Source organism: Centruroides sculpturatus, unplaced genomic scaffold (genome assembly GCF_000671375.1).
Source record: "Centruroides sculpturatus isolate CEXI.00-Female unplaced genomic scaffold, Cexi_2.0 scaffold924, whole genome shotgun sequence".
Taxonomy (NCBI): Eukaryota; Metazoa; Arthropoda; class Arachnida; order Scorpiones; family Buthidae; genus Centruroides; species Centruroides sculpturatus.
In genome coordinates, this window is record NW_019385278.1 from 285975 (window position 1) to 354708 (window position 68734).

General features: G+C 29.1%; 4 protein-coding genes across 7 annotated transcripts; 1 reads left to right on the top strand and 3 right to left on the bottom strand.

The window, feature by feature from the left end:
- Positions 1-11058: 11058 nt before the first annotated feature.
- Positions 11059-38769, top strand: LOC111637101. Its single transcript, XM_023382519.1, has 13 exons — positions 11059-11208; positions 12449-12541; positions 14932-15845; positions 17972-18041; positions 18112-18267; positions 25457-25545; positions 27966-28095; positions 28176-28354; positions 34391-34456; positions 34550-34715; positions 34796-34969; positions 35048-35167; positions 37488-38769. Exons 1-13 carry the CDS (start codon positions 11059-11061, stop codon positions 37605-37607), a joined length of 2427 nt encoding a protein of 808 aa, XP_023238287.1. The 3' UTR covers positions 37608-38769.
- Positions 38770-46483: 7714 nt separating this feature from the next.
- On the bottom strand, positions 46484-48205 carry LOC111637102 (neprilysin-1-like). Its single transcript, XM_023382520.1, has 8 exons — positions 48179-48205; positions 47974-48085; positions 47743-47873; positions 47608-47673; positions 47439-47534; positions 47291-47367; positions 47132-47227; positions 46484-46894 (listed from the first exon to the last, which is right to left on the bottom strand). The coding sequence occupies exons 1-8, from the start codon at positions 48203-48205 to the stop codon at positions 46876-46878; spliced, it is 624 nt and encodes a 207-aa protein (XP_023238288.1). The 3' UTR covers positions 46484-46875.
- Positions 48206-48417: 212 nt separating this feature from the next.
- LOC111637103 (neprilysin-1-like) lies at positions 48418-50475 on the bottom strand. The gene is made up of 8 exons (XM_023382521.1): positions 50449-50475; positions 50244-50355; positions 50013-50143; positions 49878-49943; positions 49709-49804; positions 49561-49637; positions 49402-49497; positions 48418-49164 (listed from the first exon to the last, which is right to left on the bottom strand). Exons 1-8 carry the CDS (start codon positions 50473-50475, stop codon positions 49146-49148), a joined length of 624 nt encoding a protein of 207 aa, XP_023238289.1. The 3' UTR covers positions 48418-49145.
- A 1884-nt stretch (positions 50476-52359) lies between these two features.
- Positions 52360-60394, bottom strand: LOC111637106 (neprilysin-1-like). Of its 4 annotated transcripts, none has more exons than XM_023382525.1 (15): positions 60310-60394; positions 57271-57357; positions 56914-57038; positions 56624-56846; positions 56461-56559; positions 56193-56270; positions 56023-56126; positions 55840-55950; positions 53844-53911; positions 53613-53743; positions 53478-53543; positions 53309-53404; positions 53161-53237; positions 53002-53097; positions 52360-52764 (listed from the first exon to the last, which is right to left on the bottom strand). In XM_023382525.1, exons 2-15 carry the CDS (start codon positions 57304-57306, stop codon positions 52746-52748), a joined length of 1329 nt encoding a protein of 442 aa, XP_023238293.1. In that variant the 5' UTR covers positions 57307-57357; positions 60310-60394; the 3' UTR covers positions 52360-52745. The 4 variants fall into 4 exon arrangements, with proteins under 4 accessions (XP_023238293.1, XP_023238294.1, XP_023238292.1 ...); XM_023382526.1 differs by lacking the exon at positions 60310-60394 and adding an exon at positions 58633-58675; XM_023382524.1 differs by lacking the exon at positions 60310-60394 and adding an exon at positions 57449-57502.
- Positions 60395-68734: the final 8340 nt, after the last annotated feature.

Below are 68734 nucleotides of genomic sequence, written 5' to 3' on the forward strand. Positions count from 1 at the left end.
ATAGGGGGGTCGACTGTATATTTTCAGTAATATTGCATCTCCATTATGCATTAAGTTAATTGATATTTTCTATACAAAAGAGGAATCGCAATAATAAAAGCAGACAAATTACATTTAATTTCATTCTGACAGTTTAGAAATTATTTTAATAATAAGTTTATTATGTGAAAAAGTTAGTTTTTTTATTTATATTGTGAGGTTCCAGTTAGAATCTGAATCTCATTAGACGTGTGAAAAATTCAATTTATTTAAGAAAATATTTTGTTATAAAAATTGTATGAAATAGATCTGTTGCGAAGGTACAAAATAAATAATATGGTCAACCCTATGAGGTCATGAGTTGTTGCAAACTAACAGGTTTGAATGTTTGCAATTTCAATTGGAAAGATCGCGATTTGACTCTGATGCTTGTAGACAAAACAAAATTTAGAAATAAATGAGTAAATGTAACATTCCTTTAAAAGAAAACTATTTTATTATAAGTAATAAAAACACTTAAATTTCTTAGATGTCAGGAACAAAAATATCATCGCGTGAGATACAAGCAAATGCTTCAAAGTTTGAACAACACTTGCAGATGAAGTTGAATGGAGGTGTCAAATCGATTAAACAGAGCAAACTTTTCCACGCCTGATCTGGTCCTCTAATTTCACCTGGAAATAGGAAAGGGACTAATTGGAAGTTGGAGAGAGAGATGCAGGACAGATCAAATACAGAACTTTGGTGAGAAATCCTTTATAAACCTTGAGATTCGAGGACAAGTGTGGTTGCTTCTCTGTCTTTCAACCTGTTTGTCCTCTGTATCAGTTTCCTTGTCATCTTGGACTTCACCTTCATTGCTTCACCTATGTTCTGCCACAGTATGCTGACTTCCAGCCAGTTTGCCCTGGGGTACCTGATTGCCATCAAAACTTCATCCAATTGCTGTTGAGACTCTGAATGGTCGCAGATAAAAGACTGTGACCATAGACTGAACTTTCTACTCAAGAGAAGAAATTCTCAACTGGATATATGTAAGCATTGTCTTTCCAAATAAACAGCTTGTGATGTAAAGGTGACTGTCTCAGTGTCTACAATCACATTCGCATCACTATCATCCCCCTTATTCATCTTGACAAAAAGAGAGATTAACCTTTCCCTCTTCTCTTCTTTTCCCTATTGACAAATTTTGCAATATTTATTTACAAGGTGTGTTCAAAAAGTTCTATGCACAGATAAAAAAAATCAAAATGTGTTAGAATATAAATAAATTTATTTAATATTTTTCAAAATAATCGCATTGATCTTCAGTGCACTTTCTCAAATGATTTCTCCAATTTAAAAAATTAACTTCTTTTAGGGATTGCAGAATTTTCTTTGATTCATCTTGTTCCAGTTCTATTGATTCAAACTTTTTTAAAGATGAAATTGCTACTTGATGGGGAAATTGGGTGGTTGTAAAACTCAATTTCCCCATCTAGCTTCTAATGACTTTTTATTCATTTTAAACTTGACTAGAAAACAACCTCAATCTTTGAGTCAATAAAATTCATATAAGATGAATCAAAGAAAATTTTGTAAATCATGAAAGAAATTATTGCAAGTTTTCGAATTGTTTCCCGAATTACAGAAACTGAAGAAAGTGTATTGAAACTTGGGACAGTTATTTTGAAAAATATAAAATAAATTTATTTATAGTTTATTTGAAAACTTTTTAAATATATTCCAGGAACTTTTTGAATATCTGTTGTATAGTATTAGCNACAAATTTTGCAATATTTATTTACAAGGTGTGTTCAAAAAGTTCTATGCACAGATAAAAAAAATCAAAATGTGTTAGAATATAAATAAATTTATTTAATATTTTTCAAAATAATCGCATTGATCTTCAGTGCACTTTCTCAAATGATTTCTCCAATTTAAAAAATTAACTTCTTTTAGGGATTGCAGAATTTTCTTTGATTCATCTTGTTCCAGTTCTATTGATTCAAACTTTTTTAAAGATGAAATTGCTACTTGATGGGGAAATTGGGTGGTTGTAAAACTCAATTTCCCCATCTAGCTTCTAATGACTTTTTATTCATTTTAAACTTGACTAGAAAACAACCTCAATCTTTGAGTCAATAAAATTCATATAAGATGAATCAAAGAAAATTTTGTAAATCATGAAAGAAATTATTGCAAGTTTTCGAATTGTTTCCCGAATTACAGAAACTGAAGAAAGTGTATTGAAACTTGGGACAGTTATTTTGAAAAATATAAAATAAATTTATTTATAGTTTATTTGAAAACTTTTTAAATATATTCCAGGAACTTTTTGAATATCTGTTGTATAGTATTAGCATACTTTATTCATTTGTTGAGGAAGTCATTCAAAAAGGATGTTTGCTATGGGGAGGAAATATAAAAATTTTCTGATGGGATTGTTAGTAGAGTGATGTCCTGAAGATTCTCAAAAATTTTCCTATTTTGAAATAATTCTTTTACTAAAATCATTAAGCAGAAGTATTTTAATCATTGATCATACAACAGGTTCTTTCTTATTTAAATATTTGCACTTCAGTAGGATGTACTGTACAGATACTCTCAATTACCGGGGACTACCCCAAGTTTTGCCTGCTCTTTTTAATATTTGATTTGGAATTAATTTGAATAAAGCAATTTTATTACAGTTTAATATAATATCAGCATTTTATAGATCAATAAATAAATGAATTTTAAAAATAAATGAAGTTTAATTGATTTTCATAATCAGTGAAAATGGGGTCTAAAAGCATCCCTGGTTTTATTGTAAATAATATGAACTACCTAACTTTGACAGAAGCATTGCACTAAATATATTTTGTTGGAGACACTACAGTAGATCTTTTAATATGAAAGGATGATGGTAACAATTTAACCTTTGCAGATACAGATTACAAATAAAGTTACTGCTGAAAGATATACTGGTATATGACATATTATCTTTAGGAGTTATTCAGCCTCGTCTTGGTAGGAAATACAAATAAATTACTGTACTGTAAATCTGTTTTACAGAATTGCTTATTTTAACATAAGGAGGTAGCAAATTAAGTGTGAAATCAACTTGGGGATGTCCAAGAATTGGTGACAAAAAGTGATAGCAAAAAGAACTTAAGATTGGTGACATTCTTATTTGAATGATCTTTGAAGTATTTTTCAGTTTTATAAAGAGTTTTGCTTTTTATATAAATAATTTTTCAGTGCACTATTTTTAATCTTTTGCAGCTTTCATTATTTTTTCTTCATATTTTATAGATTAATTGATTAAATCAACTAAAATATTGTAGAAAGTTGAAAAATACCATTATTCTACTTAATATATTATGTAGAAGATTTTGTAAACTTAATTATGTGTTTTATATGAAATAATTATAACTGAAATATTTTATCTTAACATTGAAAAATATTTTTATGTTATAAACATTAATTTAAAAGTCAATAGAGATCTTACAACAGAAAAATCTTCAAAGGCCTTATTAATATTTTAAGTATCTGTTAAAAGTATCATTGGGAAAATTTTTTGTGATGAAACAAAATTCAGTGTTATATTTAGGGTAGATTTGTGTGGTTGCAGCCCTCTGCCTTATACGTGTCGTATAGTTTTTTTTTTTTTTTTTTTTTTTTTTTTTTTTTTTTTTTTTTTTTTTTTTTTTTTTTTTTTTTTTTTTTTTTTTTTTTTTTTTTTTTTTTTTTTTTTTTTTTTTTTTTTTTTTTTTTTTTTTTTTTTTTTTTTTTTTTTTTTTTTTTTTTTTTTTTTTTTTTTTTTTTTTTTTTTTTTTTTTTTTTTTTTTTTTTTTTTTTTTTTTTTTTTTTTTTTTTTTTTTTTTTTTTTTTTTTTTTTTTTTTTTTTTTTTTTTTTTTTTTTTTTTTTTTTTTTTTTTTTTTTTTTTTTTTTTTTTTTTTTTTTTTTTTTTTTTTTTTTTTTTTTTTTTTTTTTTTTTTTTTTTTTTTTTTTTTTTTTTTTTTTTTTTTTTTTTTTTTTTTTTTTTTTTTTTTTTTTTTTTTTTTTTTTTTTTTTTTTTTTTTTTTTTTTTTTTTTTTTTTTTTTTTTTTTTTTTTTTTTTTTTTTTTTTTTTTTTTTTTTTTTTTTTTTTTTTTTTTTTTTTTTTTTTTTTTTTTTTTTTTTTTTTTTTTTTTTTTTTTTTTTTTTTTTTTTTTTTTTTTTTTTTTTTTTTTTTTTTTTTTTTTTTTTTTTTTTTTTTTTTTTTTTTTTTTTTTTTTTTTTTTTTTTTTTTTTTTTTTTTTTTTTTTTTTTTTTTTTTTTTTTTTTTTTTTTTTTTTTTTTTTTTTTTTTTTTTTTTTTTTTTTTTTTTTTTTTTTTTTTTTTTTTTTTTTTTTTTTTTTTTTTTTTTTTTTTTTTTTTTTTTTTTTTTTTTTTTTTTTTTTTTTTTTTTTTTTTTTTTTTTTTTTTTTTTTTTTTTTTTTTTTTTTTTTTTTTTTTTTTTTTTTTTTTTTTTTTTTTTTTTTTTTTTTTTTTTTTTTTTTTTTTTTTTTTTTTTTTTTTTTTTTTTTTTTTTTTTTTTTTTTTTTTTTTTTTTTTTTTTTTTTTTTTTTTTTTTTTTTTTTTTTTTTTTTTTTTTTTTTTTTTTTTTTTTTTTTTTTTTTTTTTTTTTTTTTTTTTTTTTTTTTTTTTTTTTTTTTTTTTTTTTTTTTTTTTTTTTTTTTTTTTTTTTTTTTTTTTTTTTTTTTTTTTTTTTTTTTTTTTTTTTTTTTTTTTTTTTTTTTTTTTTTTTTTTTTTTTTTTTTTTTTTTTTTTTTTTTTTTTTTTTTTTTTTTTTTTTTTTTTTTTTTTTTTTTTTTTTTTTTTTTTTTTTTTTTTTTTTTTTTTTTTTTTTTTTTTTTTTTTTTTTTTTTTTTTTTTTTTTTTTTTTTTTTTTTTTTTTTTTTTTTTTTTTTTTTTTTTTTTTTTTTTTTTTTTTTTTTTTTTTTTTTTTTTTTTTTTTTTTTTTTTTTTTTTTTTTTTTTTTTTTTTTTTTTTTTTTTTTTTTTTTTTTTTTTTTTTTTTTTTTTTTTTTTTTTTTTTTTTTTTTTTTTTTTTTTTTTTTTTTTTTTTTTTTTTTTTTTTTTTTTTTTTTTTTTTTTTTTTTTTTTTTTTTTTTTTTTTTTTTTTTTTTTTTTTTTTTTTTTTTTTTTTTTTTTTTTTTTTTTTTTTTTTTTTTTTTTTTTTTTTTTTTTTTTTTTTTTTTTTTTTTTTTTTTTTTTTTTTTTTTTTTTTTTTTTTTTTTTTTTTTTTTTTTTTTTTTTTTTTTTTTTTTTTTTTTTTTTTTTTTTTTTTTTTTTTTTTTTTTTTTTTTTTTTTTTTTTTTTTTTTTTTTTTTTTTTTTTTTTTTTTTTTTTTTTTTTTTTTTTTTTTTTTTTTTTTTTTTTTTTTTTTTTTTTTTTTTTTTTTTTTTTTTTTTTTTTTTTTTTTTTTTTTTTTTTTTTTTTTTTTTTTTTTTTTTTTTTTTTTTTTTTTTTTTTTTTTTTTTTTTTTTTTTTTTTTTTTTTTTTTTTTTTTTTTTTTTTTTTTTTTTTTTTTTTTTTTTTTTTTTTTTTTTTTTTTTTTTTTTTTTTTTTTTTTTTTTTTTTTTTTTTTTTTTTTTTTTTTTTTTTTTTTTTTTTTTTTTTTTTTTTTTTTTTTTTTTTTTTTTTTTTTTTTTTTTTTTTTTTTTTTTTTTTTTTTTTTTTTTTTTTTTTTTTTTTTTTTTTTTTTTTTTTTTTTTTTTTTTTTTTTTTTTTTTTTTTTTTTTTTTTTTTTTTTTTTTTTTTTTTTTTTTTTTTTTTTTTTTTTTTTTTTTTTTTTTTTTTTTTTTTTTTTTTTTTTTTTTTTTTTTTTTTTTTTTTTTTTTTTTTTTTTTTTTTTTTTTTTTTTTTTTTTTTTTTTTTTTTTTTTTTTTTTTTTTTTTTTTTTTTTTTTTTTTTTTTTTTTTTTTTTTTTTTTTTTTTTTTTTTTTTTTTTTTTTTTTTTTTTTTTTTTTTTTTTTTTTTTTTTTTTTTTTTTTTTTTTTTTTTTTTTTTTTTTTTTTTTTTTTTTTTTTTTTTTTTTTTTTTTTTTTTTTTTTTTTTTTTTTTTTTTTTTTTTTTTTTTTTTTTTTTTTTTTTTTTTTTTTTTTTTTTTTTTTTTTTTTTTTTTTTTTTTTTTTTTTTTTTTTTTTTTTTTTTTTTTTTTTTTTTTTTTTTTTTTTTTTTTTTTTTTTTTTTTTTTTTTTTTTTTTTTTTTTTTTTTTTTTTTTTTTTTTTTTTTTTTTTTTTTTTTTTTTTTTTTTTTTTTTTTTTTTTTTTTTTTTTTTTTTTTTTTTTTTTTTTTTTTTTTTTTTTTTTTTTTTTTTTTTTTTTTTTTTTTTTTTTTTTTTTTTTTTTTTTTTTTTTTTTTTTTTTTTTTTTTTTTTTTTTTTTTTTTTTTTTTTTTTTTTTTTTTTTTTTTTTTTTTTTTTTTTTTTTTTTTTTTTTTTTTTTTTTTTTTTTTTTTTTTTTTTTTTTTTTTTTTTTTTTTTTTTTTTTTTTTTTTTTTTTTTTTTTTTTTTTTTTTTTTTTTTTTTTTTTTTTTTTTTTTTTTTTTTTTTTTTTTTTTTTTTTTTTTTTTTTTTTTTTTTTTTTTTTTTTTTTTTTTTTTTTTTTTTTTTTTTTTTTTTTTTTTTTTTTTTTTTTTTTTTTTTTTTTTTTTTTTTTTTTTTTTTTTTTTTTTTTTTTTTTTTTTTTTTTTTTTTTTTTTTTTTTTTTTTTTTTTTTTTTTTTTTTTTTTTTTTTTTTTTTTTTTTTTTTTTTTTTTTTTTTTTTTTTTTTTTTTTTTTTTTTTTTTTTTTTTTTTTTTTTTTTTTTTTTTTTTTTTTTTTTTTTTTTTTTTTTTTTTTTTTTTTTTTTTTTTTTTTTTTTTTTTTTTTTTTTTTTTTTTTTTTTTTTTTTTTTTTTTTTTTTTTTTTTTTTTTTTTTTTTTTTTTTTTTTTTTTTTTTTTTTTTTTTTTTTTTTTTTTTTTTTTTTTTTTTTTTTTTTTTTTTTTTTTTTTTTTTTTTTTTTTTTTTTTTTTTTTTTTTTTTTTTTTTTTTTTTTTTTTTTTTTTTTTTTTTTTTTTTTTTTTTTTTTTTTTTTTTTTTTTTTTTTTTTTTTTTTTTTTTTTTTTTTTTTTTTTTTTTTTTTTTTTTTTTTTTTTTTTTTTTTTTTTTTTTTTTTTTTTTTTTTTTTTTTTTTTTTTTTTTTTTTTTTTTTTTTTTTTTTTTTTTTTTTTTTTTTTTTTTTTTTTTTTTTTTTTTTTTTTTTTTTTTTTTTTTTTTTTTTTTTTTTTTTTTTTTTTTTTTTTTTTTTTTTTTTTTTTTTTTTTTTTTTTTTTTTTTTTTTTTTTTTTTTTTTTTTTTTTTTTTTTTTTTTTTTTTTTTTTTTTTTTTTTTTTTTTTTTTTTTTTTTTTTTTTTTTTTTTTTTTTTTTTTTTTTTTTTTTTTTTTTTTTTTTTTTTTTTTTTTTTTTTTTTTTTTTTTTTTTTTTTTTTTTTTTTTTTTTTTTTTTTTTTTTTTTTTTTTTTTTTTTTTTTTTTTTTTTTTTTTTTTTTTTTTTTTTTTTTTTTTTTTTTTTTTTTTTTTTTTTTTTTTTTTTTTTTTTTTTTTTTTTTTTTTTTTTTTTTTTTTTTTTTTTTTTTTTTTTTTTTTTTTTTTTTTTTTTTTTTTTTTTTTTTTTTTTTTTTTTTTTTTTTTTTTTTTTTTTTTTTTTTTTTTTTTTTTTTTTTTTTTTTTTTTTTTTTTTTTTTTTTTTTTTTTTTTTTTTTTTTTTTTTTTTTTTTTTTTTTTTTTTTTTTTTTTTTTTTTTTTTTTTTTTTTTTTTTTTTTTTTTTTTTTTTTTTTTTTTTTTTTTTTTTTTTTTTTTTTTTTTTTTTTTTTTTTTTTTTTTTTTTTTTTTTTTTTTTTTTTTTTTTTTTTTTTTTTTTTTTTTTTTTTTTTTTTTTTTTTTTTTTTTTTTTTTTTTTTTTTTTTTTTTTTTTTTTTTTTTTTTTTTTTTTTTTTTTTTTTTTTTTTTTTTTTTTTTTTTTTTTTTTTTTTTTTTTTTTTTTTTTTTTTTTTTTTTTTTTTTTTTTTTTTTTTTTTTTTTTTTTTTTTTTTTTTTTTTTTTTTTTTTTTTTTTTTTTTTTTTTTTTTTTTTTTTTTTTTTTTTTTTTTTTTTTTTTTTTTTTTTTTTTTTTTTTTTTTTTTTTTTTTTTTTTTTTTTTTTTTTTTTTTTTTTTTTTTTTTTTTTTTTTTTTTTTTTTTTTTTTTTTTTTTTTTTTTTTTTTTTTTTTTTTTTTTTTTTTTTTTTTTTTTTTTTTTTTTTTTTTTTTTTTTTTTTTTTTTTTTTTTTTTTTTTTTTTTTTTTTTTTTTTTTTTTTTTTTTTTTTTTTTTTTTTTTTTTTTTTTTTTTTTTTTTTTTTTTTTTTTTTTTTTTTTTTTTTTTTTTTTTTTTTTTTTTTTTTTTTTTTTTTTTTTTTTTTTTTTTTTTTTTTTTTTTTTTTTTTTTTTTTTTTTTTTTTTTTTTTTTTTTTTTTTTTTTTTTTTTTTTTTTTTTTTTTTTTTTTTTTTTTTTTTTTTTTTTTTTTTTTTTTTTTTTTTTTTTTTTTTTTTTTTTTTTTTTTTTTTTTTTTTTTTTTTTTTTTTTTTTTTTTTTTTTTTTTTTTTTTTTTTTTTTTTTTTTTTTTTTTTTTTTTTTTTTTTTTTTTTTTTTTTTNTATTATTTTTGTTAAATTTTTGCGTGTTTTAGCTGGCATCAACGGCTCAACCATTGAAGGGAGGCCAATATTTAAGCGAGACTTAATTTTCTAATTATGAGTGGTTGTTTGTTTCGTGAGCAATAAAACAATTTAAAAATAATTTTTAATGATACAGTAGCGATGATTATTATTTTAGAAAAAAATTTGTTAGGCTAAACATCAATGAAAATTTAACGCGAAGTTAGTTAATAGCAATATACTAATAAACTAATTACATGGGATATACTAATATACTATACTAATAATGTATTTTTCCCTTCTTTTTGGTTATCTGATTTTTTCAGTTATCTGACCAACCTGAGTCCCCAATTGAATCAGATATTCGATGCTCTACTGTATTACTTAGGTTGAAATTAATTTTTTAATTATATATTTTAAATGTTAGAAATAAAAAGCTGTTTAATTCTGTAAACCAAATAATTTATTGAATAATATTTCAGTTCTGTTTTGAATAATCCTTAGTATACAGCCAATTCCAATTGGCAGTTGTAAGTTGATTTCAACCAGTTATAAGTTGAGTATGGTGTGAAATAAAACCAATATCATTACTTGATAAACTTTATTTAGTTTCCAGAATTAAGCAGATTTTTAATTTGTCTAATAGGTTGGTGCCAAGTTTTGTTTATATTAATAAATATTACAATACTCTAAGACAGTGATTCCCAAACTTTTTTGATCCACTGCTCCTTTGTTCCATAAAGTTATACCCAATGCCCCCTAACCCATTTTCTCTTGTGTGAGAAAGGATTAGAAATATTCTTAGGAAAATTTTTCTATGAATCTCACACTTTGTGCCCTTACCGTGCATTGTTCTCAACATCTGGAAACCATTAAATGCAATGTTTCCTCTTATCAGTTTAACAGAGGAAAGGTAATGGCTTTCAGTGACCCCAATTTAGCCTTTGGTCACTGTTCAATACTCTGCCTCCAGCGCCCCCCTAGATCTACTCATCGCCCACAAGGGGGCATTATTGCTCACTTTGAGAAACGCTGCTCTAAGATCTTATCTCTCTGACTTGTTCATTATACATACTGTTTTTTCAAATATGAATATTTTGTTTTCTGAATTGTACACAACAAATCACGATTACTTAATACTTATGTATGCATACTATTTAAAACAAATAGGAAATATTGCAATATTATTTAGTACTGTGATAAAACCCTGAATTATTTGAATTACCTTATGACTAATTTTTAAAGATTTGCTATAATGTGACCTGAAATAATCTGGTGTCTAGATTTAGATTTGATAGGTTTTTGGTTTGTAAAATACGTATATGTTACCATGAAAGACCAAAATTAGAGAATGTCAACATTCTTTGGTGAATGTCGACACATAACCAAATATGTCGGTGAAAGACCGAATATTTGGTTATATTATTATACATTTGAACCATTGCTGATATATGTTGACAAGCACAGATAAGCTCTTGTGGAGGTTGAAATGACAAGCTGAGAAGACACAGCCAGAGAGAAGCGACAAAAACGCCAAATCCTCTGTTGCGATTGAAGTCACGTGGCATCTATTTGTTATACTCTCAAACATTCTGCTATTTGTCAGTCTTATGCAAGGTTTGTTGGTGCATGCAATGTTTGCTTAATTTTTATTTTTTATCTGATACACTAATTTATATTGCATGGCTACTGCAGTAAACTGTAATTTTTTTTTTTTTTATTTTTGAAAAGTTACGTGCGTTAATAATTGTGAGTAAACGAGAAGACAATTGTTTTTATTTTTCTCAAGAAAAGTACTTTAAAATACTCTGAAGTGATTTCTGCTAAAACTAAGTGCAGTACACCTTTGGATTACAGATAATTAAAACATTTTGACATTTTAAAAATTAATGATTGAGAGAAGTTAATTGTGCAATTAAAACCAAGAGAAACAAATATACAGTATTATGTTACTAATAATGAATTGTTCAGTATACTATCTGAAACTCACATCAGAATAGGCCATAGAGGAAGAACACTTATGCTTAAAGAATTGCAAGTTAAATACAAAAATTTTACATACAAAATTGTATTTAAATTTATGTAAACAATGTCAAATGAAACATAGTGCACCTAAAAAAGGTATTGTGAAACCAGTGGTCAGTTTGGAGTTAAACTCAAGATGTCAAGTCAATTTATAGCCCTGCAGTCACACAGGGATGGTGATTACAAGTTCATAATGGTACATCAAAACCATTTAACGAAGTTTGTCCAGTTATGACCTTTAAAAACTAAGACAACTGAAGAAGTAGCATATCACCTTCTTCAAATACTGTTAACATTTGGTGTTCCAGCTATATTGCATTCAGATAATGGTAGGGAATTCAGTAATCGAGTCATATCTGAATTAAGCACTATGTGGAAAGATGTTAAGACAGTTCGCAGAAAGCCTCGTCATAGTCAAACACAAGGCTCAGTTGAAAGGGCCAATCAGGATATACAGAATGTGTTAACTGCATGGATGAACAATAACGAAACAAATAAATGGTTAGATGGTTTGTGCTTTGTTTAATTTGCCAAGAACATAACATACCATGAAGGAATATGCCAAAGTCCTTATGAAGCCCTATTTGGTGTTGAACCAAAATGAGGCATAGCATCGTCATCTTTGCCTGGAGAGCAAATCGCAAATATTGAAACCTGAAGAACAGCTCAAAGAAATTGTTAATACTTTTGAAGAAAATTTGAGCAGTAACCATACTGAAAACCATATTTCAAAGGAAAATATTGAAGAGGAGTTGCAACCTACCACATCGTTGTATTAAACCCTGACTGAACAGCACAAGTTTATTTCTATAAAAAGGTTGGCTGCAAAAGAGAATCTTCTACTGCAAACAATGAAAATGTTACAAACCTCAAAAAGAAAATTTCCTCCTGCCAAATTGGTGATACCATACGAATACAAGTTCCTGATGTCGATTGTGGTCATACAGATGCCCAAAATGTGTTGGCAGTTGTTGAAATAGACAACTCCGACTTTTATAAATTGGCAAACAAAAATGGTACCCCCAAGCAGCTTTATACCCATAATTGGTTCATAATTTGTAAAGAAAAGTTACTTTCCATAGATTTCTTCTCAGGAAATGTCACTGAAAGAAGCAGCTACAACTAATTCGAGAAATGGAATACAACGCTATACACTCTGTAATGCAAAAAGAAGTATTCCATGACTAAATGCAGCTGTAAAAGCAAGAGACACTTGTGCAATTCAAAGTGTCATAACAGTTGTTACAATAAATAAGATTGCATAACATTAATTACATAATTTGTGTGTAAGTTTATTATTGGTATTAATTTTTTTCTGATTTAGAATGTACTGTTCATTTTAGGTTCAACTGTTTATTTACATGTGCTGTTACTTAAGTTTTTCCTATTTTGACATAAATCATATATTAAAAAAGTTGCATTTTTGTCTTAATGTAATAAAAATATTTTTATGTAACATTTACCATCAGTGCATGCTGAATGTCGACATTTGCCGGTGTAAGTGAGAAATAATGATATACTTGTATTTAGCAAATATTTTGTACATACATCAAGCGACTATGTGAATGCTGACATTCACCAGAGAATATAGACATTTGCCAGATATAGGTCTTTCACAGTAATATATATATTATATTATTCTATTACAATATATAATATTTTCTGAGACTAAATACAGAGCTAAAGTAGTGATAAAATGCTTTTGAGCTAACTACTTATTTTTGGATCAAATAAAATTAATAATTCACTATTTTGATTAGGAATCTGAATATTCTGAAACTCATCTGCAAAATATATTACTGTTAAAAGAAAATGATATATCATTGGATAAAAGCTATACTAAGGAATCTCAGGTAAGATAGTTTAATTTTTTATATCTGTTCAAATTAATAAATGATATGAACATAAGTAACATTGCTGAAGATCTGCTTAAAATTTGATTGATTTTTAAATTAATTTGAAAATTTGAATTTAGGTGTATTGCTATCTGTTGTTAATAATCTGTATGCTAATAAATTTGTAGTAGTATAAAGTTTAGATGAATTTAGATGTGCACATTGATCAAATGAAAAGTTTGTTTTTGAGAAGAAGACTTGAAGACTTGGCAACACCAATCATCAGTGGCATTTGACAGATTCATGTTATGCTACTAGTTGATTTATTTAGAATTTCAAATGTAACTCCTTGAATTAATATTAAGTAAATATTCAAGATTTAAGTATTTCTTGTGAAACATAGTGTGCAGTAACAAGCATGTCTAGCTTGTTCGTTGCCAAGTCTACTCCTTAAAAGTAAATTTTTTTATTTGCCTCTTGATACTAACACAATTACAGATGGCATTGCATCTGTTTGTAATCCATATTCTCAAATTAGCTTAATTAGTCCAATTCTGACTCTGAGATTTGCAATGAAATTATTAATACTTGATATTTGAATATCTAGATATTATTATATTAACCTGTTATGTGGTATTCCTGAAATATTTTGGGTCAAAACATAATTGAATGCACATTTTCAAAGAAAATGTTAAAATTTTGTAGATGAAAAAGATGAGTAATATGACTAAATATATCATTTACATTTGGATGAATGATCAAAATTTATATTTTTAAACTGAAGTTTTTATAATCATATGCTAAACATTAATATTATTGTAAAACAATATAAATGACTAAAACAAATAATTGTAAGTTTAAAGGTATTTCATACTTCAATCTATATAAAGTTATAAGCTCAATCTTGCAAAATATTTTAATAAATTTACTTTAAGTAAATGTAAACGAGTTTAAGTTGAATATTTCATAAATTACTTAACATTTAATCTTTCAGTTTGAATAAATAGAATATTTAACAACTAAAATAAGTTATTTTTGACATTATGATGACAAAATAGCATATTTAATATTGTGTTTTTTCATTTTATAGTGTCAAAATTAATTCATTTTGTAAGATTTGTAAGATTAGAATAAGACATAAAAAATAAGTGTATTAAATTTATTGTTTAATAACTACAAGTTAAACAGCGAAGCCATTTTTGGGACGAGACTATGTCTTGGAGAGCACAAGCAACACATGCACAAATCTTGTACTTGGGCCTGCTTGTAGAAACAGTCTCAGCATTTTGTAGTTTCTTTTGACCCGGTTCTTGGCCTCCTGACTACCTACAAGTCTGGTTTATTTTATGTGCGTACGATTTGGGCACCAAATACTCTGTGCCAAATTGCAACTCTTGACATGTACTCCTTCATACCTCTAAGGTGTGCAGCCATTGACAGCAGCACAATTTTAGAGACAAGACATAAATTATAAAAACAAAAGCTTATTTAATTAATAGAAAGAATATTATGTTTAGTTTAACCAATAAAGGATAATAAATTTCAAAGTACATTTTAATGTAAAGAATTGATTTACATAAAGTAATTTCTAAACATAAAATTAAAACTATCATTTTTTTTTTTTTTGTAAGTATTACAGAAAGAGTGGTAGTTTTTTTTCATTCTAAAATATTTTGCCATAAGTTATCAAATAGTTATTTAATAACATCTATTTATGAGAAAGTGTGAATACATTGAATTAATTTTATTTTTAGTAACTAGTTTTTCATAATTGTAGCATGTAACTTCCTAAAAAATAATGAATATTTTTTAAATATTTGTGATTTTAGGGGAATGAGTTAACTCTTTTTTAGAGTTGAGAAGAAACGTTGGAATTACGTTGTCACTGGTACTTTCCAGATAATAAAAATACTAATTAAGCAAAGATAAAAAATGATAAACTGTAGTAGTAGTTGTTAATGAGAAGTTGATCTGAACATAAAGCTACATTTTCATTTCATTTCATTTAGTATTTATTCGTACATTAAAATAACATGCACATCCTGGTCCTGCTTTTGCATTACCAGGGTTATAAGTTTACAAATACAATTAAAAGACACTAGTTTTACATAATTCAATTTCATAAATTTTACATAAAATTTTAACATAAAGCTACAGTATTAAGTTAACAATGATTTAGAATTTACTTGCTGTCATATAAAAAATTCCATTTTACTCTGGGTTTTGGAGTCTTATGTTTCTGCTTTAAACAATTTTATGGCTTATAATAGTATTTTATATAGCAAATAATTCTGTCCAGAGATTTACTTTTTATTTAGTCAAGGTTTTGTTTTGTAGAGGATCTGTTTTAGACAGGTTTTACTACATTATATATATATAAGTTAATTATATATTTTTGTTTGTTTTAGGTTACTATTTCCAATTCAACTTCTCTAAAAAGCCTTCAAGAAGCAGATTCTGGTGTAGTTGATGTTGAAAATAGCATTGAAGTGATAGGTAGTGAAGAGAAACCAGTCTGCTTTGAAGAATCAAAGCAAATAAATAAGTGTGATTGCATGGATTGTATGAGGAAACTGGATGAAGAGCAGAAAAGAATTTCACATATAATTAATCTAGATGCGGCAGATAATTCTAAATCGAAAGATTTGGAAGTTATTCATACGAAAATAGTGCGTCGGTGCAAAGTAGCAGCTAAAATGGATGACAATAAAAGTGTTGCTTTTGAAAAATGTGTGACCAATAATGACGAAACAGAAAATACGAATACATTGCAATTAATGTCGGATAGTCAAATAAAAAACTATAATTGTGTCAGCAACATAAGTACAGATTCTGGATTGTCAATAGATAAGTCTACACCCAACTGTGATGTTTCAGACAGTTTATTATTTAATGTAAATACATTTCAACCTGGTTTAGACTTTAAATTTTCTATTCCGGACACAGAAGAAAAAGAGTTTAATCAAGATAATAACTGGTGGGCAGAACGTAAAGAGCCAGAAGGTCAAGAAGATCCTTCACCAAATGTTGACTGTTTGCAAAAACAAACTGCTGTGCTTAAATCACCAGATAAAGATACTGTATTGACTGATGATGAAGTATCTATCTATGATTTAAATAAGTACTGTGATAATGAGGATTCTTCTAGTTCATATTATAAAAATGAAAAAACAGAGTGTAATATTTCATTTGATATGGCCAAAGTTCAGGATGATGACAGTGACTCTACAGAGGATAACATATCAAGTTGTACATTGCATAGTGATGAATCTGACCATGAAAAACTACTAAATGTAATTGAAAAAAGTGATGACTCATTGAGGTAAGAATAACAATTTATGTAGTTTTTATTAGTTAAATTACAAAATATGTAATTTTAAAGATTATTTATAATTAAAAATATCAATTATTATTTAAATACAAACATTTAAAATATAATATAAAATGTTTTGTTAGTATTATTATTAGCCAATCATCAGAATTTTTCAATATTTATCAAAACTTGGAACTTCAGAATTTGTAAACTTATCTTATATGAAATTTTATCAGTTTACATGATATTCGAATCTTTAAAAACTAGTTTATTGGAGAAACTAATAAGAGAAGTCGTATACTTAACTCTGGTACTTTAAACTTTTTAGGCTCATTATCAATGGGCAACCAAAAAAAAAACAAACAAAATTTTAAATTCTGTCAATTTAAAAGCATTTTAATCTTTATCTAATTTGAAAACATTAAAGCAGACAATCTCTGACATGAAATCAAGCACAACCTTTTGGATTGTTTTCTTTATTTAAAAAATACTTTCATTTAAACTTATTTAATTCCAAACAGAATCCTTCTTGTTTCATTCTTCTTTCAATCTTCACAATTTCCCAAATATTTTAAGTCTCAAATTTGTTTTTCATTATCAGATTGGAAGGTGTTCTGTTTGATATCACACTTTGTTTGCTCTAATGTTTTTGTATTGGATGAAATTTGGAATGTTTTAAGTCGATAGACTTTAGATTTGTTTTCTTACTGTGATGAGCCTATGAAGCTCAAAAATATTTGAACTAAGTGTAAGTTTCTTTGTTATCAGTTTTTCCAAGAAAGTAGTTTTTAAATACTTCACAATAACATGGATTATAATAATAATTTTTAAGAGTTTTTTATTTTAAATTTAGCATAAAAGTATAAAAAAATTTCTACATTGACCAATAAGATTTCAAATGTAAACCCAGTGTAAATTGTATATTCACCAAAAAAAAGAGGACAAGACTATGACACAAAACAGTATGACCTTGAGTTTTATAATAAAGTTTTAGTCTTCTAATGAACTAGATCTAGAACTAGACTTCTAATGAAACTAGAGTCTCATTCCATTTCATTTATCTATCATTTAATCTTGTAACTCAACTAATTATAGTATTTATCACATTACTAAATGACATGGACTTTACGTGGAGCCAAAACAATATTTCTATATGAAATTTTCTTTGGTTGAACATATTGTTTGTTCTAGGATTTATGTTTTGAGCGTTATTTAGTTAGTACACAAAAAAAAAGTCCAGCAGCAGATTGCTTAACTTCTCTGGCAACATTTGGTAGTGCCATCTGTTATAAAAAGTTCTTGTTAATAAAATAATATATTTTTAATTATTATAAAATGGCAAAAAACTTAAATTTGATGGTAGGGTTTTATAAAAAATTGTAAATGCTAATAATGAGTAAAATTGTCACTAAGTCAGACCCTAGACAAGATATGATATGATCCCCTTCATCTCCCACCCCTTGACCTTTAACCAAGAAAATTTAATAGCATCAATCTCCTAATACACAAATGTCCCTGAAAAGTTTCAGAAATTTTTCACAAGAAGTGCAAGAGTTATTAAGCTACAAAGGAGGTGAACAAAATTGTTCCCCATACACGCAAACAAACAAACGCACACAAACACGCACACACTCACACACACCTTAACATCCATACATACAGGAAAAAATCCTGAATTTTTTTTACATTTTTTAACATTTAATGGCCCCTAGAGTCAAAAATTTTTAAATATTGGGGTCATTTTTTGACCGATTGCCATACTATGCCTCTGTTAATATAACAGCCAGGAAAGTAATATAAATCCCAGTTTATTAATATACAAATGTTTTGACAAAATAAGAATTAGAGGTAAGAATAAAAAAAGTTTTTTCTTGTTATCAATTATATATTATTTGGGCAATCAAATTTGAATATTATAATTGATTGTTTATCTAAATTAAAACAATTACAATTAAATAATGATTTTTTAAAAATATATTATATTTTGTTGATGTCATTTTTGTTTAATATCATTATTATTTTAACTGTTTTTTGATAATATAGAATTGTTTTTGATATTTCTGTATTGAAATGTAATTTGAATTAGATGAAATATTATGAAGCTCATTTGATGAAAGTAAACAATTTGTTTTTAGGCTCAGTGAGAATATGTTGTTATATTTATCATTGGAGATTTTTGAATTAGTAGAAGAAAAATTTTACAAGGTAATTTTACAAGGTCTTTAATGTTTTATAATTTTAATTTTGTCAAATTTAATCGGAGATGATTTTTTAGATGTTTCCCGCATTTACCGGATACTTAGAAGGTACGCCTGAGATTATATTTATTGTTTTGTCGGATAAATACTTGTATTTTCTGAGACGTGGAAACAGAGAAGAACGATTACATAAAGAAGCCTCTTTTGTATTTTCGGAGATTGATTACATATACGTGAGTTTTTGTATTTACAATGCAGATTTTATATTAAGAATAAAAATTTGATTTAAATATATATAAATTTGAATTTTTCTTCAGTTTTGTTTTTAGTAATTTTCTAGAATAAGTATTTAAGATAAGGATTGTAAGATAAGACAGTATTAAAAATAACCGTAGAATATGAATAGTTTTTCAAGGATCAGTTTTGACTCTTTATTATTTGTAATTGATATTGAAGCTTTTGGTGTTATTAGTACTGTATATTGTGGTATACTGTCCAAAATAAAGCTTAAAAATATGCCCTGCATCATACATGTGAAGTTATAATCTTCGACAGGCTAATGAATTCCTCAAATTATCTCCAGTATCAAACAAAATAATGCTGAAACTAATAACTTCAAATCAAGAGATAGGTTTATTTATAATATTTTGAATAACCTCTTGCTGAAAAAGTGTAAATGGAATTTATTTGAAGGCCTTCAGTTGGCTATAGGTAACTTCTACCTAGCTCTATCTCTAACAGTATTAAACAGTAACATTTTAATTCAAGAGTAGGACTAACACTTAAATAAAAATGTTACTATTTAATATACTAATGATGGGACAATATCAAAATTTCTCCCAATTCTGATTCTGCTGAAACTCACAATTCCAATTCTTTCGAATACTTTCTAAAGTTTAGTTTAGTTTAGAAAAATTAATGATTAACATTATGAGTATGGTCCATTCATTAATTACTGTAATAAACATCAAGCTTAAGAATGGAAAGTGATTGGAAAATCCAAAATCAATCTTTCAAAAGAAACTTGAAAATTCTATGTGAATATGGATGTCACCTAGTGTACTACAAAATAAATTTGTAATCTTATTTCAGATAAGTTAATATTGCAACTTAAAAGTTAATATACCACCAAAGAAATTACAACTAATTTGTTCAAAGAAATCTCCCATTATGTCATTTAGGGTCACCATCTTTGGAGACTTGCTTTGTCAGCTGACATGATGATGGGCAGGGGGGAAGGTAAATAAGAAGATGCACTTCCATTTTTATGCTTCTCTCAATCTGCCGTGTAAATGCTTTAATTCCATTATATTTAACACTAAATGATTGGCAGATGATGTAATGAGCTGTACAAATATAATTTTAAAAAAATTTTAATCTTCAACTGAAACAAATAATTAATTTTCTTATTAAATGTGGAAGAATCATTTTAATCTTGTCATGATTTCCAATTCTTAAAAATTGGAAATCATGACAAGATTTGCTTGATTCCAAGTGCCAGAAAATGCTTGATTTCATTTTATTTTTTTTAATTTATATATATATTTTTTTCAATTTCAGATTTCAATTAATCATCACATCACTATTTAATACTGTTTAATTACATATTATTATTATTATTATTATTTTGGGTTTAGTGGGTTATACTCGGTTGACACTGGTGGCTGTATACTATGCCAGACCAGAGTCAAGGCATAACAACCAAAACAAAACTAAAATTAAATAAGTGTGTTACTGTCTGTATTCAGGAATTTCCTAACAATATGGCATGTATTCAATATAGTGGCCTTCTGTAGTGTATGTATTTCTATTCAATTGTAATGTTCCAAGGCTTTTGTGTAGCGTGTGTGGTATCACACCCGTACAGGAGAGAACGACAGGTACAATAAGCATCCTATCCATCCTCCACAGATGCCTTATTTCCTGGGTGAGTTCTGTGTACTTGCTAATTATTTTCAGTGAATATGTTTTGTATATTGTGTTTGGAATGGATATGTCTATAATGTATGATTTTATTTTGTTTGTCAATGAGTGTGATGTCTGGTCTGTTGTGGTAAATTGTTTTATCTGTGATTATGGCTCTGTCGTAGTACATTTTGTGCATGTTGTTTTCCAATACTGTCTGTGGAATGTATTTGTAGTATGGTTCATGAATGTCTAATAATTTCTGTTTGTTTGCAAGCTCTTGGTGTATTATATTTGCTACTTGATTGTGTCTATGTAAATAATCTGTCTGTGCCAAGAGCTTGCAACCAGAAGTGATGTGTTGTATAGTTTCTGGCATGATGTGACATTTTCTGCATGTGTCATTTGTGAGTGTTGTATCTTTGAGTATGTGTTTTCTATAGTTTTTAGTATTTATGATCTGATCCTGTATGGCAATCATGAATCCTTCCGTCTCCCCAAAGAGGCATCCTGAGCTAACCAGCTGTTTGACGCAGTTTTGTCAACAAAATCATGGGCCAGGTCATAAAGATGCCTGCCATGGAGTGCCTTTCGAGCCCATGATTGCTTGATGGTGTCTATGCTTTTTATATGTTGTGTCTGTATGATGTGAGTGTAAGTTTAATGGTGTGTTATTTGAGTCTGCTAGAGTTACTGCTTTATGTAACTGTGATGTTTCTTGTTTTTTGTAGAAAAACTCTCGCAGTGACTGCATTTGTTTGTAGTGAAGGTTTATAATGTCAATCAGGCCACAGCTGCCATCTTTATGTGGAAGGATTAATTTTTCTGTGGCAGATTTAGGATGATGTTGTTTATGCTTAGTAAGTGTTATTGTTGTTTTCCTTTGGAGTTGCTCAAGATCTGTGTCCAATGTATAACTCCAAAAGAATATGTGAGTACTGGGATGACATACATGTTTATTGCTTTAACTGTGTGTTTTGCATTTAACTGTGTTCTGAGGATAGCACTTAACCTACTTTGGTATTCTTTAATTAATCTTTGCTTTATTTGTGTATGTTCTGTTAGTTTGGCCTGTTGGAATCCTAAATACTTGTAGAACGCCCTCTTCCATGCTTTCAAATACTTGTTCCCTCTTCCATGGATTCAATAATGTCCCCATTTCCAAGTGCAAAATCTTCTTTCTTCAGGACTCCATTTTTCTATGTGAAGTGTTTTGCATTTGTCTAGGCCAAACTCCATTTGTATGCCCTTAGTGTATGAATGTGTGATTTGTAGGAGTTGATGAAGTTGTTTTTGTGTGGATGCATAAAGTTTTATGTCGTCCATGTACAGTACATGAGATGTGACAGTGTAAACTGTGTTGTTTTTTCGTGTCTGATATTGTAGCCGTATTGCGTGTTGTTTAATATGTTGGATAATGGGTTCAGGGCTAGGCAGAACCAGAGAGGACTCAAGGAATCTCCTTGAAAAATTCCTCGCCTAATGAATATTTTATTTGTTTGTATGGAAGTGTTACTAACCCTGAGATGTAGTGTTGTTCTCCAGTGCTGCATAATGTTTTCGAAGAATGCAATGAGGGATGTATTTTGTACATGTTAGAATATGTATCAGCCAACTGTGTGGAACACTGTTGTGTGTTAGATGTTTAGCTAGTTCCTGGTGCAGTGATGTAAACTTTTTGTACCAGAAATTGTGAATGTTATCTACACCAGGTGTCTTCCAGTTGTGTGTTCTGTTCACAGTGTAGCAGATGTAATGTATATTTATGTAAGCACAGGGCATAAGTTGGTATGTTGTGCAAGTTTCTGTTCTCCTCAATCCAACCTGTAACAGCATTGGACCAAAGAGAAGACCAGTAAGCTGTGAGTTCTTCTTCTGTTGGTGTGCCACTGTGCTGTGTATCAGTGACTAATTTGTCTGTAAAAGTTTTTTCGTTGTTTGTAAATAACTTATTTTGTTGTTCTCATATTATAAATGTTATGCATCGTTTGAGTCTACGTGCTTTGGCTGCGCGTTTCTGTTTTAGTGTATCGATGTATTCTGTAATGTGTGTGTTGTAATTTTCATGTTTTGTGTGTGTTTTGATTTTCTTGAAAATGCTTTTGGAGTTGTTTCTTCAATTTGGGTGTGGTGTTGTTTTTAGTGTATTATGTCAGCCTGCCTAATTGCTGTCTAATGTCATTTATTTGTGTTTCTATTCTTCTCTGCCAGGCAGGCTTGTGATAGGATTGTGTTTTGTGTCTGTCTGTCTGTGAGTGTATTTTCAGTCCATGGTGTGTTACTACTGTGACTGCCCCAGCATAAACTAATGTATGAATGTCTGAGAGTGTAGAAATTGAATGAATGTAGTTTGGTAGTAAGTGAGTGTTTACATAATCTAGTGTTTTTCCTACTGCCTTTGACGTGTTGATTTTTGGTATTCGTGGTCTTTGTGTGGGATCTGTACCAGTATATTTAATGAGTGTTTCCTGAAATATAAGTGAGAGCGTATTAACTAATTCTATGTCTACGTTATCAGTGATGGATGGGGAAGTGCCTGCAGTATCATTAGTGGTACTTGTTGTGTGTGTGCTGTAATCAGTGCTTGTTGCTGGATTATCCTGACAGGTTACGTGATCTTCATTAATGTTAAATGTTTCTGTCTGTTGATGTATTTGATCAGCAACCTGTTGTTTGATAAGTTCAAGTGTTGTTTGTGGGATAAGGTTGTTGTGTATAATTGTTCGTTTTTGATCAACAACCCTTTGTTCGGTGACAGTGAGGTGAGGATATTGTTGTGTGAATATGTGGTGTAGTTGTTGTCTGTATGCTGTCATGTTTGTTTCGAGTCTTGTGATGGTGTAGTAAGTGCGGATGATAAATTCGTTCATTTCTGTTGTCCATTTCATCTGTTGGCATAGTTTTCCAACCTTTGTGGTCTGTGAGTGCATTGCCACAGAAACACAAGGGCTAGATTGGTTCCTCGCTTCTGTTGAGGGCATATTAGTAGCCATGCTTGAGCCAGTGCTGCTTTCGCCACCGGTAACCAAGGGAGACTGTGGCCTATTTTTCGAATGTGAGCCTCTGCCTAACTCACCAATTCAGACCTTGTTAACCTGGCGACATCCAAGCCAGTATCACACTTTGATCTGATTACTATCATGATAAATATCTCCATGTAATGTGGGTATGTGGTCATGTGGTCACTCTTAGCTTCATTTTCCCCCATAGACCTTACTGGCATGGGTGTCCCTACCAGGAGCTTGTGCTCCAGCCTGCATTGCCCTATGGATCAGTAAAATTACTGGACTATCCCACCACGACCAGGTAGTGACCACGGGAGAGTAATTAAATATTATTATTATTATTATATTAACTATACCAAAGTATGTTTTGCATGTATTCACATTAAATATTTTTGTTAAATTTTAATTGTGAGGTAGCATTTAAGTTCAAATAAATAAAAATTGAAATATAACTATTAAATAACAAATCAGGCGAATTCAACATTAAAACTTCAAATATAGCTTTCCAAGCATGCAATACTGATGTATCTAAGTGACTGTAATGCCTTTCTTGGTAGCCTGATAGATTTCCAGACTTTCTAAATACTTGAGGTGTGCTGAAACTGATGTGCGATGTAGCAGACGGGCCTTAAGCTAATAACTTGAAAACATTTGTTTTAGTAATAAATATTAACTTTTTTGCTGAATTTCTGGTTATTTATAGTACTTTCATCCATGAATAAAGAAAAAGTTAAAGGTTAAACTTCGTGCCGGTTAAAGGTTTTTTGAAGGATTATTTGTACTCTCATCCAAGTTAGATATACAAAATCCACTCTCACTTAAGATGAAGAAGAGCAGGATAATGATGGTTGTGATCTTGTTTTTAATAACATTTTAATAATTACAGTCGACCCCCTTATAAGATAGAGATACGTTCCATTCTCTAGGAATCCGATTTCTTACGAATCCTTCCAATCACAACCCGACACGTGTCAAGTTTACGGACTACGGCTGTTTGAAAGATTTTCTTCCATAAAATTAATCGATTCTAGACTAATCCGACTCAACATTTCCAAAATACGTATATATTTTTTGGGAATAATCCGTATAAACTACGCTATAAACAAAAAATTGTAGGATTACTTACCGAGTGTCACCATTCGACATTGCCATTGCTCAACATTGTTTTCGTCGCGGAACAGCTCAGCAAAGAGCGGCCGATTTCTAACAACTTATTTTTCTGTGAAAACTTCGTAGAACTTCGGAGACATCATTAATATAAATAATTTTAATCGCCGTTGAATAAGAAATGTTTCTTTCACAAGAAATGTATAAAATTACAGTACTGTATTAGACTTACGGTACCTAATTTACATACTGACAGACGATAGTTAGCGTAAAAATCTCCGTAGCGTGGCGCCACGCTAGACGGCGGAAATTATATATTTAATTATAACAAAGTTACAATAAGTTAATATATAATTATATATACAGTACCTAATTTATATATAATTAATATATAATTATATGTACAGTACCTAATTTATATATAATTTATATAATACTGTCCAGACGATAGAAATCTCTCCGTAGCGTGGCGCTACGGACGGCGGGAAAGTAGTTCGGCTTCCCGATGACGTTTGAGGTGTTTATAGGGAACTTTTACTATTTTTTACGGATACTGGTAGCAATTTTTTCGTAGTTTTATAGGAATCGTAATTATAGGGACCGTAATTATAGGGGGGTCGACTGTATGCAATTATTAATTTTTTCACAGACATCCTCTATATCAAGTGTGGCTATTTACTATGATGCTATAAATAGTAGATTTAATCAGGGCTTTTTTCAGCTGGTAAATGCTGGTACAGTGTACCAACAGATATTATAAGAAGTATTATTAGCTGGTATATAGTACTGACAGTTGCTCAGTAAAAACAGTTCTCTATATTAAGTCATTATACATGCATTTGTTTTTTTAAACTGAAAAACATGTGGAACATATTAAGTTTGGCCTGCTCTTCAACTTTACAGTTTGAAATGTAGTTCTATTTGCAGTAGGAGCTGAGATAATGTTCCCTCTTTTTTGGGGATAAGGGAAATTCACTCATACAACAATGAATTGTACATCCTTGACAATGTATGAAAGTAAGTAGTGCTTACATGAATCTGACAGTTCTTTCTGAGCTATCAACCTGGATTCTTTTTAAGGTAACATGCTGTATATATTTACTTTTACATACACCAGGTTAAGTGAACATTAAAACTGACTGAGTGCAATAAGTTCACGCAGATCAATGATTCAAGCTTGTGCTTCTGTTGTGTTTGGGTAATCTAGTAATTTTAATTAAAGTTATTTGAGAATATAAACTATCACTAGAAGGCAAGAGTATTGCATATTTAAAACTCTGAATTTAAATAGAAACTGTGTGTTTATTTTTATAAAAATTTAATATTTATAAATAAGAATTTTTTTTATATTTCTTATTTACAAATTATTAATTGACTAACTTACATATGATCTGTTTTTTAACAGGTAGGTATTAATTACCAGGAGTTCTTAATTGTCTCTACTGACAGGAAGAGAGTTTATCAAATATACACTGGAAATCATAACTTAACAAGGTAACATTTAAATTTTTATTTTTTAAAAAAAGTTAAATTTGCTTTTAGACAATGTTTTTGCATTGAATTTACTGACTAGGCAAATAAATTTAATTTATTTCTCTTAATATAAACTTGAGAGTACTTTACATTTATTTAACAAGTTAAAATGTAAGTTGGCTGCAAGAACATTGTCTAACAAATTGATTTGCATAAGAGTAAAAGCTTGACACAAATTCAGCTCTGAATGAGGTGGTTGGGACATTATCAGAGCTGACAGACAGACAAATAATCTTTATTAGATCCTGATACCACTAGGCACAATCGGGAATGCTGTACAAAATATACATTGAAGATACATGCTGACACAGAAAAAAAAGCAGATAATCCATATAAAAAGTAATAAAGTATAAAAACAAAAGAACGTAAAAAAAGCAAAATAATAAACAAGATAGTGTATTTACAAGACAAAGAAAACACTGGTCAACAACAACCAAAAACATGATAAATATTAGGAGATGGACAGTAATACAAACACAATACACCTAGATGTCACTAGTCCTAGCAAAGTAGAGTCTTATCAGTTTTTGTAGAAAATGAAAGTTGTTTTTTTGGGGCTGCCCATAAATTATGTAAGGGCGTTTTTGGCCATTCTAGAACCCCCGCCCACTCCTGTGTAAGAAACTGTAATATTTTCTTTGATTCCCTTGCTCCCCTTCCATATCTTACGTAATATTTTGGCATGATTTTATAGAAAGATTTTAACCAAAAAAAATTTTTTTTCCTTAGGTCCAAAATATATAATTATTAATTAGTTAATTAATATGTACTATTATTTATAAAAGACTTTATGTGAACAAATTTAAAAATATAAAAATTTAATGAATTTGAATGAACAATTTTTCAAGAACTTTATTTTTTAATTGTTAGCATTATCATCATCAATATTATCATTAATCAACGTCATAATATTTATTTTTATATTAATTTTAATTTTTGCAAAAGACGCAAAAAACTTTGCCAGATCGACTAGTTAGTGCACGTGTAAACAGAAACGTCATACAAAAGAAAACAAGAGAGAATAGAGAGAAACCACATTCCGTTGCCATACTGATTACATTTTGGCTAAGGCCAAGAAAATAAACTACACGCTGCTAAAATGTGCTAGGTGCACCTGAGGACTAAATAATAAAGCTTATAAAACTCTATATAATGAGGCAATACAACCAATGCTACTTTATGTGGCCTCTGGCTGTGTTCATGTAACTAGTAAAAATTCAGTAGCAAGTAAATTACTCTCTCTTCAAAGCCAGTTTGATATCAGAATTTCAAAGTGTTGCAGAACTGTTTTTACTAAAGCCTCTCTGATACTAGCATAGCTTTTTCCTTTGCCACTATATATTGTAGAAAACGTTCTAAACTATGACATCAGAACTACAAACGTCAATGCTCAACAACGGTCTCTACTCCTAATCTACGGCTGTTCATATGCTACCACATTGCAATTACCCTACTATCTCTGATCATCATCCTGAAAACAAGGTTATTTGGTGTCATCCGCTTCCTCCATGGATAATCATGCAGACATCAATATATACATAGATGGGCCCAAAAGATCCCTTCTTGTCGGCTCAAGTATCTGTATCTTCCCCCAAACTGACATATTTTGTCAAAAATATGTTAGAAGGTACAGATGCCTCCCACATAACTCCATCTATCAAGCTGAAGAAGATGCTGACTAACAAGCTGTTTAGTGGGCCGCTTCACTACCAAACAAAACTCTGTCTATCAACATTTATAGTGATTCATTTTTTTCTTGTTTATCTGGTAGCTTAATTCCCGACAATACTTTGTTAACCTTTTACAGTCTTTTGTTGAACAATTATCGGGATGTTTCCTTTAAGGTTTAACAGTTCCTAAAAGTCTGTGGGGTGTGTCCCTCCCCTTTCAGTGCGGGCTTACTATCTGCCGCTCAGGCGTGCACGTTAGTGCGAGTGTGAGCTATGGCGCTTTCTTTTTATCGTCGGCGAGTTGGTTTTATCTTCTCTTTTTAACTTTCTAAGGTGACGGGTGCGGAAACCTTCATCCTAACTAAACATAAGCCCCAAACAAAATATAATAAAAGCAAAATAAAAATAACGCTCGGACTTGGTTCCTTACATGTCCTCACTGTCCAAAGGCACAACTTGAACTCCCATTATCAGACCTTGCCCATGGGAATAAAAAAGTCAAATAGTGTTTTTCTACATCTAATTTGTGGTCGTGTGGTGGTATAATAAGTATAGAGGTAAAGTAAGGCCAATCTTAGTGCTCAACAGTCATTAAGAAGTCTAGACAAGAAGCATATCATAGTTACTGTCTGTATTTGAAAATTATTAAGATGTTTATGAATTTATCATTGTTATCTACGAACATTTTATAATTGTCCAATATTCTTTTAGGAGTATTATTTCACATCTAGAAGTAGCAATAAGAAGGACAAAACAACCAAAGTTACCCTGTGTTTTTGTAGATGCAACTGCACATAAGATATATCTAAAGAAATTTATAGCACAGAACTTAAATTGTGGGGTAGGTACTTAAAATTATTATTTTAGAATAATTTTAATATACGTATTAATTGTTTAAAAATATGTGAATTTGGATTACAGATAATGACAGTGCAATTATACCATTATGCGTTAGTTCATTGGGAAAATTACATCGGACATAACAGTCTCGTGTTTTCAACTCCCGCCGGACCTCACTATCAAGGTTTTCTTATGTATAGGTTTCACAAAAATACTGCTGATAGCAATGAACCTTGGGAAGCTGGATATTTTATGCTCAAGTAAGTATACTGTATATATAAACTTCTTAAATAATACAGGTAGTCCTTGACTTTCAAATATAATTCATTCTTAAAAATGTGTACAAAAGTTAAATATTAGTGTTGCGTGTTATGAATTAAGTTCTGTTTCCAGAGAGCTGAAAAGAAAAATTATAAAACTTCTTATTAACATTAAGTTTTAGTTTGTTACAGTGAATGTTAGAATGCATGAAAAATTATTTAAAATATTAAAACTATAAATTAAATAGAAAACAAACAATAAAAATTAATTTTCACAAATGATTTTGATCTTACCAAAACCAAAGCTTGAAGAAAGTGTAACTGATGATAGCTCAAAATTTTTGTTTTCTCAATTGAAAATATATGAAAGTGCAAATTTGGCATACAAAAAGCATTTTTGGGGGTATCAAAGTACTATTTACTAAAGAATGAGTTCAAAGAATAAACATCTAAAATAGTGATATAATTTAAATTCAAATGCCATAGACCTAGATTAAAGACTGTTGTCAGTTCTCTAATATTGAATTAAAACTCTTGATGATGGTCTATAAATTAGGCTGAAAGTGTTTGAATTATATCACTTTTATTCTTTGAAACTAGTTGCAGCATAGATAGCATTTAAAAGAATGAGTTGTCCAAATGTGAAATATCTGAAAATCAAGGATTGGCTATAATGCGTATATTTGAAATATATATTATATATATTATATTTCTGTTAATCAAATAATTTTTAATGAATGAATGAATTAGTCGTGCTTACCATGCCAAATTTTTAGATTATTGACTATAATGGCAGTTTTGTTTCAGTTATTTATGAGAAAAAATTTGTACTAATTTTTGATTTGTCTACTGTAAATTTTGAATTTTGTTTTATGGCTTATATTATTGAAATTATAATATTCAGATCTAAAACTTAGAACTACACGCATGAGTTTTTTAATATTTTTTTATTGAAATGAAAAATTATAATCTGTTTGCTAGTTTTTTATATAAAATAGTACAAATAATAAGTCAAACACTGCAAGGCCTCAATTAACATCAATTTGTTATATTGTCATCGAGAAAATACAAAACATCTGTAATCATTTACAAATATTATTATTGAATTTTCTTTATGAACAGTAAAATTTTTTTTATGAGGTAGGAAATAAATACTGGAGTAACAAACTCTATTCAATCAGAATAATAACCAATTTATATCTTTACTAGTAGCCCGGGACGCCCCCTAGTGGGTGTTCTTTACAATTTTCCATGAGGCACGGCTCCTTTGACTTTTTTTGTTCCTATCAATATGCTCTACAGCTCTGTTAAAGTCCCAATGGTAAGATTTACCCTCCGAATGAAGAAGTGGCGACCCCCCCCAAACTGTAGCCCCTGTGCGAACAATAAAGGCAAAGGAACCATACCCTACTCGCAATCCTTCGCGAGATATAAGCCCCTGAAATAATAAATTCCTATTACAAATATACTGAATTATTTATATTGTTATATTGATCAAATAATAATTTATGGGCCAAATTAATTTAAATAAGAATTAAAATTGTTAATTTGAATGTTTGAAATATGACACACGATAGGGGCGCCTCTAGTGTTCGTTATCAAACGGTTACGGGACGGACGGACGGATACCTGTTGAATGGGTTATATATATATAGATATCAATTAGCCTATGGTAAAATTAGTTTTACTTTACTGCTAGAGTTATTACACCACCACAGGACATCAAATTAGATTTAGAAAAACACTATTTTACGTATCATAGTATCAGTATAGTATTTCACGTATCATAGTATCATAGTAAAATTAGTTTTGTTATGTCATTGTGTTTAATGTCACAGTTTCTAGGAACCTATCAATGATGCTAAGTGAGGAAATGCTGTATTTATTTTTTTTAAGCACTTAGATATTACAGTACTTAATATTATGGGAGTAACAAACAAACTTAATTAAAAAAAACTTATTTCAAAAAACATTCTTTTTGTAAGTTTTTATTTCAGGAAAAAATTTTCAAATAACCTACATAAATTGTGATTTGAGTTTAATAAGCATTATACATTCATAATAAATACTATTAATTGTATCTGCATTGAACAAATATGAACTAATTCTGTTAACTAGCTACCATAGTTTTTAGTGTTTATTAATTTTACATTGTTCCCTAAGTTATTGGAAATCCTTGAATAAATGCAGCTTTTATTTGAGAGCCAAAATACATATAACAACTTGAAGTGCTGAGAAATTTAATAAAGTGAAAGTTATACTTTTATTCTGATTGAATATATAGCAAAATATTACTTTCAGCACAGAAATTATTAAATACATATAGTGATACCTTGATTTATGTCGATAATACATTTCAAAACAATCGGTGAATCAATGTAAATCCAATTAATTTGTTCTAGACATTCCAAAATACATACCAAAAATGCATTTTATAGAGAACAAATAAAACGGAAAAACCATATTTGGGACAAGACTGTCTTGGAGAGGGAATCACTTTGATGCTCAAGGCAGGTCTTGTTCTCATTCTCCTATCTTCTTTGATATCGCTGCTTTTAGGCATGATTATTAAAACTTCGTCTGCCTCGACCACGAGCCATTTTCGGTGAATGTTCTGTCGGTAAAAATTTACTAAGAAACTGATAATTTATCTAATTTGTATCAGCAGAGTGATATTTACAATAGCGTCGATATATAATATAAATCCAAGATTGGCACGGCTGTCGAATCGAAAAGTAGTAAAAAGATATCTTTCCTCATTAGAGTTTAGGAGCAAAGTGAGGTCAAAGGGTGAAGGTCACGCACAGGCACCCTCACTCCTAAGGTCAGAGTTCACTTCTTAGAATGACTTTGGGTGGTACTTTCCCCTACCTGACTTTGGTAGGGTGAGGTGGCTGTTTTGCCTGTTTGTAGAAGAGGGTCGCCATTTTGGATTTTATTTTGACTCGATTCTCGGTCCCCTGACTACCTACAAGTCTGGACTTTTATATGCGCAAATGATTTGAGCACCTAATACTCTGTGCCAAATATCAACTCTCTACATGTATTCCTTCCTACCTCTATGCTGATAAGAACATGAGGCAGTACGATTTTATAAACAAGACATAGTCTTGTCAATAAATATAGTAAGTAAAAAATAGTAAAACACCATGGATTACATTTAATTGTAAAAACAAATATAAAGATAGAACGTTTAACAAAAGTAAATACTTTGCTCTGTTATTCTTCCTTCATTTGTTCCAGCGACAATCCATAAAATTCACAAGTTGTGAAACTAGCAATAGCGCCAGAGGACGTTTTTTACCATATTTGCATTTTATTGCAGAGGCAGTAGCCTCTAAAGAAAGATCACCTCCATACTTGTGAATTTTATGTATTGTTGCTGGAGTGAACGATGGAAGGATAACAGAAGCTAAGTATTTACTTTTGTTAAACATTGTATTTTTATATTTATATTTATTTCTACAATAAATATACAGTAATACCCCGAACTTACGCGATAGGTGGGACCGAGCAATAACCACGTAAGTCAAATTCGCGTAAGTCAGGGTATAATTTCGAAATTTGTGTAAAATCCAAGTCAGATGTAAGCAAGCTAATAAATGTTCTTGTTAATCTTATCTTGTCTTTTGATTTGTTCATGGTTACAAGAAATCACCACATAGAGTCTCTTAAGTCTCCTTAGATATAACAAACACAGAAATAAATAACACAAAATAAATTGTAGCTATGTGTCGATTCCGCGCGACACGTCCGTTCATGTAAGTTGAACAATAGTGTGGGGGGAATGAGTAATCAAGAGTTGCGTTGCTCTCAAACAAAAGACGAATCGACGAGATTTGAAAATCGCGTAACTCCGGGTTTGCGTAAGTAGGAGTAGCGTAAGTCGAGGTATGACTGTACTGTAATGTTTAATACTAAAACAATAAGTTATTAATATAAAATGAATCTAAAAAGACTAATGTAAAGAATGAACATTTAATATGGCATGACGGAGCTAAAAGGAAAGAAAGCAATGGAATTGCGCATATTCAAAATCCAAGCATCAATCCAGTGAGATGCTGCCGTAAGTGACGCAACTGCTGGTATTTTCTATAAAACAGAAATGCTGACTGCTGGGAATTTTGGGAGAGAAAAACAATAAAAATGATAAATGATATGGACTTCCATGTTACATTAAATGTATTTTTTAACTTATTTAATGAGAACAGCTTAATGAAAAATGAATATTTTGAAAAGAGAAATACGGATGAAGATTTAAATTTCATAGGAGTTTTAAATAATTAAATTAGTCCTAAAATTACATTTTAACAACTACAAAAAAATTATATGTCGTCTTATACTAGTACAATATATTAAAATATTCTATTAATGTACTAATCAAATATTAATTTATTCAGGGTTTATTCAGCAACAAATAAATTAAAAAATTAAACTACATTGATATAAATCCAGCAAAATTTAATAAAATTTTATTAAATTTTGCTGGATTTATATTGGTGTAGTTTTATTTTTTAACTTATTCTACTTCCAGTACATATTTGTTATAAATAAATTAAATTCATAATTGTTAATACAAAATAGAGCTGTTATGACCCTCATGGTGGCTGCCGTCTTGTTTGCATTGAGCACCAAAAAAGATGCTGGCAGCAACCAGAAGTCATCTGAGATTTTAAACAGAGGTGCTGGCTGCATGCTGAGATTTTGAATATGCCCATTGTTTGGCCAGACACTTGGGGTAATGCTCACACAATGAGAAACAATGCCACACTGAGCAGGAAAATGCATGGGTCACTCTTTGTTTTTGCAAAATTAGCAGCGAGGTCATGTGGGCATGCTGATGAAATCCGAAGCAGCCAACAAAAACTGAGACAAATTTTTTGTGTAAAAGTCGACGAAAACCAAACTCAACAAAAACCAAGTTATTACGGTATATATATAACCTTTTGCAGAAAAACAAAAATTATAAAATCAAAAAGTAATATAAAAGTTGAGGGAAATTTTAAGGATTAAATGATAGTTTTACAAATATTTTTATTATTTTTTATTTATTTATTTAGTACAAAGTACAAATTCCCTATGTACGGGGAACAAAATAAAGATGAAAACACCGAGCAAACTTTACAAATATTAATTATAATTAATTTTTATTTCTTTCAGGAAAATATATACAGTATTTCAATTTATTATTGAAAAACAAATGATAGACAGTGAATTTCTGTTATCTTATTTCTCAGGAAATGTTAAATTTAAATGATAATTATATCCTTGCTATGTTTGACTGTGTTAATAAATAAAGGCATCTTTAATATTGTGTTATTCATCCATTTACTTTTTTTTTTTTCAATATTTGAAGTTAAGACCATTTACAAAAATATAAATATATTTTCGAGTCTATTTTTTAATCCTTTAACCTAACCACAGAAGTAACAGTTATATTGGTTTGAAGAAAAAACTTCATAAACAAGACGAATAATAATAGGAAAAAATTCACAAAGTTAAAAACAATCAAACATCAGCCTTTTATTTGAGAATCTGGCATTTTTACATTAAAAAATAACCAATAAATCTTCTCACCATACTATCAAGTCCATCAATTTGTACAACTGCTTCTATCCCTCTGGTATGAGTTATCCATTTCATTTGCATAAATTTACAATATTCAATGATGACTCTGGATATATTTTTCTTCAGTATTTTATATTCAATATTTTATTTATGTAAATAGTCTTAACTCCAAATATTGAAGAAAAATATATCTGGAGCCGTCATTGAATGTTGTGAATTTATGCAAGTACTCATCTTTTCTTGATTAAATATCACAAAATAACAACCTTCTTTGAGAGAGAGAGAGAAAAAGTTCTAAAATTTTAAATTGGGCTTTGTATAGAATTAAATTTAAACAGTGATAATGTTTGAATCATCAAATTATTTATTGATTGCTTTTAAGATTGAAGAATAAGAATATTACTCATATATTTTAAAATGTTACATAATTTCAATATTTTATTGAATTATCTTATTTTTTAATTTTAGGAATGGAGTTCTGTTTTGCTTTAATTCAAAATCTGAAAAAGATGTGAAATTTTATGTGCAGTTATGGTAAGAAAACAGATAACTTGTTTAAATGTTTATTTTTTTTCTTTTTGAGAATTCTCAAGGCACTCTTTAATTTTACTATTATTATATTATTAGTGTTCCTCATTGCAAAGGATGTCGTCGTCTGCCTTATGCCGACAGACCACACGTTTTTGAACTGATAGTTTCTAAAGAAGACTCTTTACAATTAGCTGCTGCAGATGATTATGATGCTTCAGTATGGCTTCAGTCATTTCTTCAAGCAGTCTGTCAAGCTGGCCATGTTTGTTAATTGAAATTATTTAAAATACAAATTTTTAGTATTTTTAAACATTAATGTGTATTTTAAAATGTTTATTTCAGTTCTTTGATCCGGAACCAACTTATCAAACCTGTTGTATCGTTCTTGCCAACGACTCTATTTTGACTCTTCAAGGGAAGAATTACAAGCAAATGCATGAATTGCTAGGTTGTGCAAATATATGTGATCTGTTGCATGCATATGTGGAAGATGATGCTTCACTATGTTGCATTTTAGTAAGTTTTAATGAGGAAAAATACTTTTTCATTTATTGACTTTCATTAAATTAACAAACATTGTTAAATTTGTTATAGGAATTTGAATCGGGTGAAGCAGACAGATGTAGTGGAGAATGGATTTTGTTCTTTGGATGCTCGGATGAAAGAGAGAGATTTCTGAATGTGTTGTTTTATAAATGGGAAGAAATATATAAGGTATTTCGTTTTTAATTAAGTTTTACCATAAAAAAAAATTGAAATAAGTTGAAAATATTCAAATTATAGTCATTGTAAATATACATTTGACAATCTGTATCAAATGGTATTGCACTTTCTAAATTTTTATATTTGATGATATTTTATATTAAATTAAGATTTCTAAAGAAATTCTTTATCTGATTTACTCTAATTAAATTACAAAGTGTTTAATGTTGTTATTTTATATACAGTGGTGACTCAATATTTAATATGGGCTCAGGATCCAAAAAAATTTGACCACCCTATACATGAGGCCACTTTATAAGGAGAACCCTTCTTGTAACATGTATTAACAACTCATATCACATGACAATTACTGTTTATAATTTATCATTTTCCTTACTCAAATACCTTTTTACTGTCCATTTTGTTCCAGCTTTTTTTGTTTTTTGTTACTTCTTAAACATAAAGTACTGTATAGACATGGCTGGCAAAATATTGCAAATATGAGCCAATTGATTTTGAACTGTGCTGTTTCAAATTATTTATTTTAAAAATAAGATTACTTCATGACTTCTCAAAGTAAGGCTATATATACATACATGATTTACTTATAAATCTTTAATTAACAGTTTTTAAAGTCAATAATTATATGTAAATGTAATGATACAGTAAAAACAATAAAAAAGTCATTAAATTAATATGCAATTATTGAATTTAAAAAAGAGGTAAGACATTTTCTTTATGAAAGAATGATTTACATAAAATAGGATTGAATTGCATTGATAAAACATATAGTGTACTTTAATTATGAACTGTAGCATATATGTTTTGAACTGCTTTTAATTATACCAGGTACAATTAGTAATTTCCTGGACGGCATGGCAGATGAACTCTTTTGCTAATTATGCTGTAGATAACATGTAAAATCATCAGTTTTGTATTTAGTGACCCAATTTTTTTTTCAAATGCAGTTGCTGTAGTTTTGTAGCACAGCATGTTTTGGATGTAGGTTAAGATATTTTGGTGAAATTGAAAAAAATGTTAAGTTTTGAACAATGTGCAAACTCTTCCAAAGACTCAGTCTGCAGTTATGATTTTTTAATTGTTTTGTCAAGTTTCCAGTGATGAGGCACTGAATCAAAGCATAGTGTTTGGGTGGCACTGTTGGTCAAAGGATGGTCGAGAAATGCTTGACGACGACGACGAGTGCATCAGTTATCCAGTTACATTTGGGACCAAGGACAACATTTGAAAGCTACAAAGCCTCTGCATGCAAGAATCTGTTGTCAGATTGTCAATAGTATTGCCAAATGGCTCAACATTTCTCACAGAAGTTGATGCCAATCTTACACAATTGAACATGTTCCATGTGTTCCAAGTTCTTTTACACATGACACTAGACCAGTGTGAAGACTGGAAGATAATTTGTGGAGATTTGATCACGGAAACAGATAATGATTTGACATTCTTACACTGTGTATTTGCAGGTGATGAAACATGGTGCTTTCTCTATAGTCCTCAGACAAAATGCAAATCGGCAGTGTGGCATCACCAGATCCAAAAATTGCTACCAGGACAGATGAACAGGAAAATTCATGTCAGAAGTGTAAAAATCTTATCCACATTGCGGACAAGATTTTTATAGTCTTTGACTGTGATGTATTACTACTTGTTAACTGTTGCTCTTTCTGTTATGAATTCCATGACAGATTTCATTCTTGGCAGAGCAAAAGTCAACAAAGAGCAATTTAGACAGAATTAGATAACCTAATAAATAGGGTATAACAATTTGCAGGGCTTATCACACCAAGGCCGACAGAAAGAAGGACCAGAACTTTTATAAAAAAAGGGTTGGTCTTTAATAATCACATTTCAAATTTAGGTAAGTATGCATTTCAGGTACAAGGACCCCTCATCAGCTTACAAAGAGCAATTTGTGCTGTCTGTGCAAGGCCATACACCAAAAACGTCTAGAGCGGTTTGGCAGTTTAGATGATGTTATCAAGGCTTCAATGCCACACTCCAACGGATTCTGAAAAATACTTAGAAATGTTTCTAGCAGTTGTACGTAAGATGACAAAAGTGCATCATAGCAGAGGAGGATTATTTTAAAGGGAGCACATCTAAATAAAACTTACATTCACTTTCTTTTGTATACTGTCATTAGTCCAGGAATTTATTGCCTATACCTGGTAATAATAATAAAGAGAGAATTTAATTTTTAAAATAGTAAATTTTGATATAACTAGTTTATTTAAATCTAAATAAATAAATTTACTAATTAATACAAGATTATATTCCTAATTGTTTATAATTTTTCTGAAATTTTGTACAGAGAAAACTACCAGTGTCTCCTATAAAAGATCTTTCTCTGTTAGAAAAGTGTAAAGAAATGTCACACAAACTGACTAAAGAAAGACTTCTGTCTCATTGTATTTTTGAAGAGTTAGACTAAATATTCTACTCCTAATTCTGTACGATCTTCTATGGATTAAGTATTTAGCAAACAAATAATACTTCAGTTTTAGTAGATGTCAAGCTCACCTTTACGGAGATAGACTGAGACTCCCGATTCTTTAGGTATAAAAGCTTAAACTCCGCTTGCTTTTGCCCAAGCCTAACTATGTACATAGATGTTGCCATTAGAGGCATTGTTTATAATTTTATGTTTGTGTCGTTGCCATTACTTTTTGTAATTTTGTACAGTTAATTGAGAGTCTGTATCGTCGTAGTCACGTTCATAAATAAGAAATGTTCCTAACAAACTGGTCATGTGTCGGGGTTATTGTTTCCGAATACAAATTGTTCTGATGACGTATACAACCGTAACAATGGAACGGAAATACGACGATTGACAAATGTTATTGTATCGTCTGTTTATTTTAATTAAGAAATAATTTTTAACTTGACAAAATACTTGACTTTTAACCAGATTCTACGTAAAGTAATTTCTGATGAATAAATTTTCATGGTTACACATTTCTGACAGGATGTGGCCATAAATAAGGAATGAACCAAGTCAGTTAACCGAGATACATTTTAATGTTATTTTAAGAACGGTTAAAACTGGTTTGGAACAATTGTTGCAGTTGTTTCAACGTGTTTTAGCCATTGTTAAAATAATTTAAAAATATATCTGTTAATTGAATTTTGGGCCACCCTGTATGTTTTGACGTAGATTATTGTTACAATCTCTAATTTATTAGTAAATAATCTTTAGAGAAAATACACGTTATCCTAATCCAGCACATCTTTATCAAAATAAAGATATTTTCGGATCTTTTAAAGGGCTTATTACTATTAAATAGCCAAATTATACGTGTTAAACTGTAATTTAGCCGTTTATCTAAAACACGCTCTTTACAAGAAGAGAGAGTATTTATTATTTTAATAAAATATGCTGGATTGTAATGTGTATTTCTTTTCTTTAATTAACTAAATTGTAATTGTAAGTTAATTAATTTCATTACAATTAAGTATTTTCGTTTACTAATACGTAATCCATTGTAATAAGAATAAGTAATAGAACGATGAATGAAAATTCAAGAGAATAGTGTAGAGATAAATTTATTTTATGTATTATTGTTTGCTCACAATTTAAATGTGAAATGCTCTTAACATTTGTGTTTGGTTAGCACAATGTTGCTGTTGAGAACGTATCATACAGGAACACTTTAAGAGGAAAAAGGGTTGCTTTATTGACTTGGACGGATATGCATTTCGGGCTTAATGCCCCTCTTCAGTCCTATTATTATTACATAATTATCAAATTGGTTACAGGTATCAAAATTTACAGAATTCATGCTCTTAACATTTATTTACGAATTGCTCGAACTGAGTGCAAAGAAGCGAACTCTGTTCGAAATTAGCAATGAATGGAATGTAAGTTAAATATATACGATAGATTTAAATTGTTAATGAGGAGAAGAGATTTTATCCTTAATAATAATTCTTTCGGGGATAACATAATAATTAGTGAAAGCAACATTGTAATAATTGCGGAAGTGATAACATCTGCAACGAAGACTCGAAACAACCTCTCGAAATATTCTAGTTTGTTACCAGACAGAAATTTATGCAGCTCGATAATTTACATAAAGAAATACTTCCTTTTATTTTACACACGTATTAATATTGTTTCGAAAAAGATATATATATATATATATATATAAAGATGAGATTAATGGAATGATTCCTATATATATGTGGATAAAAAAATGTTAATTTTATATATTAGTAAATATTTGTATGTTGTTATTTAATTATACTTTTATATTATTTACTATTAAAAAAATCAATAAGCAAATTATGCATACTTAAGTTGTTATATAGGATCATATATTCGTGTGCATAATTGAAGAAACCGAGCTTCTTATTTATTGTAAACAGGTGTAGTAATGTACATTTTTTTTTATTATTTTGTTGCACTTATTAAAATATATTAGAATATATTGTTAATTAATGGAGATGTTTACGGCAAATCTAGAAAATGCCGATTCCTTATTATTTGTAAAATAATGGTGCTCCGTAGAAATATTATAAAATGGCACATTAGCGAGACGGCTACGCTACCATTGTTATTCATTGTGATATTTGTCACCCGAAACAGTTCAGTCATTTTTGCAGAGCTTAGCCGTCTGACCCGCGTATGCTTTGGCTTTTCTACCGGCGTGTGTGTGTGTGTGTATATATATATATATATGCTCTCACGTTCCGGTAATTTGGTTACTATTTCAACGGTTAAAATTGGTGACAGGCATAGTTTTTGTAAATAGGTTACATCCCTAAAGTTACGCTTTGAAAAAAAATTCACTCTCCGATCTTCTGAGAAGCAAACATGAAAACTGTGTATAAAAAAAGCTTAAAAGTGTCTAGATATATTTCTATGAAAATATAAAATGATTATTGATTGTAAATGTAGATCTAAGTAAGATTGTTTGTCTTCCCTCATAAAAAGTATCACGTTTTCTTTCTTAAGATTGCTAACGAGACGATTACAATTAGTAATTTAAGAATTATTTCATTATTAGAAAGTGTCGGTTCAAACCAATGAATTTTATAATGTATTTTCTTAAGCTATTCCATAACTATTGATATTTTCCACCGGTGTTACGAACAAGATATTAGTACTACGTCGATGTTCGCTTCTGTCGACAGACACGACAATTGCTGATATTGCTTTGATTTTCCAAACAAAATAAATGTTTTTAAAACCGAATCGTTTGTCGTTTTTGAGTCAGTTCGCTTTCCAAACAACTATAATCTCTTCAAAAGCTCTAACACTACGACTACACTAAAGTGGAATAAGTTAATCCAACAAAACACTAATGGAAGGAGAACTTCGTAAATATTATACTGTATGATGATTTTTATGTCAATTCGTTCAAACTAAAACCTCACTAAGGTAGTGAGGATTCAAAGTGTCCGGGTTAGAGAGAGGTGTCCAACTTCTGAAGTTTTACTGTATTATTATTATTTAACTTCTGATTTTTTTTTTAGAGATTGGTGTTGGTTTTAAAACCTGATATTTGATGGCTAGATTGCCGAAACAATTGAGGCATCAAATACCACTGTGGAGACTCGTGATCTAATCCGGATGGTTGAAAAATCCCAGGAATATTTCGTGGGCGGTCTATTACGGATATGTCGGGTTCCCTCTCTCGCCATCCGGTCATCCTCGTAAGCCCGATCAAATCCACGATGTATATGAAAAAAGGCCGCCTTCCCAAGGCAGTAGCGTAGCGTGGTGGGGGCGGCAAAATTTCACAATAAATAATAGTAATGTTTTGTAAGAATTTGAACCATTTTATTTCATATCGTCGTCCACCTACGACTCTGACCGATTGAAATGAGCACGGAATAGTGTTACCTCCATCCTGACAGTCCGGGAATCGACTCGCTGTCCGGGGATATCGTGCGCAACCTGTTGACTTTTTTTTGCTTGTACGAGTTATTCGTATATATATATATATATATATAGGTGTGTATGTATGTATATACTGTACATACAATACCTCCAATATTCAATACAGCTAGGTCACTCGCGTTACTCCTATCCAAGTCTCCCTAGTCGTTAACTTAACTGATTTACAACCAGCATGCACTGCACGTTATTCTTCGCATTGCAAAATGACATACGCATGCGTCAGAAACTTTATTCGAACAAACCACCTGCCGCCCGGGTCAGCGATTTTAATAAGGTGGCAACACTACACAGAATTTTTCATTGCTTATTCTGTGACGAAACTGAATTTTAGTCTTAAATTGAGATACCTAAATAAGGGGGGCCAATTTTCCTCCGCCTCGTGCGGCTGACACCCACGCTACGCCACTGTCCCAAGGACCAGAAAGAGGTAAAGGAAAAAAACATATTTGACAATAAAAATGACAGAATATTAACCTATATATAGATTAATTTTCTGTCATCTATATATATACTAGTAGCCCGGGACGCCCCTAGTGGGCGTTGTTTACAAATTTCCATGAAGCACGGTTCCTTTGACTTTTTTGTTTCTATCAATATGCTCTACAGCTCTGTTAAAGTTCCAATGGTAAGATTAGGTGAAGAGGTGGCGACCCCCCAAACTGTAGCCCCCTGTGCGAACAATAAAGGAAAAGGAACCATACCCCTACTCGCGATCCTTCGCGAGATATAAGCCCCTGAAATAATAAATTCCTATTACAAATATACTGAATTATTTATATTGTTATATTGACCAAATAATAATTTATTGGCCAAATGAATAATAATTCATATTGTTTATTTAAATAAGAATTAAAATTGTTAATTTGCATGTTTGAAATATGACACACGATAGGGGCGCCTCTAGTGTCCGTTATCAAACTGTTACGGGACNAACAATAAGAAAAATAGTGCATGTTTACTTTTTTATAATGCTTAAATAACATTATAAAATTTAGTACTTGATTACTTCTTGTTTTCTCTTTTGTTCTTTGGAAAGAAGTACAGAATTGCTATGCAGAATTTATCATACAGGAACACTTTTTGATCATCAAAAAGTGTTCCTGTATGTAAGTTCCACATAGAAATTTTGTACTTAGTTCAAAGAACATTATAAAAACTTATTATTTTTAACATAAATTTTATAATTAAAAAAAAAAGGCAAAAATGTTTGCCCTCTGTTGTGCTGCTGTGTAAATTTACTTAGTTAACATTAGTGTGTGAAGTATTATCTGCCATTGTTAAAAAATTTTATTTTAAATATTTCTTTTTATATAATTAATTATTATAAAATGGCAAAAAGCTTTGAAAGTAGGGACGAGTTTCATTTAAAAAAATGTAAATGCTAATAACGATTCAGCAGTAGATATACTGTATTTTCTTTAGCTTCACATAAATAAACATGTTTTAAAATGAAGACATTCTTCGATAAAATTATTTTTTAGATCGTCAACGTGTGTTTTACATAATTCTTCAGCATTCTTTCTAATTGTTTTCATTTAAATTTTTTAAATTGACCAAAAAGCCAAATTTTGAGTAAATGTCATCATAGACACACTTTCTCTTTCATACTTCCGATAGAAATTTCTCAATAATAACAATATGTATTTATGCAGAATTCGTCGTACTGTTTTTTTTTTCTTTTGTACAGTACACCTAAAGCGAGAATGAAACTTGAGTTCTGCAGTTTTAAATGTCCGATATTCTGTTGCTTTAGGTTTTATTCAAACCTGAAATCCGCGAGTCTGCAGATTAACTAGACATACCTTGTTTAAATTAATATTTATTAATCAGTGGCGTAGCTACATATTCAGCGCACTGGAGCAAGTCCAATCAGTGCACCCCTTTGTTCTCTGGAAGAGGTTTCACGAAATTTTGTTTTGAACATTCAATTTAAAAACATTTCTCATTATTTCGATTTAAAACCTTACTTAATAACAGTTTATTTCAGATTCGAGGCATTTCAACAATAAGATATTCAATTTAATAAATCTTAATATATAATCGAGATGGATTGATGATGATAATAAGCGCAGAGCCCAAACGGTTAGGAGTTGAAAGTTAAAATTTTGTACACGGTCATGAGAACGTACACTAAGAAGGGGTTTTTCGAAAATCCCCACGCAGGGGAGAGGGTAAGTCTTAACCCGAAGAACTCCGCTTCTAATATACTATTTTGGATGCGGATTTTTGTGTTTTTACTGCGTTTTAATAGGATATGCCACGAGAATGCACAGTAAGAAGGGATTTTTGGGAATTTCTTTGCGAGGGAGAGGGTTACCCCGAACTCGGCTTCTAATGTACTATTTTAGAGACCAATTTTTGCAGAAAATCGAACATATTTTTATACCCTTCTAAAAGTTCTCAACGATATTTAGTGTTCCATCGTATTTAAAGTCGACACGGGGAGAGCGCATAAGTTCGCTTTATTCGAACTCTCCGTCTTAATGTTCGATTTCATGTTCGAATTTATATTTATGAATGATTCTGGAAGATCAAACTTATTTTTGGAATTAAGTAATCCTGAAGAAGAACCCAGATGGGGTTACGAAAACGTTTGTTATTCATCACTTAAAAGTTAATGACACTACGCACCGGTTAGTGGTTGCAGTGAGTCTTAATTGGGGTTTCTCAAACCTAATTAACCCGAGAAGTCCCGCAAATTTCTTAAAAGTTAACTTATTTCCTATTTTGTGTTAAGGTTGAGGAAATTTTGCAAAAAGAAAGTATAATTAACTGATAAACTGTCAGAATACATTTGTATTTATTAATTTTAAACCTACCTATTAGTTTTTAAAATTTTTGTTCGTTATAGAATGTCACAAATGGTCAATAATCAACACGTAGCTTATTTGTGGCAGGACTCTGAAAATTCTTTGTAAGAATCTGTAATATCTGGAATAATTGCGCTTACGCTGTCTTAATTTTTAATCATGCCCGGTAGCTTCGATAACTGCGTAACGCCAGTTTGTGCAAATTGGGCAGGGATACAAACGAGTACGAAGTTTTTCTTCATAAACGTGATTATTAAAGGCGAACGAACTGCCGAATTATTGGGCTATAAGCTCGATGTTTCTATTAAAGCAACCGAGGTAGAAAAATCAAGAATACTAGAGAGCAAAAGAAGTACTACAATCTCGAAAACGAACTAGAAATATTCTAGGCTACGGGCGAAAAAACATATAATATCTGTCTTCTCTTTAAATGCACTAAACACGATTCCACTCGCATCAATTGAGTCGGAAAGAGCATTCTCGGTAGCGGGACTTTTCATTACTAAAATAAGGATCAGATTGAGTGATTGGAGTACCGACCATCTTTGCTTTTTAAAATCTTAATACAAAATATTATAAATTTTTGTTTTATTTAAAAAACGAAAATTACCTTTTAAATTAGAAGTTTGATCAAAGTTCATTTTTTTAAAATTTTCAACTCAATTCAAAGCATTTTATTTTTTATCTTTTTGGTCGTTGCAGTTACAGCAAACTAATAAAATTTTTTTCTATTTGTGAAAATTTCTACATAATTCAAAGGTAAGTTTTAATATATATCCTACACAGCATTATTAATATGATTTTTGAGGTTGCATAACGTATAATTTTTCGTTTTTTAAAGTAATTTAATATCATTTGATTTAAAGGTACAGTAGAGCGTCGTTTATCCGAATCGTCGGTTATCCGAAGGAATTAGTCGACAAATTTAAATTTTCGCCAGTACTGTGGCGCTGTAATCTTTGGCTATGTCTTCGGCTACTCAAATATTTTACGTTTTTGATACTAAATTAACTTCTGAAGTATAATTTTTTTTATTGTTTTTATATTTTTCAATATATTTATTTTGTTTGTACAAAATAAAAAAATAATTTTTAACGATACAATAGTCAATATCAATATCAAAAGCGCTCAGCAACTAAATAAAGAGAAACAAAACACCTTTTTTGCCGAGAAATAAACATAATTTTAAACAACAAACGTTTTCAGCCTAATTGATAGGCCATCTGCAGGTTGAAAACTAAAATGGAACGTAAATGTTCCATGAATAGAACATAAAAATTAAATCAAAAATTTTACAAGAGAAAAAAATAACGGAAGAATATTTAAAAATTAAAATAAAACAATAAAAGAAAAATAACATAAATATTCAATGTATTAATTCTGGTCTTCGTTACAATAGTCTTCGTTAGGCTTAACATCGACGAAAATTTAACGCGAAGCGACACGCAACGGAGAAAAATTTCAACACGGGATAGATTAATATATTTTTTCGTACGTAATCGGTTATCCGAAAAATAAGTTATCCGAACAATTCCAGTCCATAATTGATTCGGATAAACGATGCTCTACTGTATTTGTATATCTTAAAAATAATTAATTCTATTCCGGAAATTCCGGGAAACAGTTCACTTTTTTCCCCGAAATCCCGGGACAAGCAAAAGACCGGGAAATGAGAAACCCTATTATTATCCCTTAATTAATTATCGTTATTCCAGTGTGGTAAGTAGATATCTAAAAATTCTCTAATTAGTTTCGGAAGAGAGGGGACCTAATTCTTGCACCCGGTGAAAACATTACTTGTTTTCACCGGGCTATAATCTAATAATAATCTTTGCTATCGTTACTTTTTGCCCGAGCAACGCCGGGCTCGTCTGCTAATTTTAATATAATTTATATGCATTTTTTTGTAGTTATACATATATGTTGAAAATCGTTTACAACAGCGCTGTCCAACTGGCGGCCCGCGGGCCGTATACGGCCCGCGGGCCGCCAGTTGGACAGCGCTGGTTTACAACATCAACCAAAAAAATCCCCATTCGATTCTGCATACGCGTATGCAGAATCGAATGGGGATTTATGCATATATGAACATAGATGACATCCAAATCATGGTTCTGAGAATACGAGCTTTGTGTACAGTACTATACGACATTGCATTTTGCTAGATGGCAGATTTGTGTAAATGTCTATCTCGTCTTCCTTTCAAATGTGTACTGAAATTCAAAGTAGTTAGCCAGCGGAAACGTGATTTTTGGCCTCGTCATTTAATTGGTGGCCAGAAACAGCAAGACCTCATGGCCGATGCTTTCAGTCACTTTGATGAAAGTTCCGATTGCGAGATATTGCACAAGATAAAAAGAAACAATTATATTGTACTAGCTTACCCGTCGCGCATTGCTGCGATCTCAGAAGAAAGGAAATTCAAGCAAACTCGTTACGATAAAATTAAATTTACATTTTATTATTTTTATTGAAACTTATTATTATTATTCATTTTCATCGGTAAAACATTTCAAAGTGTCGTTTCAATTCTATTTATTTATTGGAGTGCTTGTGGATACANATGAATATGAAATATATAACAATTAAATGGATTTTTACAAGGAATAGTTGGGGGTATTTATTTATATATATTTATTTATAATTGTAAATTGTATAATTCTGTACACAAAAGAAATTATTTATAAGCATATAAAGGCACACGGAAACGGGTCTACTGACAAAGAATACAAAAGCAAAATGTGGAAGATAAAATGGAACATTTAACAATACTTAATAAAATACATTTGAAAGTATAAGTACATTGTACAATAATTTCATTCAATATTTACATAGAATAAATACAAATACGTAATATATATGTATATATGTGATACGGTAAAGGTTTTCGTTCTTTATATATATGCATGATATGATAATTAGGTTGTACTGTACATTGCCATCGTAGTGGATCTTTCAGGTGGACTCGTCTTGCACAGTCCGCATTGTTATTGTTTGAAAACGTCACTGTAAATAAATATTTTAAAATAACGGAAACACTCATCAGAATTATTTGTGTGCAAATACATAGAAAATCAAACAAGGATTTCTTCAAGAACACCGTCCGGATGTTTATAAATTAAGCCAGAGTTGAAATATTGATCGGGAGATGTTTTTAATTAAATTTATAATTTCCTGTCTTATTTGACGATATTTACTAAATTTTGGATGTGTTTGATTTTCTGCCACTTGAAAACATTCTACCAAACGGAACATTTCTTTATCGGATTCATTCTACTGCCCGGAACGCAGTCGTAAGCTTTTGCAAAATCAAAAGAATTTGAGAGTGGACCTATAACCCTGCGTAAATAAAATAATTAGCAAAATTGATGAGCGTTGCGAGAAAACGATATTCTTTAGTACCTGATTGGACCAGGGCTGTGAACCGAAGAACTTATTTTATTCTTGGCTTCTTCCGGTCTCATCGATCCACACCAGATCTGTTTTTAAAAGACGTCTTTTGTTATTCAACTAAATGAATTTGGCAGTTAAGATGACAAACAGTTCAAACCTGTGCGTAGTTAAGGAAAAATAACTGATCGTGTGTTAGATTTAAACCCGGTAGGCTTAATTCTTCTCCTTCTCTGCTCACCCATTTTTTGTACGCCTGTGTTAAGTAAAAGAAAGCGAGAAAATATATTGCAGAAAGGAAAATGTTTACAGTATTACGTTCTACTTACTCTGTAGGCTTGTTTCAGTCCTCCGTTATCGGCTATGTTTTCGCCTTGAGTCATTTTCCCATTTACCTGTAAGAAAATCTATCTGTTAGCGATGTAACTGTCGATACGTCCGATTTAATGCATTGTTATAGATACATTTAAATTTGTGTCTTCTAGAACGTAGCTGGAATACTGATCGATGATGCATTGAGTTCTCTCTCGGAATCTGTTAATGGTTGCGTTATTCCACCACTGCTTTAAATTTCCGTCTTTGTCGAATTGCCGACCTGGAAATAGGATTTGTGATAGTTAGCACCTCCATTTAATTAATGCAATACCTGTCACGTATAGTAAATGTCTACACCAAGTTTATTTGGTAGTCTTTACCTTTGTCGTCAAATCCGTGGGTAATTTCGTGTCCGATAACCACTCCGATTCCTCCATAATTCAGTGATCTAAACGAGTCACAAATAAGACAATGTTTCTCTTTGAGATTTAACTGAGAATATTGAAATTAATAATACAATACAAATCTTTATCGACGACCCGGTTGGATGTGACGGTTAATTAATGTCTTTCTCATATATCTTACTTGTAATAACCATATAAATTCGTACATAAAATTCTTGAATTTTTTATTATGTAGATATGTAATGTGAAGTCAGAAAATTTCAAGTTAAACAGTTTAATGAAATATTTAATGCTTTCAGTCACTTTGATGAAAGTTCCGATTGCGAGATATTGCACAAGATAAAAAGAAACAATATATATAGATAATGTGATTAGTAATGTGTTTTGATATTATTCAAACAAAGCGTTATTGTTTGCAACACAAAATTTATTATTTATACAAAGTAAAACTTTAACAATGAACATAGAATTCCATGACTTAACGACTAATTTTTGATTTGTACTCTTTTAACATAGACATAAATTGAAATAGTAAAAAAAGACATCAGAAGTATAGAAATCAAATTACATTTGTTTATAATTTAAATAAAATTTTGTTTATCTGATATTTTGATGGAAATATGTTAAAAAATATATACATGCCGTAACCACATAACTCAACATAGACAAAGTTTTTATAAGTAAAATTATATATATGAAATTCCTGATACATATGTACATCTAGATGAATATGAAATATATAACAATTAAATGGATTTTTACAAGGAATAGTTGGGGGTATTTATTTATATATATTTATTTATAATTGTAAATTGTATAATTCTGTACACAAAAGAAATTATTTATAAGCATATAAAGGCACACGGAAACGGGTCTACTGACAAAGAATACAAAAGCAAAATGTGGAAGATAAAATGGAACATTTAACAATACTTAATAAAATACATTTGAAAGTATAAGTACATTGTACAATAATTTCATTCAATATTTACATAGAATAAATACAAATACGTAATATATATGTATATATGTGATACGGTAAAGGTTTTCGTTCTTTATATATATGCATGATATGATAATTAGGTTGTACTGTACATTGCCATCGTAGTGGATCTTTCAGGTGGACTCGTCTTGCACAGTCCGCATTGTTATTGTTTGAAAACGTCACTGTAAATAAATATTTTAAAATAACGGAAACACTCATCAGAATTATTTGTGTGCAAATACATAGAAAATCAAACAAGGATTTCTTCAAGAACACCGTCCGGATGTTTATAAATTAAGCCAGAGTTGAAATATTGATCGGGAGATGTTTTTAATTAAATTTATAATTTCCTGTCTTATTTGACGATATTTACTAAATTTTGGATGTGTTTGATTTTCTGCCACTTGAAAACATTCTACCAAACGGAACATTTCTTTATCGGATTCATTCTACTGCCCGGAACGCAGTCGTAAGCTTTTGCAAAATCAAAAGAATTTGAGAGTGGACCTATAACCCTGCGTAAATAAAATAATTAGCAAAATTGATGAGCGTTGCGAGAAAACGATATTCTTTAGTACCTGATTGGACCAGGGCTGTGAACCGAAGAACTTATTTTATTCTTGGCTTCTTCCGGTCTCATCGATCCACACCAGATCTGTTTTTAAAAGACGTCTTTTGTTATTCAACTAAATGAATTTGGCAGTTAAGATGACAAACAGTTCAAACCTGTGCGTAGTTAAGGAAAAATAACTGATCGTGTGTTAGATTTAAACCCGGTAGGCTTAATTCTTCTCCTTCTCTGCTCACCCATTTTTTGTACGCCTGTGTTAAGTAAAAGAAAGCGAGAAAATATATTGCAGAAAGGAAAATGTTTACAGTATTACGTTCTACTTACTCTGTAGGCTTGTTTCAGTCCTCCGTTATCGGCTATGTTTTCGCCTTGAGTCATTTTCCCATTTACCTGTAAGAAAATCTATCTGTTAGCGATGTAACTGTCGATACGTCCGATTTAATGCATTGTTATAGATACATTTAAATTTGTGTCTTCTAGAACGTAGCTGGAATACTGATCGATGATGCATTGAGTTCTCTCTCGGAATCTGTTAATGGTTGCGTTATTCCACCACTGCTTTAAATTTCCGTCTTTGTCGAATTGCCGACCTGGAAATAGGATTTGTGATAGTTAGCATCTCCATTTAATTAATGCAATACCTGTCACGTATAGTAAATGTCTACACCAAGTTTATTTGGTAGTCTTTACCTTTGTCGTCAAATCCGTGGGTAATTTCGTGTCCGATAACCACTCCGATTCCTCCATAATTCAGTGATCTAAACGAGTCACAAATAAGACAATGTTTCTCTTTGAGATTTAACTGAGAATATTGAAATTAATAATACAATACAAATCTTTATCGACGACCCGGTTGGATGTGACGGTTAATTAATGTCTTTCTCATATATCTTACTTGTAATAACCATATAAATTCGTACATAAAATTCTTGAATTTTTTATTATGTAGATATGTAATGTGAAGTCAGAAAATTTCAAGTTAAACAGTTTAATGAAATATTTACATTTGTTGATAGAGTAACAAGCGTGATATTCTGATTCCGAAACATCAAAAATATTTGGGAAATATTTTATTCTTGTTCACTGAAGATTATGAGACAGAGAATTCCCTTCTCCAAATGGCTATTGTGCTTGCCAATGAGCAACTTTTAGTGATCGTGAGCAGAATTGTAATTCTTCTGGGTTATGTGAAATATTCGAAACTGCAGATGTTAGAGGTTTTTCCTTTTTGGCTTGCTTATTGCATTTTTTTAAAATAGATTTTCCACGAATATGTGTTGCCAACTTTTTGTACACTATTCCCCAAGGACACAATGATACAATGTGGTTTGCTCTTAAACGTGTTTATGCATATACTAATGAGTCGATACTTTTTCCCAATAACTAGAAAGGAGAGAGCAGCAGACCGAACTGGTTTTCGAAATCAATAAAAAGGATTGCAGAATTAATGGGCAACGGAACATGCGGATGATCTCCAAGGGGAGAATTTCGGAAGAACTTTCTACGGGAAACTGGCTCATATTTAGGTGTTAGAAACGTGCAGAAGACCGGGAAAACTTCACGTGTAAACGCGTGACCGCGTTCGGTGGTTTTATCCACTCGGTCACTAGTGTTTGTCTTTTATATATTATAAGAGTTGTATCTTCAATCTCTGTCGAAGGAGACTTGGATTCGGTATACAAAGGGCAAGAAATGGAGTTGTATAGAATGTGTTGGACTTACTCGACACGCAAAACGTTTGTGATTATGCAACGAGTAGATATTTTCGCCTACTACGTCATTTTGCTACAAGTACGCGGCAAAATGACACACCGAGATGGTTTATGTTTTTATTTTTATAATTTCTTTAAACAAAATCCTAGTCTGGAAAGTGCCATTCATTACAGCACGTCCTCGTTTGCGTATATGAAATAAATTCTTTCTGAAACCACATTTGTGTGCGTATTGCTTGTTTGCTAGGGTACGTCACTTTGGGTTTACTCCCCTCAGATCTATAAATAGGCGCGGTATTATTACGAACACCTCCGACTTTATCGTTTTAATNAATTTCCTATCAAAGTATAAACTTCCTTTGTAATTATGTTAATTATAAGATAACAATTATAGTCAATGAATAAAGATATTGTCGCGGCATTTTTATTTTACTATATTTATGTTTGAAAGTTATTTTGCATATATAATTCTTAGAAATTAAGTAGAACGATGCTCAATAATTATCAAAACTGGAATGACTTTTTAAGTGCACGTTTGCGTGTTTCAATAAATGTGGAGGAAAATATTTGCTCAGTTAAAGTTAGAAGAGCGGTTGCTCATTTTAATTCGGCTTATCGAACAGTTGCCGTTTTTGGATCAATATAGCTACGCGTGTGGAAGCTTCGGTTCAATCCGAGTAAAATTAACTCGTTATTAAAGGTTTACTATCGATTCGCCACCAAGTGTAAAGATCAAAATGGATCTCGATCGAGTCATCCACAAAGAAATAGATCGTAAGAGCAAAGTTTCAGAAATCTATTTTTACGATTTCTTATTTATTATTTTATAATTATTATATAATATTTCTTATCTTTCTTATTTGTAATAGTAATAATAATAATGATAATGGCGTAGCATAATTCGTGACAAAGTGAACGCTCGTCACGTACAAAATCGGCATTTAAAATTCGTCCGAGAGAGAATAAAGTTGAAAGAAGCTGGAAAGTTTCTGGTTATACAAGTCGACCCCCCTATAACACTGTTGATAATTCCGTTTTATATGAATTCCATGTTGTACGNATATGAAATATATAACAATTAAATGGATTTTTACAAGGAATAGTTGGGGGTATTTATTTATATATATTTATTTATAATTGTAAATTGTATAATTCTGTACACAAAAGAAATTATTTATAAGCATATAAAGGCACACGGAAACGGGTCTACTGACAAAGAATACAAAAGCAAAATGTGGAAGATAAAATGGAACATTTAACAATACTTAATAAAATACATTTGAAAGTATAAGTACATTGTACAATAATTTCATTCAATATTTACATAGAATAAATACAAATACGTAATATATATGTATATATGTGATACGGTAAAGGTTTTCGTTCTTTATATATATGCATGATATGATAATTAGGTTGTACTGTACATTGCCATCGTAGTGGATCTTTCAGGTGGACTCGTCTTGCACAGTCCGCATTGTTATTGTTTGAAAACGTCACTGTAAATAAATATTTTAAAATAACGGAAACACTCATCAGAATTATTTGTGTGCAAATACATAGAAAATCAAACAAGGATTTCTTCAAGAACACCGTCCGGATGTTTATAAATTAAGCCAGAGTTGAAATATTGATCGGGAGATGTTTTTAATTAAATTTATAATTTCCTGTCTTATTTGACGATATTTACTAAATTTTGGATGTGTTTGATTTTCTGCCACTTGAAAACATTCTACCAAACGGAACATTTCTTTATCGGATTCATTCTACTGCCCGGAACGCAGTCGTAAGCTTTTGCAAAATCAAAAGAATTTGAGAGTGGACCTATAACCCTGCGTAAATAAAATAATTAGCAAAATTGATGAGCGTTGCGAGAAAACGATATTCTTTAGTACCTGATTGGACCAGGGCTGTGAACCGAAGAACTTATTTTATTCTTGGCTTCTTCCGGTCTCATCGATCCACACCAGATCTGTTTTTAAAAGACGTCTTTTGTTATTCAACTAAATGAATTTGGCAGTTAAGATGACAAACAGTTCAAACCTGTGCGTAGTTAAGGAAAAATAACTGATCGTGTGTTAGATTTAAACCCGGTAGGCTTAATTCTTCTCCTTCTCTGCTCACCCATTTTTTGTACGCCTGTGTTAAGTAAAAGAAAGCGAGAAAATATATTGCAGAAAGGAAAATGTTTACAGTATTACGTTCTACTTACTCTGTAGGCTTGTTTCAGTCCTCCGTTATCGGCTATGTTTTCGCCTTGAGTCATTTTCCCATTTACCTGTAAGAAAATCTATCTGTTAGCGATGTAACTGTCGATACGTCCGATTTAATGCATTGTTATAGATACATTTAAATTTGTGTCTTCTAGAACGTAGCTGGAATACTGATCGATGATGCATTGAGTTCTCTCTCGGAATCTGTTAATGGTTGCGTTATTCCACCACTGCTTTAAATTTCCGTCTTTGTCGAATTGCCGACCTGGAAATAGGATTTGTGATAGTTAGCACCTCCATTTAATTAATGCAATACCTGTCACGTATAGTAAATGTCTACACCAAGTTTATTTGGTAGTCTTTACCTTTGTCGTCAAATCCGTGGGTAATTTCGTGTCCGATAACCACTCCGATTCCTCCATAATTCAGTGATCTAAACGAGTCACAAATAAGACAATGTTTCTCTTTGAGATTTAACTGAGAATATTGAAATTAATAATACAATACAAATCTTTATCGACGACCCGGTTGGATGTGACGGTTAATTAATGTCTTTCTCATATATCTTACTTGTAATAACCATATAAATTCGTACATAAAATTCTTGAATTTTTTATTATGTAGATATGTAATGTGAAGTCAGAAAATTTCAAGTTAAACAGTTTAATGAAATATTTACATTTGTTGATAGAGTAACAAGCGTGATATTCTGATTCCGAAACATCAAAAATATTTGGGAAATATTTTATTCTTGTTCACTGAAGATTATGAGACAGAGAATTCCCTTCTCCAAATGGCTATTGTGCTTGCCAATGAGCAACTTTTAGTGATCGTGAGCAGAATTGTAATTCTTCTGGGTTATGTGAAATATTCGAAACTGCAGATGTTAGAGGTTTTTCCTTTTTGGCTTGCTTATTGCATTTTTTTAAAATAGATTTTCCACGAATATGTGTTGCCAACTTTTTGTACACTATTCCCCCAAGGACACAATGATACAATGTGGTTTGCTCTTAAACGTGTTTATGCATATACTAATGAGTCGATACTTTTTCCCAATAACTAGAAAGGAGAGAGCAGCAGACCGAACTGGTTTTCGAAATCAATAAAAAGGATTGCAGAATTAATGGGCAACGGAACATGCGGATGATCTCCAAGGGGAGAATTTCGGAAGAACTTTCTACGGGAAACTGGCTCATATTTAGGTGTTAGAAACGTGCAGAAGACCGGGAAAACTTCACGTGTAAACGCGTGACCGCGTTCGGTGGTTTTATCCACTCGGTCACTAGTGTTTGTCTTTTATATATTATAAGAGTTGTATCTTCAATCTCTGTCGAAGGAGACTTGGATTCGGTATACAAAGGGCAAGAAATGGAGTTGTATAGAATGTGTTGGACTTACTCGACACGCAAAACGTTTGTGATTATGCAACGAGTAGATATTTTCGCCTACTACGTCATTTTGCTACAAGTACGCGGCAAAATGACACACCGAGATGGTTTATGTTTTTATTTTTATAATTTCTTTAAACAAAATCCTAGTCTGGAAAGTGCCATTCATTACAGCACGTCTTCGTTTGCGTATATGAAATAAATTCTTTCTGAAACCACATTTGTGTGCGTATTGCTTGTTTGCTAGGGTACGTCACTTTGGGTTTACTCCCCTCAGATCTATAAATAGGCGCGGTATTATTACGAACACCTCCGACTTTATCGTTTTAATTTTATCGGTTTTTTAAGTAAAATGAATGGTTTTCAACACATTATTTTTAATTTACTTTGTTAAAAATACACTTGCGCTTTTTGAAGATGCGAGTAAGAAGGGTTAAATGCACAATAAAAACTTAAGACGTAAACACAACACAGAGAACAATACGACTAGTATTTTTCTCTTTTCCCGCCAGCACTATTAGCTACAGTTTTACGTGTAAAAAAATAACGGTTGCATTAATTTACACGATAAAAGCGAAAGCATGGGCCCATGTTACATATACTGCATAAAGGCACTACCGAATAAGCAGCTGGCTTTTATATTTTTTGACGACTTTCCAGAGAAGATTGGTATTTTATTTTCGAATACGAATGCACTAAATGAACAGTTCTTTACTTTTTGGTTACTAACAGGCTACAAATTCGCGCGATAGGAATTTTGTACACTATAAAATTTGTATCCATTGATGACGTTCAGTAACAAAAAGTTTTTCGTTCCATACGATACGTCAACGATTTCTAAATAGAGAAGTGCCAACTCGCGTACCAATAATCAGCTTATCTTCTACGCTCGACCTTTTTTACAGTATCGATATGATAAAATCGATTGATTTAACACACTATTATTTATAAAAGTTAACGTATGAAAATTTACTTTGGGAAGTATTGGCTGTAAAATAACGGTTGTAAAATTCCAGCCGGAAAAACGATATCGTTCTTGTTTGGATCGTAAAACGCATTGACTACTGCTGGCTCCGTGGTCCATCTGCAAAAATTAAATATATAATTCCCATTACGTCGAATTAGTTCGAAATCGAAAAGGAATGCTAAGGCCCACCTGTCTTTGTTAACCGGCTGACGTAATTTTAATAAATTCTTCGATGCTTCGAATTTTAAAACATTGAAGAGATTTATCAGAAAATATTGTTCGTGGATGATTAGCTGCGGGAAGAAAGCCTTTAGTTCCCTTTAATCTTACGTATGAACCGTGAAAAGGGGGATACTTACCGCATCGTATTCTTTCGATAATTCCACAGGACTGGTTAATAAATCCGGATAACCGATTCTCTCGTTCATGGCGTTGGCCTAAACACACGTAATTAATATTTAAATACCCAAGTTATTTGTTCTATTGTGGATGTACGAGTGGATCGAAACAACATCCAAATGTATTTTAAGACTTCAAATATGCAAATTGCGTATGGACGAACAGATTAAATTAAATTAATATAAGAAAAACGTATATAATAAGGGAAGGGGTCAAGTAGAAATTGACCTTTTCTTTAGCCACCGCCCTGGTTTCGACGTCCATCCAATAATTTTCTTCCAGTAATTCGTTGAATGCTTCTCTGATGTTATGAATCATCTCGAGTGCCTGACGTAAAATTCTGGCGTTAATAAGCGTCGGAATTCTTTACGTCTTTCAAAAAGAATCTTACCGTTTCTTTGCTTTTGGGATCGAAATTATCCCTGATGAAGAGCGCCCCCACGGCCATGCCCATTCTTTTGTTCACCAAATCGACGCAATGTGTCCATCTGGCCCTATCCGCGGACACTCCGTATAATATTTCTCGAAATTCCGACCGTTTTTGGGCGTATTCTCCCACCAGAAATGGCAAAATCTGTTTCACCAGCCTCCAGATTGAATAGTTATGAATTGTTCTGTCGGTAAGGTCAAAATCTGTCAAACGATATTTACGAAAAATAGACATAAAGCCATCATACATACCTCTGATGCGTCTCTCTCAATATATTCCTCAGCTCTTTTAAATAAGGCAAAGCGTACAGAACGATTGGTTCTTCTTCTGTTATTGTCGTCGGTAGTAAGACGTTCAGGTAATCCAGCCAATCAAACTAAAAAGAATTTAACTTATAGCTTCCATTTAATGAACCGTGGTATAATTTTAATAATCTGGCAGCCTGATCTTCAAAATTAGACGAGTTTATTAACAGAAGGAAAGAGGTTTCGGTTTATTGTGTAGGTTAGGTTAGTAATTTTTAGTACGGGAATTATATCTAAATTTACTAGAAATTTTCTGCTTATGTGTGTTTTCTTACGGTCCCTTTCTATACGCTTTTCGCTTACCTCGGGAATTATTTCTTTTAATTCGTAAAGTGGCATTTTGTTATATATTGCTCCGGTATCGTGACGATCCGCTTCTGGTGTGGAAGCCTGTTGAAAGTAAAAAATAAAAGAAAAATATGTTAATAATTAGCATATAATAATCACTGGCATTTTCTGTAATAATTAATATTGTAATAACATTATAGAGGAGACATTGATGTAACACATGAAATTACATCGCCTGTCACACGAGTTTTCCTCCAATAGAAATAAGCGAATCAAAATCAATGGAATGTCTGTTTTAAGATAAAAAAGGTGTTTAGTTTCTAAATGGCGATCTTTTACTTATAATTTATTCTCATTCCGGTTTTCACGAACAATTAGAGAATACTTCACGTGGGTATTGAAGATTCTAGTATTTTAGAAATGTGGGAATGAGAAATTTCATAGCGAATTTACATCTTTTCTGATGCTGTTCGAAAATCCAGAACAGCAAACATTATTTTGGATAGCTTTTTATTGTAAATTCAATGAAAAAATACATCTAAGAGAAACTAATTTAATCCGCAGGAAAATGATGTGTTAAATGATTCTGTTATCCGATGTTGAATTATGCACGAAACACGGTTTTATCAGAGAAGTGTATCGTCGTAAGAAAGGCAGATAAACAATTACAGAATGATATTAGCTTAAAACTAATCTTTAATGTCACAAATAAGTATTTTCGGTAATTACGGGCACTAATTGTCAGAAAGATCATTAGCTTAATTTCTAGAGGTAACATTAACACTGTTCCAATTGTAAGCAGATTAATTTGTTTCGATTTTTCTGTCATCTAGATTAGAGCATCAGACAGAAAAGATGGTTTTATTCGTATACGGCAACGCGACACACGGAAGATCTGTCGAGGGGAGAATGTATGTTTGTTTGCAAAGTTATGGCAACGCAACACTTGGGCGATCTGCCTACAGGGAATGCCTTCCGGGAGATCTTTTTAAGGGAAACTGGCCCCTATTTAAGCGTTACAGACGTGGAGAAAACCAGGAAAACTCCACGTAGCCAGCCCATTAATTAGGTGAAGTGAGAACCCAAGACTTGGGTTCTCACCTTACCTAATTACCAGTATTCTTTAGATTTATCCACTCGGATACTGATGGGCGCGAGAGGAAAGATGGAGCCCGGCCATTCACAAATGTAGAACTTTACTTCTTCTCCGAAAGCCATAAAATATATAAAATAAAATCAAATAAAAACAAACAACAGATTTTTCACTATTTATCAAAGTTAATTGTAATTTATGTCATCATATCGTGTTTTTGTATAAAAAATATTTAATTTGAGAGCCCATCTGTGTCAGGCACCCAAATCAAATGCCCCACTAACCTGTATGGACTTGATCTAGATTGCAATGCTTTTACTATTCTGTATACGAAGAGATCATCCAGCACAGGCCCGAAAGACCCACGCTGTCGTGATTTACCGGAGGTCGAATGCCGGGTGGAATGACATATCCGAATTTTATTACATTATCTAAAAATCTATGGCGATTATCTCAGCTTCCACATTACAAAGCATCTCACGGGGTAGTATGTTTTAACGAATTATCGGGACAGGCAATAATTGAAAAGTGTACTATTGTCTTTTACATGGCGTTGCCTAATAAGTTCAAATGCTTTGAAGTATTTCTTTTCTTTTCGATACAAAGTACGGGTCGAAGATTTTTTGGGAATGGTCTATTCGAATAGGTGGATTTCGTCCCTCATCACTCAACTGAACTCGTAATGGGATTACCACATTTCCTATTTTAAACGTAAACAATTTTTCTAAATATAAGTATTTGGGAAAACTCCCGAAAATTTTATTTTACGATTTCCTTTCCTTCCCAACGAATTTAATAATGGATCGTATTAAACAATTTCGTAATTTAATTGTTTAATGCAAAAATTAAGTAAAAACGTGAAATTTTGTAAATAAATACCATTTAGTAAATTTAGCAATTAAATATAAACGATTTTAAGTTAATAATTTTTCGATTATTCTATTATTAAAAAATGAAATATTTTTTTCGAAGACGAGAACGTTTTCTTATGGGGGCGCCACTAGACGATTCCGTGTTCGTCTGCTTTCGAATTTTCGAACAGTTTTAACGTAGCGTTACTCCAAACGGAATATAATTTACGATTTCCGGTAAGTTGCGAGTCCTTGTTTTAAATGTTTTTATAGAAGAGATTAAGTACGCTTTAGTCTGTCGCGAATTGTAGTTGTAAATTTATACAGACGTCAAGTATAATTTTAAGTTAATGTATACCTAGGTAACTAAAATGGCGGCGCTTCGGTTAGTTTATGTTAGGTTAGTTTAATTATACTTTTAGTAGACGTGTAAATGCTTCATTAAGTCTGACCTCTGGCAAAATATGACACGTGACCACACTCTATTTCCCTGACCTTTCACAAACAAAATCAAAATTTTAATAGCATCAATGCCCCTTATATACAAACTACCGTGCCAAATTTTGTTTCTTAATCATTATCCCGATTACGACTCGATTGCTAAAGGAAAAGTATGATGTACTGTACAGTACAGGGGCAAGGCATTACTAATTTGAGGTTGCCAGCATATATTTTAAATTAAATAAATTAAAAAAAATATGATTAATCACGTAGACATTCGATCCACTTCGAATGTGCTTGGAGTGATTTTAATTTAGCCACCAGTATCTTCGCCAGCTTCGACTATCTTAGGCGATGCGAAATCAATTTAGAAAATTAATTAACATTTCGTCGGAATCTTCGTTCGATCAAATTATCCCAGTTTTACATTTACGGTTAGATTCAGATTTCTATCAAGATGGAGTAGCTTTTCGTTTCAACGATTAACAAATAGCCTAATTCTAGTATTAAAATGTTTTTTATATTAATTAATGATCGTAACTTTACATTCCAAAAGATGGCGACACAGTCGACAGTAGACTTTAATAATTAGTCAATTTGAATTGGATTAATTAAATTTTTATAAGCGAAAAAATATTAGAAGCAGTAATTAGAATAAATAATTCTTACGTAATATACGAGTCGGTTATATCACTCCGGACATCGAAGTGAAAATTGTTCAGCGGTGATTTTTATTATTTACCGAAAGTAAATTATATAAACTTAAACATTGTAAAAATGTGACAAAATTGAAAATACAGTAGAGCGTCGATTATCCGAAAGTCAATCATCCGAAACGTCAATTATCCGAAAGAATTCCAGTCGGCAAATTTAAATTTTTGCCAGTGCTGTGGCGCTGCAATCTTTGGCTATGTCTTGGGCTACTCAAATATTTTACGTTTTCGATACTAAATTAACTTCGGAAGTATAATTTTTTATTGTTTTTATATTTTTCAATACAGTAGATCCCCTATAAGACGGTAGATACGTTCCGTTCTTTATGAATCAATTTTGTAGGAATCATAGTTTACGGACTACGGCTGTTTGAAAGGTTTTCTTTCATAAAATTAATCGATTCTAGACTAATTCGACTCAACATTTCCAAAATACGTATATTTNAAAAATGTCAAGATGGGATAAATTAATATATTTTTTCGTACATAATCGGTTATCCGAAACATCGATCTTCCGAACAACTCCAGTCCCCAATTGATTCGGATAATCGACGCTCTACTGTAATGATTAACATATTAAAATATTTTAATAAGAGCTTCGTGTTTCTTTAACGAAGAAAAAAATTTCGGTTAGTCGTTCCCATCGCCGCTTCCAAATCCTCCCCCGAACTGATCCAGATTACCGGTATATTAAAATTAGATTAGAAGATAATCAAAATGGCTATAATTTACTATTAACATTTTCACAGATACGATACGTCTATTCATTTCTAATTTAATGTTTTCGGTGTTTATTTGATAATCTTCACTATCCATTAATATTCAGTTCAATCCAAACTTATTTTATTGTCGACACCCTTCCAAGATTAGACTTAAATTTATGATCCCTCTCTATACTGATACAAAATAAGAATAAATTATAAATAGATTGAAATAAAAAGTCACATATGAAATTATTAAACGTTTTTTTAAAATTAAGTCAAAATTCAAAATCATGTGATTTACTTTACTAAAATTTAAAGATGTATCAATTACATATACATATTATTAATTTCATTATTTATTTCAAATATACAGTACTTAAATAATAATAATTTGTCCGCAGATAAATCGATTCACCTCTCACTCTATTTCCCTGACCTTTCACAAACAAAATCAAAATTTTAATAGCATCAATGCCCCTTATATACAAACTACCGTGCCAAATTTCGTTTCTTAATCATTATCCCGATTACGACTCGATTGCTAAAGGAAAAGTATGATGTACTGTACAGTACAGGGGCAAGGCATTACTAATTTGAGGTTGCCAGCATATATTTTAAATTAAATAAATTAAAAAAAATATGATTAATCACGTAGACATTCGATCCACTTCGAATGTGCTTGGAGTGATTTTAATTTAGCCACCAGTATCTTCGCCAGCTTCGACTATCTTAGGCGATGCGAAATCAATTTAGAAAATTAATTAACATTTCGTCGGAATCTTCGTTCGATCAAATTATCCCAGTTTTACATTTACGGTTAGATTCAGATTTCTATCAAGATGGAGTAGCTTTTCGTTTCAACGATTAACAAATAGCCTAATTCTAGTATTAAAATGTTTTTTATATTAATTAATGATCGTAACTTTACATTCCAAAAGATGGCGACACAGTCGACAGTAGACTTTAATAATTAGTCAATTTGAATTGGATTAATTAAATTTTTATAAGCGAAAAAATATTAGAAGCAGTAATTAGAATAAATAATTCTTACGTAATATACGAGTCGGTTATATCACTCCGGACATCGAAGTGAAAATTGTTCAGCGGTGATTTTTATTATTTACCGAAAGTAAATTATATAAACTTAAACATTGTAAAAATGTGACAAAATTGAAAATACAGTAGAGCGTCGATTATCCGAAAGTCAATCATCCGAAACGTCAATTATCCGAAAGAATTCCAGTCGGCAAATTTAAATTTTTGCCAGTGCTGTGGCGCTGCAATCTTTGGCTATGTCTTGGGCTACTCAAATATTTTACGTTTTCGATACTAAATTAACTTCGGAAGTATAATTTTTTATTGTTTTTATATTTTTCAATACAGTAGATCCCCTATAAGACGGTAGATACGTTCCGTTCTTTATGAATCAATTTTGTAGGAATCATAGTTTACGGACTACGGCTGTTTGAAAGGTTTTCTTTCATAAAATTAATCGATTCTAGACTAATTCGACTCAACATTTCCAAAATACGTATATTTTTTTGAAAATAATCCGTATAAACTACGTTATAAACAAAAAATTGTAGGNTAGTAATTAATTTTATCTATAGTAATAATCAAATCTCTTGAGAGTAATTTAGAATATAAAAGCACTCTATATTATTACTCGTCCGGTTGAGATGTTATCATTTAAAATGCAAATCATATAATGTAGTAATTTTCCTCGTTCTTTGTTAACTGACATTCGTTTACTGACCTTTGCACTAAAACAAGGTAAGAATTTAAAAGAAAAACAATACATTTCTATTTATTTTTATTAAAATTTTTACTAATTAATTTTGTATCAATAATTCTAATTTATTACTTTGGCCATAGACATGGAAGATCATTCTACAATAGAAGAAAGTGGACCAATTCGTAGGAAGAAAAGAGTGGCTTTCTTAAAGCTATTGGAACAAGTTCAAATCACAGGAGTACCTCAAATTGTCACAACAAAAGACAGAAAGAGCAAGACTTATAAATTATTGGTCTTTGTTTCGTGTCTTACAGGTTTCATCATTCAATTAACATTATTTATGCTAAAATATTTAGAATATCCCACCAGTTTAGAAGTATATGTTAAACAGATAGATATTAAAGACCTTCCAAAGCCCATGCTTACAGTTTGTGATTTGAATGGGTAAGTCTATTTAATGTATATTATTTAATTTATTGATTATACAAGTCGACCCCCCTATAACACTGTTGATAATTCCGTTTTATATGAATTCCATGTTGTACGAGTCACTTAGATTTTACAAATCCACGAGCCGTTCACAGCCCGGCACACGTATTTGTAAAATCTAAGTGACTCGTACAACATGGAATTCATATAAAACGGAATTATCAACAGTGTTATAGGGGGGTCGACTTGTATTTCTAATTAACGAAAGTTAGCGATAATATTTGTTACCGAAACAATTCTCAAACTTAACTTTTGATTATAATACTAAACTACTTTAATCAAACCATTTTTCGATGCAAATTGTAATTAAATAATAATTGCCGGTAATTAAAGTTTATAAACACTATATTTTCCTTCACGAATGCTAGCCACTTATTTTGAAGAAATTGCAGCCTGTTAAATAAAAAATAAGTGGATATATTTTTTATTATTTCCTCAATCGATGTTTTCCAATTTTCCAGCAATGTTCACGTTGATCCAGCAAGATTCGATAATGCTCGTTGAATAAAAGACCATAAAGTACAATTAAAAATATGACCTTATACGAGTAAATGGACGAGCAATGAAATATGAACATTAAATGCTTTATTTTTTAATAAATATATTAATGTTAAAAATTGTTGCATATCGTGAATAAAAGTGCAATTTTTTCTGATTTTCTTTTTGCTTATCGACAAAATGATTAGTCGAGTGACACAGTTGCATACATTCAATACCGATTTCCACGAAGGAGGAATCAAAAGTAATCGATTCGTCGAGTAATATCCCGTTACTCCTCGCTTCTATCTAATGACAACTCATTCAAACGAAACCAATTCTAGTATAAAATCCGCAGTTAAATATTCATTGGAAGAATAGGATTTCTGTAAAAAAAAGATTGTGGCAAACGGCGTAAAATAATTCTTACCACGGACCGAAATATTTTAATTTCGGTTCGTTTAAGGAATTCCTCTCTTAGTACGTTTGATATTAAATTTTAAAACTAGGTAAGTTTGAATTACCTATAAGATTATAAAATAAATTTCTTAAATACAGTTGATCCCCCTATAACACTGTTGATTATTCCGTTTTATATGAATTCCATGTTCTACGAGTCACTTAGATTTTACAAATACGTGAGTCGGGCTGTGAACGACTCACATATTTGTAAAATTTAAGTGACTCGTACAACACGGAATTCATATAAAATGGAAAAATCAACAGTGTTATAGGGGGGTCAACTTGTACTATAATTTAAAATTTGCAAGTAGAAGAAACATGTTTTTCGTTGCATTTTTCTCGCCTTCTGTTTCTTCTAATTTTAAATGAATTTATAGTCCAGATTTATTTTTAATATTCTTAAATAATTCTCCACAATTCTATCCACAACGGAAGATATAAGATATGGAATCTTAATTGTTTTTAATGATTTTACGATAATAAATGGATTAAGATATCCAAATACAATTTCTATTTTGAAATATATAATATATAGGTATTACTCTTTCTTTACATAATTCATATTTTTTGACAAAACAAATATTTAGTCGGTTTTTCGTTTCGAATAAAATTTATTGCCATAAATAAATCATACGAACGGCTCTCGCGTTGCATGGTCCTCTTTATGCGTTTAAGATCAAGAAAAAGTATCGGAATGAATTCGTATTCGAATGACGTCAATCCGACGTCGTGGCATCATCTTATACGCATTGTATAAAGTGCCGACATTATCGGTACTTTTGAGACGATAAATTCAGTTTAAAAAATATCGCCTAGGACAGTTTTATTTACAGATTTCACAGCAAAATGTACGAAATTAGCGAGGTTGCGGCCGACGTTTTCAACACGAAAACGTGTACGTCGTACGTTCAGTGCCGCCATCCTGTAAGTTTGACAATGGCGTTTAGAAGATCGAGCATGATTCCACTGACGTTCCAAACGTCATTGTCAAACTTCTAGGCCTATAAGAAGGCAGCGCTGAACGTCCGACGTACACGTTTTCGCGTTGAAAACGTCGGCCGCAACCTCTCTATTCTGTATTTTTTGTTTAAGAGAAATAACGTCGGATAGATTATTATAACCAGGCAAAAATGAGATATGAACGTTCCGCTACTCTGTTTTGGTTACGTTGCATTTGTAATCGATGCGTAACGAGAGAAATTCCAAAAATTTCTCTTTCGACAACTATTTCAAAAATGCGCAATCACATCAGAAACTTCGACTAAGAGAAAAATACTTCAACGTTACAAAATACAAAATGAAAAAAAAGGTAATATATTGACAAAAACGTCAAATTATATTAAATATAAAAAAGTGCATTGCTTATGAGAAATTTAGAATATATTTATAGTTTAAAAGAAATTCATAAATAAAAGTTATTACAAAATTTAACACGAATCAATTGAAGAGGAATATTTGCGAAGAAACAATTTTTAGTTGTCATCATTGTTTTCGTGTTACGGTTTCTCTCTTTTCCGAAGTTATAGTTGTAAATTTTATAAGCTGTTTTCTCTCTTATCGAAGAAGTCATAACTGCTTGCAACAATATAGATGATTTTGACGTCATTTGTCTATATGGTATCAATATTTCTATATTCCAAGCGTTAGAAAGAGTTATAAGTTGACATTGTCTAACAATTCCAAAGTGTTTTTCTAAATAAATATTACAAATTTTAGTTTTCAATAATAATTCGTTTTTCGAGATAATATACACTGAGAACTAAATACCGTATTGAAGATTAAAACAATGTTGAAAACTATAAATTGTTTCTTTAGGAATATTAATCTCAGTTAACCATAACTTAATCTAAGATAAATCAGCTTTCATACTTCTGATTTCTTAGGAGCAGACTCGTTCCTCTGGGTTCTTCTTTTTTGAACTCCATCACCTATCTTTTAGAAGTTCGCTATCTTTCTTTAGAGATCAGACCCCTCTTTTGCAATTTACAATAGATTTAGTGGGAAAAAGTAATTTTTATAATTTATCAAAATCTCAGTAAACATATTTGATATTCTAAGAAACAGTGTAAGTTTAATCTGCAATAATATTCGCTTAATAGCATTTCATTCTTTGTAAATTTTTTAATTATTTTGCACGACAATATTCTGATATTGACAATTTTTCAATAGTTGAATCCAAATAAAACGACACTAAAATGGGAATTACAAGCGAACGAGGTTCGTGTAAAATAATTACTTTGTAAAATGTTTTTCCTTTATAAAATAATTTTTTTATTGTTTTTGAAATAATAAATAATAATTTATTTATATATATTAATAAGCATTATACTCGTCATACTCGTCGCTATTTTTACTAGTTTATAGTACTGTAATTGTTAAGTGATTAGTTCGTTACGCATTTTATTTGCGTATAACTCTACGCCGTCAAATATCGATGCAAGACAAATAAGTTTTGTATTAAGAAATGCTAATTATAGTTAGTACAGCAAGTCCTCACTTAACGACGTTGAGCAAAACGGCGTAAAACGAAACCAATTTTGCCCTAGGTTAAATAATATAAACAAGAGTTAAGTTTCTACGGCAACATCGAACTTGCAAATAAAGACCCAAAACTCCTCTAATATGAAAGATTGAAATAAATGTGGACTCTACTTTCTATTTAAGAAAGATTAATGAAAAGAAGTAATATAATATTTTACTCAATTTTGGAAATATGAAGGGCGGCAGTCGTAGTGGTGGTGGATGGTATGGAGAGGGAGACTTAATCCTCGTTACTGGTGGTGGTAAAGACGTAAGTCGGTAAAGAGGAATAAATTATTTTATTACTGCTTCTTGCAAACTGAAAATTATAAGAAACATTTCCTACCACCACACGGTTCAAAAAATATACAATTGACGATTCCAACGAACTATAGAAGATGCTGTATAAATTTATAATGGCAAATTCAAACAGAACAGTTTTGTTTACATTGACATTAACGATGTCTTACGCATTGTTAATTAATGTGGACATAGATTTACGTTATTTGAAAAAAAGGTGAACGTATAATGAATGCAAATTATATTAATCAGATTGTAAGAATTTGATTAATATTATTCTTATCGGATCGTGTATAGGACCCGTCTTTCGCCACCGGCCTTCCCATTATGGGCTTGGCTAAACACGTGATGGTTATGACTGAAAGGCTGTTCATAGGTTCGAAAAAGTAAAAAATTTCCATCAGCAAGTTGCTTAACTTTCCTGGTAACATTTAAAACTGTACGTGGCGCCATCCGTTATGATATTTTATTATTAAAAACTTTTTATATGTTTTAAGTATAAAACGGCAAAAAGCTTAATTTTGAGGGTAAGGATGGGTTTTATGAAGAATTGAAAATGCTGATAAGCAGTAAAATCGTTATTATGTCCGATCCAACTCGAGATACGACACACGACCCTCTTTATTTCTCTACCCCGTCGACCTATAACTACGAAAATTTAATAGCATCGAGTTCCTTAAAATACACAAATTTCCCTGCAAAATTTTAGAGAGTTTTGAGAAAAAGCATAGGAATTAAGCTTCAAACAGGGAGAAAAATCGTGTTTGCACACACTAATATCCATACATACAGAAAAACTCCCGATTTTTTGTGAATTTCTCGACGTTACAAGGTTCTCCGAGTTCAAAAATGTAAAAATCTTGGGGGGTCATTTTTTGATGGATTTCCATTCTTCCCCTCGGTTATATATAACAGAGCCGGGAAAGTAAAAAGTATTTATCGAAACTCCCAAATAACAGTCATTTAAAAATGTTAGTGTTATAAAAATACTAAAGATAGTTTTTTTAACAGTTTATTCATAGCTTTTAATAATTTCAGTTCCCAATAACATAAAAAAGTTCTGATAAAAGCCTTTGGCACAAACCTGATATCTAAAAATTATATAGACCTATTGCGATTTATACGCTTTATCTGTACAGCATACTTTTTCTCATCAAAAATAATATTTGGTAAGAAAAATTTATATTATATGCCATAAACCGTAAGGCTCTAATTTCAGATTCGTTCTTTTTGTCGGAATATTGAACACTTTTACACCAGTTTGACGCCATTCTGTTAATATTTTGTAGTGGGAACGTATAAAATGACGTCAAATTGACGTAAAATGTAAACTACATCGACGAGACAAATGTTTTGATCGAACTTTAAAAATTGTTTTCTTCGAAAACTAATGGACACATTTTTATTTGCTCTGGAATGAAAGCTATAAATATTTATTTCGGAATATATTAAAATCGGACATGAAATTTGAATGAAAATGATACATATAAGAGTTTACAAAAGTTTTGAATACTGTATATATTTTTCTTGCTATAAAATTAAATAATATTTACTTGTTAGTCATTTCGAGAATATTACTTGAAATAACAAGAAATCGAATTGAAATTAATTACAGTAGAGCGTCGATTTTCCGAATCAATTGGGGACTGGAGTTGTTCGTATAACTTTACAATCTGATTTCATAGATTTAGTGG

What these genes read in the sequence shown, in the direction of transcription:
- LOC111637103 (XM_023382521.1), bottom strand. Translation starts at nt 50,475, where the DNA reads ATGTACGAATTTATATGGTTATTACAA. An exon ending in GACTGAAACAAGCCTACAGA is followed by an intron (nt 49,805 to 49,877) that starts GTAAGTAGAACG and finishes TACTTAACACAG; the next exon opens with GCGTACAAAAAATGGGTGAG. An exon ending in CACAGCCCTGGTCCAATCAG is followed by an intron (nt 49,498 to 49,560) that starts GTACTAAAGAAT and finishes TTATTTACGCAG; the next exon opens with GGTTATAGGTCCACTCTCAA.
- LOC111637101 (XM_023382519.1), top strand. Translation starts at nt 11,059, where the DNA reads ATGTGGAAAGATGTTAAGACAGTTCGCAGAAAGCCTCGTCATAGTCAA. An exon ending in GGTTAGATGGTTTGTGCTTT is followed by an intron (nt 11,209 to 12,448) that starts GTTTAATTTGCC and finishes TATTTTGATTAG; the next exon opens with GAATCTGAATATTCTGAAAC. An exon ending in GCTGGATATTTTATGCTCAA is followed by an intron (nt 28,355 to 34,390) that starts GTAAGTATACTG and finishes TTTTAATTTTAG; the next exon opens with GAATGGAGTTCTGTTTTGCT.
- LOC111637106 (XM_023382525.1), bottom strand. Translation starts at nt 57,306, where the DNA reads ATGCCACTTTACGAATTAAAAGAAATAATTCCCGAG. An exon ending in TAAAAGAAATAATTCCCGAG is followed by an intron (nt 57,039 to 57,270) that starts GTAAGCGAAAAG and finishes AATTCTTTTTAG; the next exon opens with TTTGATTGGCTGGATTACCT. An exon ending in CACAGCCCTGGTCCAATCAG is followed by an intron (nt 53,098 to 53,160) that starts GTACTAAAGAAT and finishes TTATTTACGCAG; the next exon opens with GGTTATAGGTCCACTCTCAA.
- LOC111637102 (XM_023382520.1), bottom strand. Translation starts at nt 48,205, where the DNA reads ATGTACGAATTTATATGGTTATTACAA. An exon ending in AATTTATATGGTTATTACAA is followed by an intron (nt 48,086 to 48,178) that starts GTAAGATATATG and finishes CAATATTCTCAG; the next exon opens with TTAAATCTCAAAGAGAAACA. An exon ending in TAGAAGACACAAATTTAAAT is followed by an intron (nt 47,674 to 47,742) that starts GTATCTATAACA and finishes ATTTTCTTACAG; the next exon opens with GTAAATGGGAAAATGACTCA.